We start from the raw sequence: 72,089 nt of genomic DNA, 5'->3' as shown, positions 1-72,089 counted from the left end.
AGGTACAACCCTACAACCCCTAATATACCAGTCAAATTATTACAAGGAAGTGGTAGTAGAGATTTTCATAGCAAATTTCTTTGTGCCGGTATCACCAGGGGGAACTGGTGAATGAAATATTACTGATACTCTACCCTTAGGAATTGAAGTCTAGCATGTGGTTGTCTATGTGAGGCCTGTGTGTGAAATATATTTAAGTTTAGTAGAACCATTTACTATTTACCATAGCCTGGAGTAAGTGAGAGTAGAATTAATTATCACCCACTGTTGTTTAACACACACTGAAAGGAGATAGAGAAGAATTGATATAGGCATATTCCTACATATTTACACCCACGTTAGAATAACCCTAATGAAATGGGAAAACACATTACACGCAGACTATCTAAATAAAATGCCGGAGCACCATGGCACAGTCAAACCAGAATGAGGAGATAGGAGCAATGAAGCCTGTTACGCCTGTTGAATATATGCAAAAGAAGTTTCCTGTTGTGGAATTTACATTTCCTTTTAAGAAATGGCATGTTTGGACAGAGATGGTATGAGAACATAGATATCCAATGGCTGGTTCATTCAACAAGACTAGGTTGGATTTAGTCCAGGAGGTATTTCAGACAAGGAGAAGGGGATGAAGAGAAGTGCCCTTGTATCAGAAACGGTGATGGGAATGATGGTGCTGGAAGAAAAAAGAGGCACAGTTCCTGGAGGGAGTTGCCACCTCAACTCACTCCACAAAAAGGGACAGACTGGAAGACCCTAGACATCTGCTCAAGTTGTTTCTACAGGCTCACCATAACCACAGCCTGCAGCTCCCCCACATTCACATCAGTCACACCTGTGAACCTGGTGCCTGCAGGGTATGTGCTTTTCACCACTCAACATTATGGTGACCCATAAACATGGACTGGAAGAGGAGGTAGGCCCGCCAGAGCCCTTCGTGAATGGAACAACCCTCAATGCTGAACCTGTGGGCAGTTGGGGCATGTGAGTTCGCAGTGGGGAAAATGGAAGAGGTTACAACAGGGCCAGAGGAAACTTTGGGTCTGGTAGAGGAAGAGGAAACTCAGCCACAGTAACACTCTCCCAGAGCTGGAAATGCTCCCCGGGGCCACATATGCCCTATGGACAAGGAGGACAAGTTCATGACAGAGGACAGCCACGGCCAACGGGAAATCATAACACCAACAGTTATTATTTCCCTCAGAATCAACAATGAAGGCACCCGACTCCCCTGCTTCAGTATGAATTCAATGATGGAAGAGAAGAGCCAATGGTTACTCTTAATGTTAAGGACATGACCTACCATTTCTAATTAGACACTAGAGTTCACTGTTCCTGTTAAGACAAACCTGGACAAGTTGTTTGGGCTTCTCTGAGCAAATCATCAGTAATAATAACAGGGACATCGGGACAGCCTAGGAATGTGTACTGGACAAATAATTGTTTGATGAACCTCTGCTTGACATGGTGCTGTTTGTTGATGGCTCTGCTTATATAGATCAAAGCACAGGGAAGAAACATGTAGGATTAGCTGTAGTAGATGTGGAAGGTGATATTATACGGCCCCTACCAGACCATTTATCCACGCAACAGGCATATTTATTAGCTCTGACAACATCTTGTGAATTGGGGAAGGGAAGGCCCTTACTTGCTAGTGGGGTTTAGAGAGCAAAAGGGTTTACTAATTCCACAGGCACACCTTATGCTGAACAGTTGATTGAAGCTATGTGAAAACCTAACACATTGGCTATTGTTAAGGTTGAGGCACACACAGGTTGCAGAGTAGCCTAGTGGTTAGAGCGTTAGGCTAGCAGCCGAAAGGTTGCAAGTTCAAATCCCTGAGCTGACAAGATACAAATCTGTCGTTCTGCCCCTGAACAGGCAGTTAACCCACTGTTCCTAGGCCGTCATTGAAAATAAGAATTTGTTCTTAACTGACTTGCCTAGTTAAATAAAATAAAAATGGTGCTAGAATTGATAACAGCATAGCTGATGAGGTGGCCAAGATGGCTGTTTCCCATTGTCACACACATGCATTTTATTTTTTGTTGTTTGTGTCAACTGAAACTATTGATCTTGAGAAACAGCAGCAGGCTGATATTCTCAATCACCAAGTGTGGAGGGAGAGAGGGTGTGCTCTCTGTCCTAGGTCTGGCTCAACCATGATCTTTAATATTTGCCGATTGGCTCATGGATTGAGCCATTCATCAAAGGGGGGATATTAGGAGGAGAATATTTCGGCCCAATGGTTTTGACAAAATTTGAAGCACGTTAAAAATATTAATTTTACATTTGAAAAAACTATTAATTTATCGTTGCGCGACATGTTTGTTATATAAAATAGACAAGGGAACTCCACTGCAACCAGGGAAGTTCCACACTCCAAAATGGTAGAGCAAAAAGAAAGAAAGTGTAACGGCATTCCTCCTCCTCTTTTGAGGAGGAGTAGCGAGAAAGATCGGAGGACCAATGTGCAGCGTGGTAAGTGTCCATTATGTTTAATACGAAAAACAACAGAACACTAGAACAAAATAACGTGCATCAACGAAAACCAAAACAGTACCGTGTGGCAACAAACACTCACACGGAAACAAACACCCACAACTCAAAAGTGAAACCCAGGCTACCTAAGTATGATTCTCAATCAGAGACAACTAACGACACCTGCCTCTGATTGAGAACCATACTAGGCCGAACACAAAAACCAACATAGAAAAACAAACAGACTGCCCACCCCAACTCACGCCCTGAACATACTAAACAAAGATCTGCTCGCATCCCATACTAAACAAAGACAAAACAAAGGAAATAAAGGTCAGAACGTGACAGAAAGTGAAACTGCCTGGTGATAATGGACAGGTTCACCAGGTGGGTGGAAACATTTTCCACCACCAACTGCGTTGAGCGAACAATTGGAAAATGGCTAGTTAGGGAAATTATACTCAGGCTAGTTAGGGAAATTATGTGGTTGCACAAGTGTCCAAAATGATGGGTGTTGACCAGAAGTTTGTGTCCATCTATCACCCGTGGAGTAATGGGATTACAGAGAGGGCTAATTAAATTATCAAAGGGGGGCAAAAGCCTGCCATTCCACAAAAATGCGCTGGGTGGAATGCTTGCCCCTTGTCCTCGTGAAAATGTGCAGCAGCCTCAACAAAGGTATTCGGTGTACACCTTATGAAATGTTAACAAGACGACAAATGAACACCCCAGGGGTGAGACCTATGACTGACCGACAGATAGACATAACTAAGACATGGTGTGACCATTTTGAGTACATGAAGGAACTAACTTCTGTTGTAAGTTTTCTCCACGCTCACGCTAGGAAAGCAGCAGAACCAATCCAAGAGATCCGGATGGCACCCTCTCTCCCATCCAAGGCTTCTCCCAGGTTGGCAACCATCCTGCTTTAGAACACAGAGGAGGAAAGAGGCTGAGATCCACCGATGAGGAGGGGCCAGAGGAGAAACGGGGGAGACCACAGCCAGAGGGCCGAGACCAAAGGCCAGAAGAACTAACAGAGGGTTCTGCCACAGAACCTGAAGAGTCATCAGATGTCGAGGACACCATCATACGTACACACTATGGTAATCAAGAAAATTGCAACCATGGAAACACACATGCAGGGGATTTATTGCTCTCCAAATCCTACTCGTTCCCTTTGTGGATGGGGATGTGGAGAATAATGAATGGGTGAAGGCAGTGACATACGTAGGATTACAGGGAAAGGGGAACACATCTGGCACACGGGTAATGATTTTCCATAAACCCACCTCAAAAGCCTTTCCTTGGGGAACCCAGGCAGTACCAACTGGAAAGAATGATTTTATGCAAAGGAACATTACCAGGGTTCAACAAAGAAACAGCAATTATACTATTCTGATGTTGGTCACTAGGGGGATGGAAGCAGCATAGGAAGGTGGATTATCCAATAGCACAACAGGTAACAGTTCAGATGCAGCAAAATAATTTAAGGAGTGTGGATCCATTGAGATTAAATGGCCAAGGTGGACAAAGGTTCCTAGCGTACAAGGTAATGGCTAAATGTCCTCTAGTCTGATGAAACAAAAATAGAACTGTTTGGCCATAATGACCATCGTTATGTTTGGAGGAAAGAGGGGGAGGCTTGCAAGCCGAAGAACACAATCCCAACCGTGAAGCACGGGGGTGGCGGCATCATGTTGTGGGGGTGCTTTGCTGCACGAGGGGCTGGTGCACAAAAAAGATGGCATCATGCGGATGGAAAATTATGTGGATATATTGAAGCGACATCAGTCAGGAAGTTAAAGCTTGGTCGCAAATGGGTCTTCCAAATGGACAATGACCCCAAGCATACTTCCAAAGTTGTGGCAAAATGTCTTAAGGACAACAACTTCAATGTATTGGAGTGGTCATCACAAAGCCCTGACCTCAATCATATAGAAAAGTTGTGGGCAGAACTGAAAAAGCGTGTGCGAGCAAGGAGGCCTACAAACCTGACTCAGTTACACCAGCTCTGTCAGGAGGAATGGGCCAAAATTCACCCAACTTATTGTGGGAAGCTTGTGGAACGCTACCCGAAACGTTTGACCAAACTGTAAAAATTTAAAGGCAATGCTACCAAATACGAATTGAGTGTTTGTAAACTTCTGACCCACTGGGAATGTGATGAAAGAAATAAAAGCTGAAATAAATAATTTTTGATTTTGCGTGACGTAGTGTCACTGCGCAACTAGAGATCATGGCGATTTTCAAACATGGGGCAACTAGAGAACATCACCAACCCCTATGCTCAGTATTTTCCGCTGACTGCTCCACCACCACAGAAAGCACTGAGCTAGGCTGAAACACCTGCATTTTGGAGTTGCCTTATTCGAGAAAGCAAAAACGAGACCTTGTTTGTATGCGACTTTATTAACTTTTTTTTCTTACATTGTTTGCAAACTGATATGTGACACATATTAATGTCAAAATAACATGCAAAACAGGAAAAAATAATAATGTTTATTTTTTTATATTTTTTATTTTAGCTAAACAGGTGGGGCTCAAAACAGGTGGGGCTCTGAATGATGTGTTGCCACTGGAAACAGGTCATTCATTACGCAGTGTGTTTTTGCAACTATTGTAACACCGGGTGTGTAAAATTAGACGAACACTATCACACTGCCATGATACTGTTACAACACAAGTACTATGTTTTAAAGTAGATATTTTACAATACATGTAGGTTTGGTCAAAGGCAAAATGGCAAGACGGCATCTTTTATTGGTAATAAAGTGTGGGACAGCTTCTTTCTGTGTATACATGAAAACAACTAGTTTCCACAAACTCATAATGTTCAGTTATGATTATTGGCTAACCATTAAGACGTTGGTTTATCCCATGGGAGACCTAGATTCAGATCCCGACCGTGACTATGGCGCCCAACTGTGGAACGTTCTCTTGGGGGGTGGAGGTCGGGTCAAAGGGAGGTGAATGTAGCAGATGTTAAAACGGGCTCATGACCTCGTGATATAGCCCTGCTTGCAACTTCAAAATCAGTGTCACCCAGTGGGAATTTCCTATTGCGCTAACGGTTAAGACTCACGGTTTCTAACGTGGGGGACCTGGGTTCAGATCCCACCTTTGACATCTGCATGCATTCTCAGTTACTTCTCATTCTCATTCCCTCTCTCCAGGAGTCTGCTCTAAATCCAGCAGAGGTCCTCCTCTCAGAAACACAAGTAACCTGGTGTATGTGTGAACGAGTGTCCTCTAGTGGCAAGAGATGTAATAAGTAAACAACAATCTCTAAGTATATATATATATATACAGTGCCTTGCGAAAGTATTCGGCCCCCTTGAACTTTGCGACCTTTTGCCACATTTCAGGCTTCAAACATAAAGATATAAAACTGTATTTTTTTGTGAAGAATCAACAACAAGTGGGACACAATCATGAAGTGGAACGACATTTATTGGATATTTCAAACTTTTTTAACAAATCAAAAACTGAAAAATTGGGCGTGCAAAATTATTCAGCCCCTTTACTTTCAGTGCAGCAAACTCTCTCCAGAAGTTCAGTGAGGATCTCTGAATGATCCAATGTTGACCTAAATGACTAATGATGATAAATACAATCCACCTGTGTGTAATCAAGTGTCCGTATAAATGCACCTGCACTGTGATAGTCTCAGAGGTCCGTTAAAAGCGCAGAGAGCATCATGAAGAACAAGGAACACACCAGGCAGGTCCGAGATACTGTTGTGAAGAAGTTTAAAGCCGGATTTGGATACAAAAAGATTTCCCAAGCTTTAAACATCCCAAGGAGCACTGTGCAAGCGATAATATTGAAATGGAAGGAGTATCAGACCACTGCAAATCTACCAAGACCTGGCCGTCCCTCTAAACTTTCAGCTCATACAAGGAGTAGACTGATCAGAGATGCAGCCAATAGGCCCATGATCACTCTGGATGAACTGCAGAGATCTACAGCTGAGGTGGGAGACTCTGTCCATAGGACAACAATCAGTCGTATATTGCACAAATCTGGTCTTTATGGAAGAGTGGCAAGAAGAAAGCCATTTCTTAAAGATATCCAGAAAAAGTGTTGTTTAAAATTTGCCACAAGCCACCTGGGAGACACACCAAACATGTGGAAGAAGGTGCTCTGGTCAGATGAAACCAAAATTGAACTTTTTGGCAACAATGCAAAAAGTTGTGTTTAGCGTAAAAGCAACACAGCTGAACACACCATCCCCACTGTCAAACATGGTGGTGGCAGCATCATGGTTTTGGCCTGCTTTTCTTCAGCAGGGACAGGGAAGATGGTTAAAATTGATGGGAAGATGGATGGAGCCAAATACAGGACCATTCTGGAAGAAAACCTGATAGAGTCTGCAAAAGACCTGAGACTGGGACGGAGATTTGTCTTCCAACAAGACAATGATCCAAAACATAAAGCAAAATCTACAATGGAATGGTTCAAAAATAAACATATCCAGGTGTTAGAATGGCCAAGTCAAAGTCCAGACCTGAATCCAATTGAGAATCTGTGGAAAGAACTGAAAACTGCTGTTCACAAATGCTCTCCATCCAACCTCACTGAGCTCGAGCTGTTTTGCAAGGAGGAATGGGAAAAAAATTCAGTCTCTCGATGTGCAAAACTGATAGAGACATACCCCAAGCGACTTACAGCTGTAATCGCAGCAAAAGGTGGCGCTACAAAGTATTAACTTAAGGGGGCTGAATAATTTTGCACACCCAATTTTTCAGTTTTTGATTTGTTAAAAAAGTTTGAAATATCCAATAAATGTCGTTCCACTTCATGATTGTGTCCCACTTGTTGTTGATTCTTCACAAAAAAATACAGTTTTATATCTTTATGTTTGAAGCCTGAAATGTGGCAAAAGGTCGCAAAGTTCAAGGGGGCCGAATACTTTCGCAAGGCACTGTATATGCAATTCAAATACAATTGCTGTGCAGATACAAGTCTACTTGCGTGATTTGGTGATCCATGCTTATGTGATGAGAACCTTGTCTGAGACCTGAAGATGTGTTAGACAGTCTAGTTTCAAGCTGGGCCGGACTTGCTGTCTGGCCTTTTGGGCAAATGCCAGATGGGTGGTCCATTTTTAGCCCAGTGGGCCTGTCTAACTATGTTTGATGCAAAATTATAATTATCTGGCTAATAATAAATGGGGGCCTTAAGGAAAATAATGGGCCAATGCGTTAGAAATGCCATCTCCAATTTTTGGTCTCAGTCCACCCCTGGTTTCAAGTCTCCGGCAAGGGTAGTCATATGTGACGGACTGCATTAAGACTGTGTTAGACTGTTGAGCTAAAGCCTAGGCATTGGTCCTGTGACTTGGATTGGTCTCTTCAAGGACGAGGTCAAAGGGGGGTGAAGTGTACCACAGGTGGTTCGGTGACCGCGCTCGTGTGAAGTGTGTCTTGTCTGAGACTTTAAAAATAGCATTGTCTGGTTCATAGGAGACCTGGGTTAGAACACCGTCAGTCAAGCTAACACGTCTTCATGTCTCAGCCAAGGTTGCTCATCATATAGCCTCGCAAGCGGCCTGATCCCACGAGCTTACATGAATGGTTCGCTACACGTGGTAATCAGTCTGGTAATTACGAGGTTACTCATCACATGGATGGATCACCAAACCAGCTATATTGCGCTCTCATTAAATGAGCTGCACAGATCCTTATGCTTGTGTATTGTTGTTGTGCATTAGGTCTGATTTCAAAACCCAGTCAGTTATATTGGTGCCATGATCTCTGAGTATGAAGTCAAAGGGGGGGGGGGGGGGGGGGGGTGAAATGCAACCCAGGTGGTTCGATGAACCTTGCTGGAGACTTGAAGACTTGTGCTAGCTTCTTGAACTAATTCCTATGGGCTTTATCTAAGTGGGCTAACACGGTCTTGTGACAGGCAGGAGACCTGGATCGAACCCAGTCAGTAAGATTAAAAAGGGGAACAGAAGGCACATCCATGCTCCAGAGAGTCTTAGCTTTCAGGAATGGGGTCATAATGGCTTATAGCCAAAGCGGCTCAAACGCTGGAGACAAATTCATAGAAAGAAAATAAATTGAGCATGCCACATTGGCATCAGAAACGACCAGAATCGTCTATTTACCACAGAGAGCGTTTTATTCTATATGTTCTCCTCTACCTTTTCTGTCTGGCAAAGTACCAGGATGTTGTCTTTGGTTTTGAATGCATCTGAGAAGTTGATTAAATTAAACTTGATACACAGACAATGCAATATCTACCATATTGAAACTGAATATATGAATATTGAATTTGAATATTCAATCAACTGTAAATTTGATTTGCATTCAATTCAGTTTCAAATCATGAAAGTTCAATTTATGAATTCAATGTTTAAATTTGTGAATTAAACATTCGATAATTTTACATTGAAAATTCAATATCCTAATACAAATGATAAATACAATCTCTGTTGGCACTGAAATCGCTCCATATGTGGTTCTAGGGCCAAAGGTCTCTCAAAGCAATATTTTCCAGACTAGTACCTAAAGCAACATATCGACCAAAAACCCTTCACATAGGTGTGGTCTGCCACATAAATGCATATAAATCAATCAAGGATATTCGTATTGTAACACAATTTGGTTACAAGACTCAACATAGACAGGTTGGTTGTTTAGCAACAAAACCGAGGAGTGTGGAACTAAGGGGCAAAACGGACAGGGTTGGATTAGATTGTTGACAGCATGGAAACTATATTTAGTCTCCAATGTTTATTAGCATTGACATGAAATCAGTCAAAACACCTTAAAACAAGACATGGTATCAATAACAAGATGAAACGAACTACTTACGTTTCCACACATGGCGGTTTCTTTTCATTCTCGCTAGCAATCTGGCCATCCAGAATCACAACAGGCTAACTAACTTCTGCCACATGGAAGCGCACATCGTTTTAGTGAGTGACATTGTCAACGAATCCATCAATTTGAAAGAACATTCATATCAACCACACAGTGGCGCTATAACAGGCACAAATTTATATATTGATCTGTTTGACGTGAGTGCTGAAATTTGGGCACACATGCTCAGGGATATGAGTCGAGCTAACCATGCGATATCTCAGACGCCACAGGCCCAATCTAGACTAAACTTGGGTGAATTATGTATCCTGCCATAGGGATCCACTATATACAAAATGACACTGATTGGCCCAAGGGGTGCTGTATAGTAATCAACTGTACGTACATTAGTCACACAATATCTCAGGCACCACTGGTTTTCTTCGGTGAATGACTCTCTTCGGAAATGTCAGAATAATAGTTGAGAGAATGATTTATTTCAGCTTTTATTTCTTTCATCACAATCCCAGTGGGTCAGAAGTTTACATACACTCAATTAGTATTTGGCAGCATTGCCTTTAAATTGTTAAACTTGGGTTAAACGTTTCGAGTAGCCTTCCACAAGCTTCCCACAATAAGTTGAGTGAATTTTGGCCCATTCCTCGTGACAGAGCTGGTGTAACTGAGTCAGGTATGTAGGCCTCCTTGCTCGCACACGCGTTTTCAGTTCTGCCCACAACTTTTCTATATGATTGAGGTCAGGGCTTTGTGATGACCACTCCAATACCTTGAATTTGTTGTCCTTATAAGCCATTTTGCCACAACTTTGGAAGTATGCTTGGGGTCATTGTCCATTTGGAAGACCCATTTGCGACCAAGCTTTAACTTCCTGACTGATGTTGCTTCAATATATCCACATAATTTTCCATCCTCATGATGCCATCTATTTTGTGAAGTGCACCAGTCCCTCCTGCAGCAAAGCACCCCCACAACATGATGCTGCCACCCCCGTGCTTCAGGGTTGGGATTGTGTTCTTCGACTTGCAAGCCTCCCCCTCTTTCCTCCAAACATAACGATGGTCATTATGGCCAAACAGTTCTATTTTTGTTTCATCAGACTAGAGGATATTTCTCCAAAAAGTACGATATTTGTCCCCATGTACACAGTTGCAAACTGTAGTCTGGCTTTTTAATGGTGGTTTTGGAGCAGTGGCTTCTTCCTTGCTGAGGGGCCTTTCAGGTTATGTCGATATAGGACTCGTTTTACTGTGGATATAGATACTTTTGTACCCGTTTCCTCCAGCATCTTCACAAGGTCCTTTGCTGTTGTTCTGGGATTGATTTGCGCTTTTCGCACCAAAGTATGTTCATCTCTAGGAGACAGAACGCGTCTCCTTCCTGAGCAGTATGATGGCTGCGTAATCCCATGTTGTTTATACTTGCGTACTATTGTTTGTACAGATGAACGTGGTACCTTCAGGCATTTGGAAATTGTTCCCAATGATACTTGTAGACTTTTGGAGGTCTACAATTGTTTTTCTGAGGTCTTGGCTGATTTCTTTTGATTTTCCCATGATAAGCAAAGAGGCACTGAGTTTGAAGGTAGGCCTTGAAATACATCCACAGGTACACCTCCAATTGACTCAAATTATGTCAATTAGCCTATCAGAAGCTTCTAAAGCCATGACATCATTTTCTGGAATTTTCCAAGCTGTTTAAAGGCACAGTCAACTTAGTGTATGTAAACTGGAATTGTGATACAGTGAATTATAAGTGATATAATCTGTCTGTAAACAATTGTTGAAAAAAAGTATTCATTATTAACCGACTTGCCAAAACTATAGTTTGTTAACAAGAAATGTGTGGAGTGGTTGAAAAACGAGTTTTAATGACTCCAACCTAAGTGTATGTAAACTTCCAACTTCAACTGTACCTCAAATACCTCAATTCTCATGTATTTTATTGTCCCCCACGATGAAATTGGGAAGGGACTGTGAATCTGTCAGTACGTTCGTCACACGCGATATCTCAGACAGTACTGGCCCGATATTTGATGAAACCTGGGTGAATTACGCATCTTGTTATAGTGATCTGGCATTTGCAAAATTACACTGATTGGGCCAAGGTGGGAGCTTATAGTAATTACCTAAAATATCATTAGTGGAGGATGACGACATGTTTACTGTTTGCATTATCTATGTTACAAAAGAAAAGGGCTGGCTCATCTAGTAGATCTACTGCATTTTCTATGTATTATTTATAGGCAGAGAAGGGACTCATATTGTATCATAGGTTGAAAGATGCGGAGAGACAGCTTATGGGATGAATAAAATTGTGGGCATAATTGCATTACTTACCTATAGCCTACATTTCCATATCTAGACACAAGATGGCACTATACTATCAGTACAGACTGTCAATGCCAAATATTTATATCAAAAGACTAAATACAGCATACAGGGATAGAACAAATAGGCGTAGTGACTGAGGAGATACAGGCAGAGCAGGGCTTGAACCATGTAACTATGGAGTTACAGAACAAGTACAGGACTACCTCCTGACATAGAGGTCCAGACCTCTTATATATATATATATATATATATATATACTGCTCAAAAAAATAAAAGGAACACTTAAACAACACAATGTAACGTTTGGCATTTGCCAGAGAACACCAAGATTGGCAAATTCGCCACTGGCGCCCTGTGCTCTTCACAGATGAAAGCAGGTTCACACTGAGCACATGTGACAGATGTGACAGAGTCTGGAGACGCCGGGCGGGCCAGTCCATAGCACATGGAGGGCTGTTCTGCTGCCTGAAACATCCTCCAGCATGACCGGTTTGGCGGTGGGTCAGTCATGGTGTGGGGTGGCATTTCTTTGGGGGGCCGCACAGCCCTCCATGTGCTCGCCAGAGGTAGCCTGACTGCCATTAGGTACCGAGATGAGATCCTCAGACACCTTGTGAGACCATATGCTGGTGCGGTTGGCCCTGGGTTCCTCCTAATGCAAGACAATGCTAGACCTCATGTGGCTGGAATGTGTCAGCAGTTCCTGCAAGAGGAAGGCATTGATGCTATGGACTGGCCCGCCCGTTCCCCAGACCTGAATCCAATTGAGCACATCTAGGACATCATGTCTCGCTCCATCCACCACAGACTGTCCAGGAGTTGGCGGATACTTTAGTCCAGGTCTGGGAGGAGATCCCTCAGGAGACCATCCGCCACCTCATCAGGAGCATGCCCAGGCGTTGTAGGGAGGTCATACAGGCACGTGGAGGCCACACACACTACTGAGCCCCATTTTGACTTGTTTTAAGGACATTACATCAAAGTTGGATCAGCCTGTAGTGTGGTTTTCCACTTTAATTTTGAGTGTGACTCCAAATCCAGACCTCCATGGGTTGATACATTTGATTTCCATTGATAATTTTTGTGTGATTCAACTATGTAAAGAAAAATGTATTTAATAAGAATATTTAATTCATTCAGATCTAGGATCAGGTCCCCTCCTGTCCATATTGCCTAACCTTATTAATTATGACCTTAAAGGCAAAACTGATCCTATTTCAGCACTCTGGGACACAGTCAAATCTCTACAAGTACATAGGGCTCAATTTGGGATTTGGCCTAGACCAAGTCCCTCACACTGCACTATACAAATTCACTCACGTGTGCACACCTCTCTGATGGCCCCATCCCACCAATGTAGCAATCTTTGCAAACGGCTGCTTCAATAAGCATTGAGGGGAGGTCGTAACAGGCTTACCTAGACACGGTTCGCTACACTATAATAATGTCAAATTCATAACTCAAGTCATACGTAGAAGTATCCGCTGCCGCTAGACTGGTCTTTCTGTTAGGCCTATCTCTCTATAGCCTATATCCTATCTTGTCTCTTTTGTCGCTTCCCACAACGATGCTACTGAGGGTTGTGGAGCAACAGTCCAGTGTGCTGTTATGTGCACACCGCGTAGGCTTTTCTCCCATTGTCGGCTTGGGTCTACCGAATATAGCCTAATGAAATTCACGGGAAGCCCTCAGATCAAAGCGTTGAAGATGACCCATTTCATGTAATGATTTTAAAAATGTGTTGAATAAATAGGCTGATATAGTTTATTTAATTCATTTCCATGTTACCAATATGTTGCTGTTTTTAGAATAGACTGTTCACCGTCGTCTCATTTTCACTCCAGCGACGCAACATCCTCTGAATTTTCCACAACTCTACGCGATTACGCGCGTAGCCAAGAGGACGGTAGAGATTTGCATTACAGGTGCTCGTGGACCTTTGTGCGTAATTTTGGACCACTTTGCATGTTCAGTGTGTAAGCGAATTCATTTAATACATCAAAGGGGAAAACACCAGAACAGTCCTACAGCAAGAATGGTTCTGCACCTCTAACGTTCGGATGATTGTAATTGGGGCATGCGTTTTATTGTTTATCCATAGCGGACTGTCGGAGTTTCGATAAACCTAGATGCAAAAAACAAAACATAGCAAATAATTGGAAATAACACGAGGCACTGCTTGATTATGAGGGTATCTATAATCTGAAATGCATTTTTATTTGTAATTTTAAGGAAGGAAATATTACAGGCTTGAATAACGCTTCTGTCCTGCATAATTGAAGACAACATTTGTAAGTATGCCTGCGTTATAGCCTAGATCACAACCTATGATTTGATTTTTCACCTGTGTTTATGTTGCATGAATATGTCAATGCAAACTCCACTGGATTAGAACAATTAACATCGATTATTACAATGGTTTATCGAGTCCGGCGAAAATTGTGCTTTAACGTCTATAGCCTATATATGTTTTACTTAGAATTAAGATCTCAGTACTATGTTTTGGATTAGGCTATAATTATATTCAACACAGACGCTTGAAAGGTGAACAGGAATGCAAAATGTCGGTGTAGAGATCTCGGTCATATTGTATACCTTTGAGGAATATCGTGCACATAATTGTAAATTATGAATAAATAAACTGTAGTAATTAAATCCCAAACCACCCCCACCCCTTCTACGCGATGGGCAGTGTGTGGATCATGATTGTCCAGTATTGCCAAGACATGGTATTACAATCTTCATCCCCAGGCCTATGTTTTGCTTTGTGTAGGCTACATCCATGGCATGATTGACTCCAATCATCATTACCTTGCCTTTGATCAGGGTTTCCCAAACTTGGTCCTGGGGCCTCCCAGGGGTGAACGTTTTGGTTTTTGCCCTAGCACTACACAGCTGATTCAGATCATCTAATTTTAATGATGAGTTGGTTATTTGAATCAGCTGTGTAGAACTAGAGAAACAATTGAACATGAGTTGATTATTTAAAGCAGCTGTGTAGTGCTAGAGAAATTGGATAGTGAGTTGATTATTTAAAGCAGCTGTGTAGTGCTAGAGAAAAATTGGATAGTGAGTTGATTATTTAAAACAGTTGTGTAGTGCTAGAGAAAAAAAATTGATAGTGAGTTGATTATTTAAAGCAGCTGTGTAGTGCTAGAGAAAAAAATGGATAGTGAGTTGATTATTTAAGGCAGCTGTGTAGTGCTAGAGAAAAATGAATTGTGTGTTGATTATTTAAAGCAGTTGTGTAGTGCTAGAGGAGTGGTGTCAAACTCATTCCATGAAGGGCCTTGTGTCTTTTGGTTTTGCCTTGAATTAAGACCTAGACAACCAGGTGAGGGGAGTTCCTTATTCATCAATCAAGTACAGGAGAGGAGCGAAAACCCGCAGACACTCGACCCTCCTTGGAATGAGTTTGACATGTGTGCTAGGGCAAAAACCAAAACGTCCACCCATGAGGCCCCAGGACCGAGTTTGTGAAACCCTGCAGGTGATACATATGCTCACAAGATAAATTGTCACCATACTACCTAGAAATCACTACGCAAAGAATTTATGCTCCTGCAGCAGCATGCTTATTATGGGGTAATAACATTGCAAGGGTTGATGGTATCCTATGAATGTATTTAAATGGTAATCTGTTTAACATGGTTATTGTTGCCATTTTTCCCCTTTAGTTAAAAGACATGGTGAGATTTATTTTAAAAAATAAACCCAGGACCCATTCTACCATTGTGCATTTTCAATCTGGTTGGTATCACATGTACTTTCCTGTCTCCTGTCTGATTTAGAGTGTATATCCCATGTTCATTCTGCTGGGGTTTTCTGAGACTGCTCCGGCTGTATACTTTTGCAAAGCTCATCAGCATCAACATCTTCAGCCACTTCAAACACATCACGCAACAAGAGGAGGGAGCCTAGCTGCTTTTGGCATTTTAAAAAGACGCTGATCAAAGAAGAAGTCAAAACTGCAGTGAAGAAAACACCTTCAGTAAGACAGTGAGTTTCTTGAGTGAACCAGAAGACTCCACCGGACCTGTGCCCTGGAAACAACACCATTTGACTGAGAACTATCAGAGTGACTGCTGACCTCACAGTTGTAATTGTTGTTTTAAAAAAGAAGAAATGTGTGGGCATCTCTGGTGACCTGCTGGGTAGCAGTGGTCTTCTTGTGCTGTAGTAGGAGTGGCTGAACCACGATTACCATAGTGGGACAATGGCACGGCCAGGCTCTGGGGTGCTGGTGTCAGTCAACGGGCTGGGGTACCCCCCTCAGAACCTGGCCCGGGTGGTGGTGTGGGAGTGGCTAAATGAACATGGGCGCTGGCGGCCCTACAACGTGACAACTTGCCACCACATAGAGAACGTACTGAAGGGGGATGCGCGGGGGACTGTGGTCCTTGGACAGGTGGATGCCCAGCTTGCCCCTTACGTCATAGACCTGCAGTCCATGCACCAGTTCAGACAGGACACAGGTAAGAACCATTCAAGAACCACTGTGTAGTTCATCATCATGTGATACATACAGGGGTCACAGACAATGATATAACTATTTCCTATTATTTATGAATTTCAATGGTTGAATAGATGAACAATGTAAAAGGTGCAGTCCATGCCACAGCATGCGGTACATATTATTTACAGTGCCTTCAGAAAGTATTCACACCCCTTGACTTTTTCCACATTTTGTTGTGTTACAGCCTGAATTTAAAATGGATTACATTTAGGTGTTGTGTTACTGATCTACACACAAAACTCCATGAAGTCAGTGGAATTATGTTTTTAGAAATTTGTACAAATTAATAAAAAATGAAAAGCTGAAAAGTCTTGAGCCAATAACTATTCAACCACTTTGTTATGGCAAGCCTAAATAACTTCAGGAGTAAAAATGTGCTTAACAAGTCAGACAATAATTTGCATGGACTAACTCTAACAAACAAGATTTTTGAATGACTACCCCATCTCTGGACCCCCCACACACAATTATCTGTAAAGGTCCCTCAGTCGAGCAGTGACTTTCACGCACAGATTAAACGACAAAGACCAGGGAGGTTGTCCAATGCCTTGCAAAGAAGGACACCTACTGGTAGATGGGTAACATTTTTTTTAAAGAAGACATTGAACATTCCTTTGGTAAAAGGAAATTAATTTATTCCCATGACAGATTTAAAAAGCAATTTGACTGACCATTGTAGATATTTTCAAATACATGCAACTTAAGTTTCATATTATGACATTTTGATTTGAATATTTTGGACATCGGAGTAATCTTGAGGGAACCCTATTTGATTCAGAAAAGATATTCATATGGTAGGTAAGATATATATTTATATATAAAACATTGCAGAGAGCCTTTCCAACTGAAACTCTTTGAGAAAAATATAAGCTACTGGAACCAAAACTTTAAAATAACTGATATTGGAGGGAATGTTGGAACATAACTAATGAAATCACAGTTATGTAATTTCATGTACTCTTAATCCAGTATAAACTAATGTATAGAATTTACACAAAATTCACAAATTCTACTGCACAACGGAAGTATAAAACTAATAATGACGCAATAATCCATGCCTTCTGGGAATTCTATAAAATCCAGAAGTTATGGGCTGAGTTAGAAAGTTGGCTGTCAGAAGTAGTACAATGTAAATATAATTTTAATCCGTCTGTCTGCATATTTCAAGACATGGCATGTGAGGGTGCAGTGAGATACCCAATGGGTTTGACATACTTTTCTTGTCATCTTGAAAAAACCTATATACTTAACTATAAATCAACCAATCCTCCATCGTTAACACAATGGAAAGGTCAAATGCTTTATTATCTAAATGTTGAAATTATGTGAGCGACGGAGAGAGACAAAATGGTGCAGTTTAACGCCATGTGGCGGAGAGTGATACGGGCGCTGGAGATGGTGGGTCTGGGCATGGGTGATGTTGTGGATGTTTGTGTATGTTGTCGCTTGTATGTGGATGTTTTGCATTATTTTTTTTAACATACATAAAATCTTACATCTTTTCTAACTTAGTTAATGGAGAGAAAAGAAACTGCTCAGGAGACCAATGGTGATTTGAAACCAGTTAAGAGTTAAATTGCTGCGAGGATGGATGAACAACATTGTTGTTACTCCACAATACTAACCTAAATGACAGAGTGAAAAGAAGGAAGCATGTACAGAATAAAAATATTCCAAAACATGCATCCTGTTTGCAATAAGGCACTAAAGTAATATTGCTAAGAATGTGGCAAAGAACTTAACTTTTTGTCCTGAATACAAAGTATTATGTTTTGGGCAAATATAACACATCACTGAGTACCACTCTTCATATTTTGAAGCATGGTGGTGGATGCATCATGTTATGGGTATGCTTGTCATCAGCAAGGACTAGGACATTATTTTAGGAAGAAAAGGAATAGAGCTAAGCACATGCAAAGTCCTAGAGGAAAACCTGGTTCAATCTGCTTTCCAATATACACTGGGAGACAAATCCACCTTTCAGCAGGACAATAACCTAAACACAAGGCCAGATATCCACTGGAGTTACGTACCAAGACGACATTGAATCTTCCTGAGTGGCCTTGTTACAGTTTTGATTTAAATCGTCTTGAAAATCTCTGGCAACACTTAAATGGCTGTCTAGCAATGATCAACAACCAACATGACAGAGCTTGAAGAATAAAAAAATAAAAAAACGGGCAAATATTGTACAATCCAGGTTTGACTTACCCAGAAAGACTCACAGCTATAATCACTGTCATAGGTGATTCTAACATGTATTGACTCATGGGGTCCCATTAATTAAATATATCATTGGAGGAGTGGTTGAGTGACCGACTTTCCCCCCTTATATCTTGTTTCTGTGGCTACAGCTAGAGATGCAGGTGTAATTTGGTTAGCTAGCAAGAAATGTGAATCGCTTTGCTAGCTAACTAGCTATACTGAACATGAACAACTGTTATCCAGTCAGCATATCGTTTGTTTTCGTAAATTCACTCTGCCGATCTACTCCGTTTTCAGATCACTCTCGTCTGTGTGCCAGAGAGCGCATAATAACTGATGAATTTACAGACGCGCAACACCCGCTGAATATGACGGATTTTAAATTGTTGCCAGCAGCAGTGTTAGTCACTAATGCTCTAGATAACATGTAAATAGCCGAACCAGCTCTGCTAGGGTGAGTAAAATGGTCAGAGTTAGGTGTTCTCTCATTAGTGTCTGGAAGTAGTTAGCAAGCTAGCCAACTTTAGCTAGTTAGCTTGGGTGCTTGACTACCTTTGGGAGGAACGCTCGGATCAACCCTACTCCTCTGACAGAGCGTCCAGTGTCAAAGTGCAGTGCGCACTCAGAACACTCGGAGCGCGAAACGCTCTGAATTTACAAACGACTCAGAGCACACTGGAGGCAATTTACTTAGTTGTCAATGAAATGTATTTGGCATCGATCAAATGGGCGGGCAGGCAAGTTCCCAGTCAATTGTCAAAATGTGGGTTGGGACAAGCATTTTATTCCCCATCGTTTAACAGTGCAATTTTGAAGTTCCCAAATCTAAGAGGACTCCCATGGTATTTACATATTTGCAGAAATCCATTCACGGCGAATGCGTTTGTTCTAGTGATCTAAAGTCGCGCTTTTGTTACTGCCTGTAAACACAAAATCCAGTTTAAAGTGAACGATGGCAGGCCCGTCTGGCAAATAGTTATTTGCATAAAGGTCTGTTGAGCTCTGATTGGCTATGGCGCACCGGTCTGTGTAGACTCCGGGCCTGGACAAGACATGTTTAGGTTTTATTTGTTGCTGGGTCTATAAATTGTCCAAACACATAGCCATTTTCCAACTCTATATCCCTATAGAATTTTCACAAATGCCTTAATCTACATTATTCCCAAACATTCTAGGAGTTTGTGAAAAAGGGCTCGCTTGTCAGAAAATGTTTTTAAAAAGTGTCATGTTCTTCCTGGGGGTGTATATGAATGGATTTTAATACGATTTCATGTTTCGAAAACGCTGTCAGTTCCACTTCTATTTCCTCCTCTTCTATGCTACAGTTTTAATATCATGACCTTGCTGAGACAGCGGAGCATTTGTCAAGTGAGCAACTGCTGTAATCGCCACTCTCTCCATCGCCATAAAAAAATGACAAATTATATTTTCTGTAAAAAAAATAAAAATTGTGAACAATAAATCATTTTCATGTTTGGTTTTGATGTGGTATTTTCATGGTTCATCTTATTGTACTCACAGTGGTGACAAACCTATCAATCATTTATGATGAGCAAAGCGACATTTCACTCCACCTAGTTAGTAGATAGAGATATTATTAGAAATAGAGGATAGAGATATTCTTAGAAATAGAGGATAGAGATATTCAGTACATCAACCTAAGGTTACAATCCCAGCAAAAATCAACCGTATCGTACTAGGCTTTTCATTCATCCTTTAGGTTGTTTGGTCATTGAGCTTCCAAATGTATTCCACTGAGGTGTTCATACGCCTACCTCTGTTGCATCTGTTTATTGGACACGTTTGCGTCTGTTATGAGTGTGTTTGTCTAAGATTATCAAAGCGTTCTTATCTGAGTTTTAGATGTATCTGCCGTCGCAGTGTGTTGAGGGAGAGTATGCATGCATGCGGGCGATGTCACAGTGCCGAGAACGAGCTGCTGTCCGGATCTTGGAATCTATTCTACCCATAGAGTACAGGTTGGCTAAGCCGATCTACAGCAGGCTAATGGGTGTTACTGTTTCATCAGGAAGCCACAAAGATGAAGTGAACAAATGTAATCACTGAATTCACATTACGTTTGCTATTTCATTCAGCCACAGAATTGAAACAAATTATATTGTATCCAAATTTCGCATTGTTTAAAGTTAAGAGATATCATGCACGCAAAGTAATTAGACTGGGTGTATAAGTATGCCTCCAGGATAATATGGTACAGTTGGCCTCACGTATAGGCCCTTGAAAAAATCAATAAAACCAAGGACATCCAAAATCCATCAGATTAACAGTTTTTAATGAAGCCAGCAATGCAAATAACTCAAGTGAGTGACAGTATACAGGTATTATTGCATGTTGACTAACCAATCACAGTGAATTGCACTGAACAAAAATATAAATGCATAATGCAACCATTTCAAAGATTTTACTGAGTTACAGTTCATATAATACAATCAGTCAATTTAAATACATTCATTAGGCTCTAATCTATGGCTTTCACATGACTGGGAATACAGATATGCATCTGTTGGTCACAGATACCTTTAAAAAAAAAGTAGGGGCTTAGATCAGAAAACCAGTCAGTCTGAGACCACCATTTGCCTCATGCAGATCGACATCTCCTTCGCATAGAGTTTATCAGGCTGTTGATTGTGGAATGTTGTCCCACTCCTCTACAATGGCTGTACGAAGTTGCTGGATATTGGCGGGAACTGGAACACACTGTCGTACACATTGATCCAGAGCATCGCAAACATGCTCAGTGGGTGACGTCTGGTGAGTCTTCAGGCCATGGAAGAACTGGGACATTTTCAGCTTCTAGGAATTGTTCACAGAGCCTTGCAACATGGGGCCGTGCATTATCATGCTTAAAAATGAGGTGATGGCAGCGGATTAATTGCATGACAATGGGACTCAGGATCTCATCACAGTATCTCTGGGCATTCAAAGTGTCATCGATAAAATGCAATTGTGGTCGTTGTCCGTAGCTGATGCCTGCCCATACAGTAATCCCACCACCACCATGGGGTACTGCAACGTTGACATCAGCAAACCGCTTGCCCACACAATGCCATATACGCTGTCTGCTATCTGACCGGGACAGTTGAAACAGGGATTCATCTGTGAAGAGCACACTTCTCCAGCATGCCATTGGCCATCGAAGGAGCGCATTTACCCACTGAAGTCTGTTGCGATGCCAAACTGCATTCAGGTCAAGACCCTGGTGAGGACAACGAGCATGCAGATGAGCTTCCCTGAGACGGTTTCTGATAGCAAAGTTCTTTGGTTGTGCAAACCCACAGTTTCATCAGCTGTCCGGGTTGCTGGTCTCAGACGACCCCGCAGGTGAAGAAGCCACATTTGGAGGTCCTGGGCTGGCGTGGTTACACGTGGTCTGCGGTTGTGAGGCCGGTTGCAAGTATTGCCAAATTCTATAAAACAACGTTGGTAGCAAAATTAACATTCAGTTCTCTGGCAACAGCTCTGGTGAACATTCCTGCAGTCAGCATGCCAATTGCATGCTCCCTCAACTTGAGACGTCAGTGGCATTGTGTTTTTTAGAGTGGCCTTTTATTGTCCCCAACACAAGGTGCACCTGTGTAATGATCATGCTGTTTAATCAGCTTCTTGATATGCCCCACCTGTCATGTGGATAGATTATCTTGGCAAAGGAGAAATGCTCACCAACAGGGATTTGAGAGAAAAAAGCTTTTTGTTCATTTTGAACATTTCTGAGATATTTTATTTCAGCTCATGAAACATGGGACCAACACTTTACATGTTGCATTTCTATTATTGTTCAGTATAGATGAAGTCTAGTCATGATCAGTTTCATATATTCTATTCAGGTAATCTTAGTAGATTGTCTTGGTAGCGGCATTGACGTTGTTGGTTGGCTAGCAAGCAAAACATGACGTTACACATCGTTCACTTTTGGGAAAACTGGTCCAGCCACTTTAAATCAAGTCAAAGTGTATTTGTCACGTATGCTGAATACAACAGGTGTAGGTAGACCTTACAGTGAAATGCTTACTTGCAAGCCCTAACCAACAGTGCAATTTTTAAGTAAAAAAAAGGTATTAGGTAAACAATAGATACAGTAAGTAAAGAAAAAAATAAACATTAAAATGACAGTGAAAATAACAGTATATACAGGTGGTACCGGTACAGAGTCAATGTGCGGGGGCACCGGTTAATCAATCTAATTGAGGTAATATGTACATGAATGTATAGTTAAAGGGACTATGCATAGATGATAAACAGAGAGTAGCAGCAGCGTAAAAGAGAGGTTGGCGGGGAACACACACACACAATGCAAATAGTCTGGGTAGCCATTTCATTACCTGTTCAGGAGTCTTATGGCTTGGGGGTAAAAGCTGTTGAGAAGCCTTTTGGTCACTTAGTAGCTAGCTATCGTTAGTTCAAATAAAGCAAAATTGTATTAAAATGAAAGTGCAATTGTAAAGTATAAAGCATTAATTTCTGAATGAGGTCCTAGAAGGAGGGTTCTCGGTTGAACGTGGACACGTATCAGACAATCCTTAAGTTGCACTCTGAAACCCACACCCACTGTGACGTATAGCACCGCCCACTGTGACGTATAACACCGCCCACTGTGACGTATAGCACCGCCCACTGTGACGTATAGCACCGCCCACTGTGACGTATAGCACCGCCCACTGTGAAGTATAGCACCGCCCACTGTAACGTATAGCACCGCCCACTGTGACGTATAGCACCGCCCACTGTGACGTATAGCACCGCCCACTGTGACGTATAGCACCGCCCACTGTGACGTATAGCACCGCCCACTGTAACGTATAGCACCGCCTACTGTGACGTATAGCACCGCCCACTGTGACGTATAGCACCGCCCACTGTGACGTATAGCACCGCCCACCAGTTGAAATGGTGTGAAAAGACTGTGTCCCATACCAGCTAGTGCAGTCTATTCCTTTTTCATAAAATATCACCTCACTTAGGTTACACGGGATTGGCTAACAATAATGTTTTGCTATGTGGATTGAAATCATATTAGCTGGTGTGAATGTGACAGAGGCAGTAACTTAGCATGGCTGCCTGTCAAACCTGCCTAAAGAAGTGCCGTGGGCGATTTTTTTATTTTTTTGCTCTTCCTGTCATTGTGCCCTCTTATAGAGTATAACAGAGAGCTGCACGTGTCTAGGACTGGGTGGCTGAGATAGAGAGAGGAGCCAGCCAACCGTTTGTCAGCCATTACCATGGCGCTGGGCCTGACGTTTATCGCTCCTCATTGTGGCATTCTCCGTGTTACCTTCCCCCTCGGCTGGGATAAAACTGTCACAAAAGGTGCAGACGGACGATATCCTGGACACCCTCTCCTCCTCCTAAAAACTGTGATAGGCTCCTCAAGCTATGGCTGTCCTATTGATCTGTCTTCATATAGGGCCCTGGTGAGAGGCAATGCCATATTGATGCACTGCCACCATTTACATGAAACCGTAGCCTCAGCTCTGTTTATGGCTTTCAATACATTTGTTTACAGTGGATGTTTGCTATGTGAAGGACAGGTGCAAAACCACAATCAATCAGACTGCTGTAGGGCCTCATATTCTTCCTTGGGAAGACCATGGTTTATATGCCAGTGGGGATTCTGTCTACTGCAGCTGTGGATGGAGCTAGAGGCTGGAAACAGCAGTGTCGTGTTATGCTTGTGTGTCCATGGTGTACCAGGTTGAGTGTGAGTGCTCTGTCATTTGGGTGGTGTGTGTTCTCTCTCTTCACGCTGTCCGGGATCTGGACAGTCTCCTGTGGCTTTGGGCAAATCCAGACCGCCAATGGGTAGGATCCAGACCATAGACCTACACACACCAAACCCATAGCCCATACTACCCTAATGAGACAGCAGCAGCTCTATTTTAACTCTTCTTCTCCCTGTAATCAGTGAAGCATGGCGGCAGCAGCACACACCACAGCCTGTGCAGCAGGGCCCCTCTCTCTATGAGCCTGCCAGGCACATCTACATGCTACTGCCATTTTAAACACAGGGGTTACACAGATCTCAGTTCCGTGCTGGCTTGTGAAGAGAAGATACCAGTCTGTGGTGAAGTGTAAAAAAAATATTTACCAATTTGTGCCTGCATAAGTGCATCCGTGTGTGTGTGTGTGTGTGTGTGTGTGTGTGTGTGTGTGTGTGTGGAAGAATACCTGTCTGGAGGCTGGAAATGGGTTAGTTCATATCCAACGTGGATCGATCCATTTACCTTCCCAGAGGGGTGTTTGAAACCCTAAACACTGCTGTGGACTGATCCCCTTTCACTCCACCAACTCCCATAGTACAACACAGGAGCTTATCAGCCAACGCTATCATACCCTAACACTCTCCCTGACACTTGCCAGTCTGAAAGGGTTCACACTGCCATGCATAACCTCAGTGCTGCATCTCCACCATTTCTCTCTTTCTCCTGATGATGGAAAGCCAATGTAGAGAAGCCAGTAACATGCATCACACACTGTCACGGAACACTACATTAGTGTTACATATGCAGAACATGACAGAAGACACACAAACACTGTTGTTTGTAATTTCATCCCATGAGACATGAATGTGCTATGCTATTATAGCATGGAAATCAACACGCGTGAAACTGCACAGCAGCTTATGACTAATCAACATGTTGAACCTGTGACTACTTCATGTTATGCTATGACTATAAAGACATTACAGAATGTGCATACTGTACCACTGAGTGTATAGAACATTAGGAACACCTGCTCTTTCCATGACATAGACTGACCAGGTGAAAGCAATGATCCCTTATTGATGTCACTTGTTAAATCCACTTCAATCAGTGTAGATGAAGGGGAGGAGACAGGTTAAAGAAGGATTTTTAAGCCTTGAGACAATTGAGACATGGATTGTGTATGTGTGCCGTTCAGAGAGTGACGATTTAAGTGCCTTTGAACGGGGGTATGGTGGTAAGTGCCAGGCGCACCGGTTTGAGTGTGTCAAGAACAGCAACGCTGGTGGGTTTTTCACGCTCAACATTTTCCGATGTGTATCAAGAATGGTCCACCACCCAAAAAACATCCAGCCAACTTGACATAACTGTGGAAAGCGTTGGAGTCAACATGGGCCAGCATTCCTGTGGAACTCTTTAGTCACATTGTGGAATTCATGCCCCGTAGATTCGAGGTTGTTCTGAGAGCAAAAGGGGGTTTAATTCAATATTAGAGAGCTATTCCTAATGTTTTGTGTCACGGATCCCCCTGGTACTGCTGCTCATTCTCTTTACCAGTTCCGGAGGTTAACGTCACCGGCCTTCTAGGCTGCACTGAACTGTGTCATTACGCACACCTGGTTCCAATTCCTCACTGATTGTGTGGGTATAAATGTGCCCTTTGTTTCCCCGTTGGGCTGTCGATTATTGTTCACATGTCCGTTGGTCGTGTGAGTACTTATGTGTTGTCGCAGCCTGTACTGCATGTTTTGTGAATTGTGTTTTACTGTGTTCTACGAGGTTTACCCTTGCTCTTTTGTTTGGGTACATCCCAGTGTTTTGTATACATGTTTGTTTTGGGTGTATTCCTGCGCCTGTCTCCAAATCCTTTATACCAGCGTGACATTTTGTACACTGAGTATATGTACCCTTTTAGATAAATTGTTTATAAACACAATATTCTTCAGAAACACTGTAGCCTTTAGTTAATAACTTTTCTGCTACTGAGTGAGATTTACAGTAGGTTTCATTGTGGGTTGCTGGTCTGACATTCTAGTGTGTAGTCAGAGTGGCTTCATTCCATTGATATGGCCAGTGTCGTGCATTGTTTCTACTCCCTGTTTGTTTCGGTATTGTAGGCGTGAGAACCTGCTCTCCTCTGACCTGCTTTCTCTGTGCTCACGCTCCTCGTTGACTAATTAAAACCGTGTTGGTGATTACCACACTGCCTGTGGTGGAAAAAGAGAGACAGAAAATGAAAGCCATCACTTTCCATTTTCATGTGTAGATGACAACCGGCAGTAACTGCGGTCTTGGTTCTATTGCTGTCGACAGCATCTTGCTGAGTGTGTGTACTGCAGGTGTGTTGGGGGGGGGAAATGTTTTTTTTTTTTTTTACGTGTGTGTGTGTGGGGGTGGGGGGTCGTTTCAGTGATGTGTGGGCGGGAGTTCTGTGAAGGATTCCTGCTATGTACGTGCTACAGGCCAGGTATGAGTTGGCCGTCAGGCATCACTGTGTGAAATGAAAACGTTACTGGGGTTGGTGTGTGTGATGCCCTCCCTGTCAAGGCAGGCGTGTTGTTGATTGACACAGTGGGGTTATTTTGAGCAGATATTCTATACACTGGTTAGATAAGACCATGTCAGTGTTAAGATTGTTGAGTGAGAGAGAGAATGTCCCTACCTTCATTTTAACACTGGTGTCATGATTTACAGTCATTACATCCAGAGATGAGTAGATTTAATGAATCACAAGCTACAGTATGCTCCCAAATGAACTCACGAAAGCACTTTTACTCGTATTTGAAAGCAGTTTTAGTTAAGGCACACCCATTATCTTTTAGCATACAAAGCAAAAGGCTATAAGAAGGGTGCTTGGAGGAGCTGAGGACTCATAGGGAGAGCCTGAGAGTAAAGGTGCATGTGCACAGCTCAGACCTGCCCTCTCGCTCTCTGTTTCTCTCTTTATCCCTATTCTCTTTTTTCCTTTTCCACCCTCCCCTGTTCACTCTGACTAGAAGTCAGCTAAAGTTCCTTCAGAACTTTAGTTTGTTCTTTTGACATTGCCTTGTGTAGATCACATCAATGGAAAGTACTGCCAGTTTTAATACAATTTACAGCTGTGGTTCTCAACTGGTTTTGCCTCAGGACCCATATTGAACCACGTTGTCTCAGTCACGATCCAATATTCGCATCGTGAAAAGGCATTGCCAAAATACAATCTGCGTGTGGGTGTGTGTGGGCACTCAACACTGCCCTTTTCCACCTGGACAAAAGGAACACCTATGAGAGAATGCTGTTCATTGACTACAGCTCAGCGTTCAACACCATAGTGCCCTCAAAGCTCATCACTAAGCTAAGGACCCTGGGACTAAACACCTCCCTCTGCAACTGGATCCTGGACTTCCTGACGGGCCGTCCCCCAGGTGGTAAGTGTAGGTAACAACACATCCGCCACGCTGACCCTTAACACGGGGCCCCCTCAGGGATGTGTGCTCAATCCCCTCCTGTACTCTCTCTTCACTCATGACTGCATGACCACAACACCATCAAATTTGCCGATGACACAACAGTGGTAGGCCTGATCACCGACAACGATGAAACAGCCTATATGGAGGAGGTCAGAGAGTTGGCCATGTGTTGCCAGGACAACAACCTCTCCCTCAAGGTGATCAAGACAAAGGAGAAGATTGGACTACAGGAAAAGGAGGACCGAGCACACACCCATTCTCATCGACAGGGCTGTAGTGGAGCAGATTGAGAGCTTCAAGTTCCTTGGTGTCCACATCACCAACAAACTAGAATGGTCCAAACACACTAAGACAGTTGTGAGGAGGGCACAACAAAGCCTATTCCCCATCAGGAGATTTGACATGGGTCCTCAAATCCTCAAAAGGTTCTACAGCTGTACCATTGCAACACTGCCTGGTATGGCATCTACTCGGCCTCCGACCACAAGGCACAACAGAGGGTAGTGCGTACGGCCCAGTACATCACTGGGGCCAAGCTTCCTGCCATCCATGATCTCTATCAGGAAGGCCCTAAAAATGGTCAGACTCCAGTCACCCCAGTCATAGACTGTTCTCTCTACTACCACATGGCAAGCGGTACCGTAGTGCCAAGTCTAGGACAAAAAGGCTTCTCAACAGTTTTTACCTCCAAGCCATAAGACTCCTGAACAGGTAACCAGATGGTTACCCGGACTATTTGCATTGTGTGCCTCCCCCCAACCCCTCTTTTATGCTGCTGCTACTCTCTGTTTATCTTATATGCATAGTCACTTTAACTATACATTCATGTACATACTACCTAAATTGGCCCGACCAACTAGTGCCCCCGCACATTGGCTAACTGGGCTATCTGCATTGTGTCCCACCACCCGCCAACCCCTCTTTTACGCTACTGCTACTCTCTGTTTATCATATATGCATAGTCACTTTAACGATATCTATATGTGCATACTACCTCAATAAGCCTGACTAACAGGTGTCTGTATACAGCCTTGCTACTCTTTTTTTATGTCCTTTTACTGTTTTATTTCTTTACTTACCTACACACACATATACACATATACCTTTTCACACCATTGGTTAGAGCCTGTAAGTAAGCATTTCACTGTAAGGTCTACCTGTTGTATACGGCGCACGTGACTTTGATTTGATTTGAAGTCATCTAAGTTCAGACTGGAGTCATTTTCAATTAAGAAAGTTGTAAAAATTTACTCAGATGCCTGTGACCCACTCGAAACCTCATGCGACCCAAATATGGGCAGCGACCGACTGTTTGAGAATCATTGGTTTGCAGGATCACATTCTAACTTGAGGGGGCTATACAGCATTTATGCATATGGATAATAAATACTGTTTATAAAGACTGATTATTTCAGTATCAACCAAGTACACACAGTCATACACTCCTGATCTCCATTCCCCTCACTGGACTTCATCACCATTTCATGGTTCTGGAATGGGAATGTAGCTCTGTGGTACTGTTCCACTCTCTAGCAGCTTGGAGGGGTAGTAGCCAACTGCTCGTTGTCCAGACGAGGTCCTGCTCCAGCTCCTGGGGTGAAAGTGACCCTTTGTCTCTGTTATTTCCTGGACCATGGGGCTGTAGTGTGTGTAGTTCTGGACTTGGTCCTGTGAGGAGGAGACAGAGTCTGAGATGTGGCCTCTCCCTCCCTGATTATGGTAAGCCAGCTGCTCTGGGTTGGCAACCTGGCACTCGCAACAGCGCAGTCAGACACCCAGGGCATCTCTCCCTCCTCTCAACCTCTAATTCAATGAGTCACTACTTTTAACTTCTGAGGCGGATATCTTTCTCATTCATCGAGGCTACAGCTTTTAAAACTGCTCTCTGCCGGTGAATCCCTCTGGGAGGTCACTCAGATCAGACTCTCGGTCTCTCCTCTCTCTCTCTAAACAACTCCATTAGGGTCTCCCACTCTGCTGCCTGGTTTAATCTATCACCACCTTCTGGGTGTCAGAAGCTGTGACCACCTGGGTTGACTCTCGGTGTGCCCTCAAAACAATTGAAGTGAACAAGTAGAGCTCAGTTTGAGGCTTTAATGATTAAATAGATGTAAGAACATACTGGCTTCAAGTTTACATTGGTGCTGTTTTGAATCATTGTGGAAATAAGTGGATGATGCTGCCAGACGTTTACATCAGCTCTCAACTAAAGACAAACAGAAATTGTTGTTTGGCAATTTCATATTAACTAGTTTAGGAGAGTGTTTGGGTTTTTTATTTCTGCATGTTTTCTGTCCTAGCTCCAGAGGTTAGAATATTTGTGCAGTCTTGTGCAGACTGTCTGTCCCCAGGTCTTTGGTATGTGAACTGTGAAGACTTTACTCAAACCCTTATAGGCTTTCCCAAGTACTAATGAAAATGAGAGGGGGATGACTGCAACAAGCCAGGGGAGGGACGATACAAGACACGTCTGGAAGACAACCCGGGGGTTCACAGTCCAACACACACACAGACTTCTCCCACGGTACTACAATCACTTATTTTGATTGTTTGCCGCATGGCCACTCTGCAGAATATCAATGTGAATCTCTCTCTCGCTCTCTCTCTTTCTCTGTCTGTCTTGCACTCTCTGCTTTTCTTTTCTCTTTCCATCTTTCTCACTTTCACCTGTAAGCTGTTCTTGGTCCCACTCCAAGTTCTGTGAGTGTTCAGCAGGAGAAACATCCTGCCGCAGCCTGTGAGGTGAATAATATTGACCAGGTGTTCTTGGCAGAGCCCCCCTGACCAGGACCGGCTCCAGGCATAAGCGACACAAGTGGTTGCTTGGGGCCCCAATGTAAATACATATGTAAATACAGTACCAGTCAAAAGTTTGGGCACCAATCATTCCAGGGTTTTTCTTTATTCTACTATTTTCTACATTGTAGATTTTTTTAAACATTTTTTTTATTCACCTTTTATTTAATTAGGCAAGTCAGTTAAGAACCAGTTGTTATTTACAATGACGGCCTAGGAACAGTGTGTTAACTGCCATGTTCAGGGGCAGAACAACAGATTTTTACCTTGTCAGCTCAAGGATTCGATCCACCAATCTTTCGGTTACTGGCCCAATGCTCTAACCACTAGACATCAAAACTATGAAATAACACATATGGAATCATGTAGTAAGCAAAAAAGTGTTAAACAAATCAAAATATATTTAATGCAATCTAGAAAATAGTAAAAATAAAGAAAAACCCTTGAATGAGTAGGTGTCTCAACTTTTGACTGGTACTATGTATGTATGTATGTCTGTCTGTATTTTTAGGATCTCAGTCAGGGTCTCAAAGTACTGATTAGAGTTAGAATTGTAGAATACACAAGGTGCAAGTTCGAAATTTGGTAGTGCATCAGCAATTTTTATTATGTTAGTCACCTGAGTCACTCAATTAGCCATGTCAGCTAACAATTTTTTAGATTGGTAAGTTAGTCCAGCCAGCTATCAAAACTTGTAGTAATCATGACTGAGTAGCGACCAGGCACGCAGGGCAGGTGCCCTGGGGGCCTGACCTCCAGGGGGCCCTCATTGATTTTGTTTGTCACTCTCAGACATCATTAACATGGCAAAATGTGTAGAATTGCAGTATATTTGCTTTAAAACTGAAACAATTTATCTCCACCCCATGGCAAAATGGGCAGAATTGCGGTCCCCCAGACTCAGCCGGCCCTGCCCCTGACTCTGAGCTGTCCATCCTGAAGGGAGCACCGAGCGGCTTCACTTTCCAGACGTCTCATTAATAATGAAGGCAAACACACCGTCGGGGTTTGTTACTACTGTCTCAAGGTGAATTTAACTGACTAAGAAATGGAATAGCCCTCAATACCTTTCTGACTCTCACATACTGTTTTGTCTATCCGTCTGAGAGACATTAGTCAATGTGAAAGGGAGTAGGAGTCACACCAGAGATGTCTTTTCTCTGGTTGAAAATGTGTGTGTGGGTTTTCACTGCAGATGGTTTCCCAGTTAATATGGATGCCTAACAGACGATAGATCTGAAGCAAAGATCACACATTGCAGCGCAATCTGTTAGATGGAATATTACCACGTTGATTTTAATCTGATGAATAATAAAATGATTGAAATATTTGAATAGAAATGCATTAACGTAGTTTTACTGCATTGTGTCCCCTTGGGGAACTTTGTCTAGAATGTCAATACATATAAATCAATATAGCCTCTAGAACTTCCAATAATCTGCTTGAGAATGCCCTAGAGACTTTTTTCCCCTCAATAGTTGATCTTGGAAAAATATATATTTCTTTGCACTTGGAACAGTTATGCATCTAAAGTTGATTTGTTTACTTTATTTTAGGAATAATAAGCACCCTCCATCTATTCATAGTATACTAGCTACATGTAATTATAATTGTACTGTACTGAAAATACAATACTCAGTGTGCACCAGTGTAGGCTAAAGACTATAACTCCAATAGAAGACAGTTATCCCGAATTCAGGAGTCTCCCATAGCACTAGTAATTCATATTTCATCATACAGTGAGCTCCAAAACTATTGGGACAGTGACAACATTGTTGTTGTTTAGGTTCTGTACTCCAGCACTTTGGATTTGAAATGATACAATGACTATTGGGTTAACGTTTAGACTGTCAGCTTTAATTTGAGTTTAGAAATTACAGCACTTTTTGTACATAATTCCTCTGTTTAAGGGGACCAAAAGTATTGGGCCAAATTCACTTATATACTATATGCCCCAGTCAAATGAAAGTGCTGTTATTGTGAAGTGGAAACAACATCTAGGAGCAACAACGGCTCATTCGCGAAGTGGTAGGCCACACAAGCTCACAGAATGGGACAACCGGGTGCTAAAGTGTGTAAACACTCACTACCGAGTTCCAAACTACCTCTGGAAACAACATCAGCACAAGAACTGTTCATCAGAATCTTCATGAAATTGGTTTCCATGGCCGAGCAGCTGCACACAAGCCTAACATCCCCATGCGCAATGCCAAGCGTTGGCTGGAGTGGTGTAAAGCTCGCCGCCATTGGACTCTGGAGCAGTGGAAACGCTTTCTCTGGAGTAATGAATCACACTTCATCATCTGGCAGTCCAGCAAACGAATCTGGGTTTGACAGCTGCCAGTAGAATGCTATGGTGGACATTCCATGCAGTCAGCATGCCAATTGCATGCTCCCTCAAAACTTGAGACATTTGTGGCATTGTGTTGTGACACAGCTGCACATTTTTAGTGTCCTTTTATTGTCCCAAGCACAAGGTGCATCTGTGTAATGATAATGCCGTTTAATCAGCTTCTTGATATGCCACACGTGTCAGATGGATGGATTATCTTGACAAAGGATAAAATGCTCACTAACAGGGATGTAAACACATTTGAGAAATAATATTTTATTTCTGGGATCTTTTTTATTTCAGCTCATGAAATATGGGACCAACGCTTTACATGTTGCGTTTATATTTTTGTTCAGTATAGAAGTGTTTAGAAACATTCTATTGTAATTTACAATTAAAGTGATTCCAAAATTACACTATACATGGTGTACATGGGCACAAAAAAATCTGAAACACAACCAAAACAAACAAGTTTGTAGAGTCACATGCTTGATGTAATCATCGTGTGCTAGGAATATGGGACCAAATACTAAACTTGTTACTACTTTAATACGAATATAAGTAAATTTGTCCCAATACTTTTGGAACAACATGAAATAATTGTAAAATGCACCAGATAAAACAATATTAATAATTGAATAGGATCTGTATGGGTTAAGCCCTGTATCAACAGCACAGCGAATAATAGCCTGTCCACTCAACTACAGCATCCTACAGGAAGCAGGCTATAGGGTACAATACACACAAAGAAATTAGGGTTCCTCAAGGGTTCTTTGGGAAGGGTGATGGTTCTTTGTGGAACCATATTGACCCCAAGAACCCCTTGAGCCCTTCAATGGTTCTTTGCAGTTAAAAAAAAAAAAAAAGGTTATTTCCTCTTTTAGTGATAATTAAAATGTAGGGGCGACGGCCCATTAGAATATTTGGGTGCGTGGTTTGTTCACAGCTCTTTTTGTGCAACCTGGAGTGAGTGTCAATCCAGTTGATCTAATCGGTTGTGTTATGAAATTACATGACTGTGGCTAGTGACAGTGTTTTGTGAAAGACTGACGTATGTCCTTATGTCATTTGAGAACGATTGACTAAGTCAGTTCTTAATTCTCTCCTCAGGGAACCCCAGCTCTTCCAGAGTTAGCACACCTGATTCAACTTCTTAATTAACACAATAATAAAACAAAGAAGTGTAACAATATAATATTGCTTTTAAACCAGAATTTAAAAAACCTGTATTGTCCTACAAATAACATTTGAGATTGGTTCTATAAAGAACCTTTGTCATTCGCCATAAAGAACCAAACAAAATATATCCCCAAAAAGGGTTGTAACCATAGCGGAACCCTCTTTGGGTGCTACTGTATATTTGAAACTTTTTTTAATTATTATTTTTTTTGATAGAAGCTTAGGAAATAGTTTTTTATAAAACACCATACAGGTTCCATTTAGAACCTTAAGAGCATGGTTCTTTATAGCACCAAAAAGGGTTCCACTATGGTTACAAGCCAAATAACCCTTATTTGGCACCATATAGAACCATTTGTTTTTAGTGTGTACACACCAGCTACGCTTTTCTCTCTACATTTGCCAAGAGTAGAGTGTGAGAATGATACCCCATTAGTTGTATTATTTGTTATGCAGTACATAGCAAAATCACCTTCCTGGGGCTTGATTAAATTCACATAATGTGTCCAGGGTCAGGAGGAGTGCACTGCACTGCACGCTTTTTCACTGGCTGAAGGCTAACATGAATTATCGTCCTGTCAAGTAGATAAAGACTGCTTAGAGCAGGCGTGGGTTGATGGTGGGATTGCGTGTGCTTGTCACTCTCTCTTGTAGTGAGTGGAGTTAGAGAGAGATGCTGTTTACCCACATGCAAGGTCACCTGTCAGAGATGGAGAGGCCTCTGAGCTCCAGCACTGCACTGTCTCCAGATGGCTCAGACAGATAGACACCTGCACTCACCGCACAGGCCCCCCGCCTGCCACCACCCACCTCCCGCCCCAACACATTACAGTACTGCATAGTGCCTGCTCTGCCAACAAGAACGCTGCTTACTGTATCCGCTGTGGCAGGCCTGGACAGTGTCTCTTATTTTTAATTGTTTTATTGTCATTAAGACGCCCTCATCTAGGGCAAAGTGAGGAGGGTTGTTTAAGGGTCTGTTGCATTGCTGCAGTACAATATCAGTCTTCATGTGGTAAGCCAAACTCAATTTTAGAAAGTTTTTTGGGGGGGTTGTCTCTATTTGTTACAACCATACTCTGCACAAGTGCTTTGTAACTGGGTGGGGATCTGCTACACCCCCCCCCCCCCCCCCCCTAGATTTTCTTGTTTGGCAGCCTGACTGAGGAGGACTGAGTCAGAGGGGGCTGATCTGCTCTGCTGCAGTATTCACATTGTAAGCTTGCCTGGTTGAGAGAGAGGGAGACATTATTTTATTCCTCCGTGGCAGAGTAGCTCTCTGCACATCACCAACCCTCTCCCGCAAGCCTCTTCCTCTCATCCCAACCACCTGTACCTTTTCATCCTTTGTTCATCCATCACGTCGGCTAGACAGAGGAGCTTGCTGCTGCTTCTGTAGGGATTCTAGGTTGGGGAGTAGTTACCACAGCCACAAAGTCAGAAGACTCGCCAACTCAACCAGTCAGATGAGGGAGTGTGATGTAAATTCCTTTCGCTGGAATAGCCTCATTTTCGAAATAGCATATCTCCAGTTTGAGTACCAAATAACTAAATACATTCGGGAACAAGAATTGGCAACGTCACTAAAATTCATAACATTGTTTTGGGCAAAAGGGCAAGTTGTTGTCTCTTTTTTACGTAACTACTAGATAACTTTAGCTACTCTCATCTAAATTGAGTTAGCTAGCTTAAGGGATTCCATTACAATCACTGAGGAGATGTTCTATTTGACAGAGCAACATTGTTAGTTTCCCTACAACCTTTCATTCTAATAGTAATATATCATATTCTTGACTTTCAACAGATACACAGCCTTTGGCAGGAAAAAAACTCAGTTGGGAGAGTAAAAGCTTTCCATTCCATGGTGTTCTGTTTCAAGTTGTGGGCACAAAGACGTATGAATGACACCAGGGGAAAGACACACAAACAAAAGCCAAAGAGAAATATGCTGCTGAAATGAACAGGAAGGCAGTAAGTTCAAAGATGGGTCACTGTAATTTATACCATACACTTTAACAACATTAATTGAATTTTAATAATGTTGTACTAACTAACAATGGAATGTTCCTCAATCAAATTGAAGAAGATGGGACTTTAAACAGGTGTCCCAACTCTGTGGTCACTAAAGATCCCGTGGAGGGTGCTTAAAGTTGTCCTGTTTTCACCGCTTGTGTATAGCAAACTGTATTCCTATCATGTAATACTGTGTACCATGTATGTCAAGTGTATGAATAATATACAGTTATTAGAACATTTTTGTGAAATAGTGTATGTCTACATTCCTTTTTTATTTTTGATAAAATAAATGCATGTCTTTTGTCTGCTCCTGCAAGCCGGTCGCAATGCTCGTCATCACACTCCCTCATCTGATTGGTCGAGTAGGCAGGCCTTCTGACTTGCGGCTGTGGCAACCAGTGACAACCAGTATGTTGTAGCCACTAGCCAGTAACATTCTCAAGTCAGTTACTGATACCACACGGTTATCATTACATACTATAGCGCTGTGAAATCAGATGAGTTCGGGACGTGCTGGTATAGCGCTCGTACAGTATCTCACAATACCTATGATGTATATTTTATTACATTGTGAACATGTATGCTGATACTGTTTCCATGCCATCCATGTGTTTCAGGAGTCCTAATGCTAACTGGAACATACCTGGGTCATTCACAATTTTGTTCTTGGGTCACTGAGATTAGGATCTGTACTTATCTCTTTCATAATTATTCTTTTTATTATGGTTTTTCATGAGATATTATGCATTTGACCGCAATTTCCACAAAATGTTCATTTAACATTTTTAACACTGTTTCCCTAATGAAAAGGCCTGAGTTAAACATAACACTGAAAATAAAAGTATTTTAAAAACATTTTCCCAATTTCAGCTTTTTAGCCGTTTCGGTAATGAGAAGGCCAAGTGGGGTAAAGGTGTTTGAGAATAAGAACCTCATTCTGTATCATATAAGCAAATAACTCAACTTTTAAGGACTACTCCTTTGTATTTTGCACTCTTTTGATCTTGTCTCATCGCTGGCACTTTGTTTTATTTAACCTTTATTTAACTAGGCAAGTCAGTTAAGAACAAATTCTTATTTACAATGACGGTCTACCAAAAGGCCTCCTGCGGGGATGGGGGTTGGGATAAAAACATTAAATATATAAATATAGGACAAAACACACATCACGGCAAGAGAGAGACCACACTACATAAGGAGAGACCTAAGACAACATAGCAAGGTAGCAACACATGACAACACAGCAGGGTAGCAACACAACATGACAACATGTTAGCAACACAACATGGTAGTAGCACAAAACATGGTACAAACATTGTTGGGCACAGACAACAGCACAAAGGGCAAGAAGGTAGAGACAACAATACATCACGCAGTCTTTGAATGAAGAGATGGAGATAAAACTGTCAAGTTTGAGAGTTTGTTGCAGCTCGTTCCAGTCGCTAGCTGCAGTGATCTGAAAAGAGGAGCGACCCAGGGATGTGTGTGCTTTGGAGACCTTCAACAGAATGTGACTGGCAGAATGGGTCTTGTATGTGGAGGATGAGGGCTGCAGTAGATATTTCAGATAGGGGGGAGTGAAGCCTAAGAATGTTTTATAAATAAGCATCAACCAGTGGGTCTTGCGACGGATATACAGAGATGACTAGTTTTACAGAGGAGTATAGAGTAAAGTGATGTGTCCTGTAAGGAGCATTGGTGGCAAATCTGATGGCCGAATGGTAAAGAGCATCTAGCCGCTTGAGAGCACCCTTACCTGCCAATCTATAAATTATGTCTCTGTAATCTAGCATGGGTAGGATGGTCTTCTGAATCAAGGTTAGTTTGGCTGCTGGGGTGAAAGAGGAGTGATTATGATAGAGGAAACCAAGTCTAGATTTAACTTTAGCCTGCAACTTTGATATGTGCCGAGAGAAGTACAGTGTACCGTCTAGCCATACTCCCAAGTACTTGTATGAGGTGACTACCTCAAGCTCTAAACCCTCAGAGGTTGTAATCACACCTGTGGGGAGAGGGGCATTCTTCTTACCAAACCACTTGACCTTTTTATTGGAGGTGTTTAGAACAAGGTTAACATTAGAGAAAGCTTGTCGGATACTACGAAAGCTTTGTTGTAGAGCATTTAACACAAAATCCGGGGAGGGGCCAGCTGAGTATAAGACTGTATCATCTGCATATAAATAAATGAGAGAGCTTCCTACTGCCTGAGCTATATTGTTGATGTAAATTGAGAAGAGCTTGGGACCTCGGATTGAGCCTTGGGGTACTCCCTTGGTGACAGGCAGTGGCTGAGACAGCAGATTTTCTGACTTTATACACTTCACTCTTTGAGAGAGGTAGTTAGCAAACCAGGCCAAAGACCCCTCAGAGACCCCAATACTCCTTAGCCAGCCCACAAGAATGGAATGGTGTACCGTATCAAAAGCTTTGGCCAAGTCAATAAAAATAGCAGCACAACATTGCTTAGAATAAAGGGCAATGGCGACATCATTGAGGACCTTTAAGGTTGCATTGACACATCCATAACCTGAGCGGAAACCAGATTGCATACCAGAGGGAATACTATGGACATCAAGAAAGCCAGTCAGTTGATTATTGACAAGTTTTTCCAACACTTTTGATAAACAGGGCAAATCGAAATAGGCCTATAACAGTTAGGATCAGCTTGATCTCCCCCTTTAAAAATATAGGACAAACCGTGGCTGCCTTCCAAGCACTAGGAACCTCCCCAGAAAGGAGAGAGAGGTTAAAAAGGTTGGAGATAATAGGGGTAATAGGGGCAGCAACCTTAACTTCCCAACGGGCTCAAGAGGCGAAGGTTGAGTCATGCGTCCTCCAAAACATGATCCGCCAAATTGCGGACCCGCTTAACCCGGAAGCCAGCCGCACCAATGTGTCGGAGGAAACACCATTCACCTGACGACCGAGGTCAGCCTGCAGGCGCCCGGCCCGCACAAGGAGTTGCTAGAGCGCTGTGAGCCAAGTAAATCCCCCCCGGCCAAACCCTCCCCTTCCCTAGGGGACTCCTAATCACAGCCAGTTGTGATACAGCCTGGGATTAAACCAGGGTCTGTAGTGACACTTCTGCGATGCAGTGCCTTAGACCACTGCGCCACTCGGGTGCTCCAAAGTTTTTACAAGAACTTGAAAAAGTGTTACGGTAATGAGACATGTCCACAGATACTGTGTTTGTACATAATAAATATTATAGTTTAATGTAAACTTAAACTAGTATGCAATTTCTATGATTTATTGGCAAAACTACAGCAACATATGTTGTGTTTCATACAAATTAGTTAGGTTTTTCCAAAGTAAAATTGTATAAAGTGACCTGAGAATTTAATTCGGATGCTTTCGATAATGAGAATTTGGAGTGAAAATGTAAAACATTCTGGCGAAATTATAATTTGACAAAAAAAAGGACAAACCTAGACATCTTAGTCCTCAGAATGATAGTTTATTTTTACAGATGCATCATGCTTTTGTAACTCAATTTGCTACAGACATGTTTAATTAAAACTGGTTTCATGAGAAGCACCCACCTAGAGATTGCATTTTCCCTACTATTTATCACATTCAAGAGATCTTTGACCTAGATGTTTTATCTCATAATGATAATGCAGTTTAATCTGTTCTCCTCCACACCCTCATGGTGTGTTCTCTCAGAGCTTCTACTGTGTGTTCTCTCAGAGCTGGTTCTGTGTGTTCCCTAACTGGTTCTGTGTGTTCTCTAAGAGCTGGTTCTGTGTGTTCCCTAACTGGTTCTGTGTGTTCTCTAAGAGCTGGTTCTGTGTGTTCTCTACGAGCTGGTTCTGTGTGTTCTCAACTGGTTCTGTGTGTTCTCTAAGAGCTGCTACTGTGTGTTCTGTAAGAGCTGCTACTGTGTGTTTTCTAGGAGCTGCTACTGTGTGTTCTCTAGGAGCTGCTACTGTGTGTTCACTAGGAGCTGCTACTGTGTGTTCTCTAGGAGCTGCTACTGTGTGTTCCCTAACTGGTTCTGTGTATTCTTTCAACTGGTTCTGTGTGTTCTCTAAGAGCTGGTTCTGTGTGTTTTCCACTGGTTCTGTGTGTTCTCTAAGAGCTGGTTCTGTGTGTTCTCTAAGAGCTGCTACTGTGTGTTCTCTCAACTGGTTCTGTGTTTTCACTAAGAACTGCTACTGTGTGTTCTGTAAGAGCTGCTACTGTGTGTTCTCTAGGAGCTGCTACTGTGTGTTCTCTAAGAACTGCTACTGTGTGTTCCTTAACTGGTTCTGTGTATTCTTTCAACTGGTTCTGTGTGTTCTCTAAGAGCTGGTTCTGTGTGTTTTCCACTGGTTCTGTGTGTTCTCTAAGAGCTGGTTCTGTGTGTTCTCTAAGAGCTGCTACTGTGTGTTCTCTCAACTGGTTCTGTGTGTTTTCTAAAAGCTGGTTCTGTGTATTCCCTAACTGGTTCTGTGTGTTCTCTCAACTGGTTCTGTGTGTTCTCTAAGAGCTGGTTCTGTGTGTCACTAAGAGCTGGTTCTGTGTGTTCTCTCAACTGGTTCTGTGTGTTCCCTAACTGGTTCTGTGTGTTCTTTCAATTGGTTCTGTGTGTTCTCTAAGAGCTGGTTCTGTGTGTCACTAAGAGCTGGTTCTGTGTGTTTTCAACTGGTTCTGTGTGTTCTCTAAGAGCTGGTTCTGTGTGTCACTAAGAGCTGGTTCTGTGTGTTTTCCACTGGTTCTGTTTGTTCTCTAAGAGCTGCTACTGTGTGTTCTCTCAACTGGTTATGTGTGTTCTCTAAAATCTGGTTCTGTGTGTTCCCTAACTGGTTCTGTGTGTTCTTTCAACTGGTTCTGTGTGTTCTCTAAGAGCTGGTTCTGTGTGTTCTCCACTGGTTCTTTGTGTTCACTAAGAGCTGGTTCTGTGTTTTCACTAAGAACTGGTTCTGTGTGTTCTCTAAGAACTGGTTCTGTGTGTTCTCTAAGAACTGGTTCTGTGTGTTCTCTCATAACTGTATCAGTTAATTGTTTGTGAAGGTCGTTTTGAGGAGATGAAAGTGAAATTTCATTCCAGGCTGCGCTAGTGGGGTTTATGGAAAACATCAAACATACCTCAATTACTTTATTGCCTGTATACAGTTGAACGTAATGGAATACTTATTGTTTATTAACTGCGTTCACTGATATACAATATTGTCACAGAGAATATGTTCAAGATAATAAACAACAGAATGAATGCTTCTAAGTGCAAAGTAATGTACAGCTCAATTAACTTTTTGTAAGAAATTAGGTTGATGAACTGTACGAAATACTGTTGCTATATATCCTACAGAAGTGAAGTATACAAGCTTGTATATGCCAAACCCTGATTTAATAAAGGTACAGCTATAATGCATGTTATGTTCTGATATCCTGTTAGATCTCTAGGGGCGCTATTTCATTTTTGGATAAAAAACGTTCCCGTTTTAAGCGCGATATTTTGTCACGAAAAGATGCTCGACTATGCATATTCTTGACAGTTTTGGAAAGAAAACACTCTGAAGTTTCAGAATCTGCGAAGATTTTGTCTGTAAGTGCCCCAGAACTCATTCTACAGGCGAAACCAAGATGATGCATCAACCAGGAATTAGCTGAATTTCTGAAGCTCTGTTTTCCATTGTCTCCTTATATGGCTGTGATTGCGCAAGGAATGAGCCTACACTTTCTGTCGTTCGCCCAAGGTCTTAGCAGCATTGTGACGTATTTGTAGGCATATCATTGGAAGATTGACCATAAGAGACTACATTTTCCAAGTGTCCGCCTGGTGTCCTGCGTGGAATTCGGTGCGCAATTGCCAGCTGCTTTTACTTTACCATTTGATTCAGGGGAGAAACCATGTGTCCAAGAACGATGTATCAATGAAGAGATATGTGAAAAACACCTTGATGATTGATTCTAAACAACGTTTGCCATGTTTTCAGTCGATATTAGGGAGTTAATTTGGAAAAAAGTTCGCGTTTTGAGGACTGAATTTTAGTTTTTTTTTTGGTAGCCAAATGTGATGTATAAAACGGAGCTATTTCTAATACACAAAGAATCTTTTTGGAAAAACTGAGCATCTGCTATCTAACTGAGAGCATCCTCATTGAAGTTCTTCAAAGGTAAATGATTTTATTTGAAGGCTTTTATGTTTTTGTTGAAATGTTGCGTGCTGGATGCTAACGCTAATGCTAACGCTAATGCTAACGCTAATGCTAACGCTAAATGCTAACGCTAAATGCTAACGCTAAATGCTAACGCTAAATGCTAACGCTAAATGCTAACGCTAAATGCTAACGCTAAATGCTAACGCTAAATGCTAACGCTAAATGCTAACGCTAAATGCTAACGCTAAATGCTAACGCTAAATGCTAACGCTAAATGCTAACGCTAGCTAGCTACTTTTACACAAATGATTGTTTTCCTATGGTTGAGAAGCATATTTTGAAAATCTGAGATGAGTGTTGTTTACAAAAGGCTAAGCTTGAGAGATGGCATATTTATTTCATTTCATTTGCGATTTTCATGAATAGTTAACGTTGTGTTATGCTAATGAGCTTGCTGATAGATTTACACAATCCTGGATACAGGGGTTTTTTCATAGCTAAACGTGACGCAGAAAACGGAGCGATTTGTCCTAAACAAATAATCTTTCAGGAAAAACTGAACATTTGCTATCTGAGAGTCTCCTCATTGAAAACATCTGAAGTTCTTCAAAGGTAAATGATTTTATTTGAATGCTTTTCTGTTTTTTTGTGTAAATGTTGCCAGCTGAATGCTAATGCTAAATGCTACGTTAGCCATCAGTACTGTTACACAAATGCTTGTTTTGCAATGGTTGAGAAGCATATTTTGAAAATCTGAGATGACAGTGTTGTTAACAAAAGGCTAAGCTTGAGAGCTAGCATATTTATTTCATTTCATTTGCGATTTTCATGAATAGTTAACGTTGCGTTATGGTAATGAGCTTGAATCTGTATTCACGATCCCGGATCCGGGATGGGGAGATCAGAAAGGATATATTAGTGAGAAAAAGACTGCCCCTGACCAAGCGCCACAGTGTACGCTACTGGCGAGTCAGTTTGGCTGCTGTAATAAAAAAATGTATTTCCCTCTTCCTGTTAAATACCCCTCAGCCAGCATTCAGCAGCCTCACAGTGTGGGCTACCTGTTACTGGTCTCTCTCCCTCTGTCGTTACAGGAAATCATGGAGCTATTTTTAATAAGCTCAGCGTGGCCCATGGGGAATTGGAGAAGCTTGTCAATTATTAGGATACATAATAGGCCTGTAGCTGGAGGCACGAGGGGGTTTCTCATCAGCCTGCTTATCGCACCACATTATGTTTTTATTGAACCTTTATTTAACTAGGCAAGTCAATTAAGAACAAATCCTTATTTACAATGACGGCCTACCAAGAGGCAGAAGGCCTCCTGCGGTGACGAGGGATTAAAATAAAAATGTAGGACAAAATACAAATCACGACAAGAGTGACGACACTACATAAAGTGAGACCTAAGACAACAACACAACATGTTAGCAACACAACATGACAACAACACAACATGGTAGCAACACAACATGGTAGCAACACAACATGGTAGCAACACAACATGACAACACAACACGGTAGCAACACAACATGACAACAACACAACACGGTAGCAACACAACATGGTAGCAACACAACATGACAACAACACAACACGGTAGCGACACAACATGGTAGCAACACAACATGGTAGCAGCACAGACATGGTGGAAACATGGTTAGACACAGACAACAGCACAAAGGGCAAAAAGGTAGAGACAACAATACATCACGCGAAGCAGCCAACAAGTGTCAGTAAGAGTGTCCATGAGTGCTGGGTAATGTGGACCTTAATTGACTATAACAGATTCTCCCAGCTCTAGATCTGTCCATCGCCTAGGTGGACAACAAGAGTGTTGTCTAAGATCAGGATGGTGGCCAATGAATGACAGGTTGGAAAATGTGAACAATGGGTCAGTGAGTGTTGGTGACTAGCCAGGAGTGACAGGAGGGGAAAGAGAAGGCTGGCGTCAGCAGGAGAAGAGATGAGAGAGTGGAAGAGAGGACAGGGGGCTGTCCACCCCACTGGTACTTTGTTCCGTGAGGAGAGGAGACGGTTACTGGGAGCACACAGCTGTGGACAAACCCTTGGAGGCTTCCATGACTATGACAACAAATCCTACCTCCGCGTTTCTCTGACAACAAAGCCTGAATCTCATGAATTTTTCAGCGGGTTTTTGATGAAGTCAGGTTTTACTTGTGCTATTAAATGATTTGTGAAAATTCCATTCAGGGTGTTGTAAGATCCCCCTGGGAGGCCACTGAAACATCACAGAGTCAGGAGGGACACATCGATAAGCCAAATGGACAGATTTGGATAGGATTTACTATGACCATATGAGTTTAAAGGGGTTAGTCAGTCTTGAAACTACCTTAAGGTAATCCTTAGTTTGGGATTTTGCCTGTGTGCAAGGTGTGCAGTGTGCTAATGCAGCAGGTTGTATAGCGGTTAGAGCCTTGGGCCAGTAAACAAAAGTTTGCTGGTTCGAATACCTGAGCCGACATGGTGAAAATCTGTCTGTGCCCTTGAGCAAGGCACTTAACCCTAATCTGCTTCAGGGGCGCCATACTCCCACGGCTGCCCCTGTAAAACAACACATTTCACTGCACCTATCTGTTGTGTATATGTGACTCACCACCGGGATTCGGTCTTATGTAGCAGCATTTGAATTTCTGTTTTTTACATTGGATGAAAGTAGAGACTCAGAGCTACAAGATGGTAAATCATACACAAAATTTGAGGAAACAATGGGAAAGTAATTCTCCTTTGAAAGTTAATCAACTTGTAAACTCACTTTTGAGAAAACCGTCTTTCAATGTTTTGGTACTACTATTGGAGAGCCCTTCTTTGTCTACACCCATTCAGCATTGTTCACACCCTCTTAAGCAGTGGTCACCTCTTAAGCAGTGGTCACTTTTCAAGTCAAGATCACTTTCGCAGTCAAAAAGCAAGCTGAGATCTACTGCTCAGATTTTTTATGTTACATTAACCTCACACAGACAGTTTAATAGGAATGAGGTCTGGGCACTAGGCCTAATACATTATCACAGCATATTGGCTATATGATTGGCCTGCCAATATTGTTAATCAGACCATATTATATTTCAAAACTCGAGCTTTGATAACAAAATAGATCAGTTGGTTTAGCACTTGTTGAGCATGAATTGAAATCATTAGCTTTTTTATTTTACTGGACTGATGGTACCTGCATCTGATGGTCAACGAGGTCAAATCACCACGTCAGTGATCTCCAGGTCAAAATGTCGGAGCTCTAGAAAGATGCCCGAGTTTCCTACTTGGAATTCTGAGTTGGATGTCAGTTCAAAACTATTTTTCCCAGCCGCCTCTCACAGTCCCTGCTCTCTCCTTCCTTTCCTCCAGTGAGACTGATCAGAGAGAGGGGACACCGTCTTCCACCTGCTCTCTCCTTCCTTTCCTCCAGTGAGACTGACCAGAGAGAGGGGACAGCGTCTTCCACCTGATGGCGCAACTCGAGTCGCACCACATCTGCCTCATGCACAAATTCACATTGTACGGAGAAGTGTGTTTTGTAATAGTGTTAATAGTAATAACTCACTCCTAAAAACAGCAGCTCTTTGCTGTATCCGTTGACAGTCTCTCTGTGGTCATGGTTTTAAAAGTTATTAAATCTTGCGTAGGCTAGTAGCCTATTAAACGTGGCTGTGGCCAGGGTCATGGAAGCTCTGTAACCATAGTGATTTGAGCTATCCGATTGGGCAGCACAGTAGGTGCTCTAGATTTAGTCACAGATTTGGCGGTCCGCCAGTTTGTCTCATGGAAAACACTTTGCTTACCAGGTGCGTCAGACTTTTGAATCAAGTGTACCTACCGGCAACAGCTCAACACGATTTTAAAAAACAGGTGCAAGCCTTTATAGCTTGTTGGCTTTTCTAAAGAAATATTTGGTTATCGACTAAGAATGCCTTGAAGATCGACCAGATCGACCGGTTGGCAACCACTGCTCTTAAGCCTTAGCCCCAGCCAACTCTTTAACGGTTGATCCAACCGTTCTGTACTAACTTGCCAGCTACTTCCAGACATCGAAGAGAGAGAGAACAGCTCACTGAACATTACTTGCCGTATCTGTGGTTTCACCAGTCAAGCAAATGTGTCTGAGAAGAATAAGATCATACACATAATGTTAGCTAGCAACATTAGCTAGCTAACAGTGCACTTGAAATGAAACCACTTTCTGTCTAAATTAGAAACGTGTAATATCTGAAAATCTTACCAGTATACATCAAACAAGCAAAGCATCAATACAGGATTAAGATTGAATTCTACTACACTGGCTCTGACGCTCGTCGAATGTGGCAGGGCTTGAAAACTAGTAAGGACTAGAAAGGGAAACCCAGAAGCGAGCTGCCCAGTGACGCGAGCCTACCAGACAAGCCAAATGCATTTTATGCTCGCTTTGAGGCAAGCAACACTGAAGCATGCATGAGAGCACCAGCTGCTCTGGATGACTGTGTGATAACATTCTCAGTAGCCGATGTGAACAAAACCTTTAAACAGGTCAACATTCACAAATCCACTGGGCCAGACGGATTACCAGGACATGTACACAAAGCATGCGCGGACCAACTGTCAAGTGTCTTCACTGACATTTTTAACCTCTCCCTGACCGAGTCTGTTACTTTTTTTTAAGCCCTTAACCAACAGTGCAGTTCAAGAAGAAGAAAATATTTACCAAGTAGGCTAAAATAAAATAAATAATAAAAAGTAACAGAAAAAGAATAACAATAACGATGCCATATACAGGGGGCACGGGTACCGAGTCAGTGTGCAGGGGTACAGGCTAGGTGTGTACATGTGGGGGGGGTTATGAATTGTTCAGCAGCAGATAATTCTACAGGAGAATGTCATGCTATCCATCTGTGAGCTGAAGCTGAAGCGCAGCTGGGTCATGCAGCAAGACAATGATCCAAAACACAATCAAGTCTACATGAAGATGGATAAAAATAAACAAATTTGAGGTCCAGACCTAATCTCTGTCTAATTGAGATGCAGTTCATGCTTGAAAACCCACAAATGTCTTTGAGTTAAATCAGTTCTGCATGCACCAGTGATGTGAGAGACTGATCAACAACTACAGGAAGCATTTGGTTGCCGTCATAAGTGGCACAAATAGTTATTGAGTGTTTCATTTTTTAAATCTTTCTTTAACCAGGCAAGTCAGTTAAGAACAAACTCTTATTTTCAATGACGGCCTAGGAACAGTGGGTTAACTGCCTTGTTGAGGGGTAGAATGACAGATTTGTACCTTGTCAGCTTGGGGATTTGATCTTTCAACCTTTCAGTTACCAGTCCAACAGCTCTAACCACTAGGCTACACCCCAGTGTAAGGGGGAAATTACTTTTTCACACAGGGGAATTGGGTGTTGCATAACTTTTGTGAATAAAATAAATAAACTAAGTATCAATTTTTTGGGTTATTTGTAAACTCAGGTTCCCTTTATCTAATATTAGGTTTTGGTTGAAGATCTGATAACGTTCAGTATCCAAAATAGAGAAAATCAGAAAGGGGGAAAATTATTTTTCACAGCACTGTATAAATATTTTTTGATGCTATTGATTCTGTTCAGTGTTTGTAAAGTATGGCTGCTGTGTATCCCAAGAGTTAAGCTTTTATGATGATTTAACTGCCCTGCAGATGATGTAACTGGTCCTCTGTTTTGTGGAATCAGCAAACACGTATGACAGCCAGTCTGCGGTAAGACACGAGCTCACATAATATCAGAACCAGTGACATTGCATCTGCTTTTACTTCCTTTAGGAGGCCTGTTGTATTATCTGGGGGGCTATCTAATGAAGGATGTAGTGACAGTCTTGTTACATGTCCTACCTGAGGAAAGACAAAGGGAGGGAATCAGACTGACCTGTCTTCAACTCAAGGCAAAAACAACCCCATTAAACAGAGAGATGAATGATAGACTCTGTCAGGGAGGGAACAGATCATCAGGAAGCCACTAAGTTTTCCAGAACTTGTGGAATGAGTCTTAACAGTTTAGTTCACCATCAACTCACCCCATGTTTGAGCTAGGGTTAGAGTCCCACAGTGAGGCTTGACACAGTGATACATCACACAGCCACTGCTCCTCACCCAATGGGACCGTTGTCGTGTTGGGCAAGGACAGCTGGAGGATGTCACGAGGAGGGGGAGGAGGAGAGGGGAGAGAAGGAGGAGAGACTCCAGGAAGGGAGATACTGCTGCCAAAAGCACATAGAGTCAGACAGGAAGTGACCACTCTCTCTCCGTTTCCTGTCAGGAAGAGCATGCAGGGTTGGCTGGGTCGCACGGAGAGGATCAACAACTCTGCCTCAGCTTTGGGCTCGAGCCATTATACATACAACAGTGAATTAGTACATTGGTCAGGTAGCCATATGAGGTACTGTGAGGAGGTTGTTGGTGCTGTTTGTGAGTGGAGCTTCCTGTTTTGGTTTCATGTGACCTTCACTTTCTCCTTAAGGCCCTAGCTAACCCCAGTCAATTACCACAGCATAGAAAAACAAACACTAGACCAGAATCAGTCATTTAATTAGAGGGTTGGCTCTTGGCTGTTGGACATTCCCATGTTTCTTCTTTTGACAAGTTATATCCTGGGGTTTACATGTGATGTATATGATTTATAGTCTGTAATAGGATAGGGTAATGTATTCACAAGTTGACCCTAGTGAGGGGTTATTTCTCATGGGAGTGTCATGACCCTACCCTCATCATATTCTGATGGTATTTAGCTTTAATAACCAAGGAAACATGATTTACAATCAACCCTCCATTTGGGCTTGTCACTATTTATATACGCTGAACAAAAATATAAACACAACATGTAAAGTGTCGGTCCCATGTTTCAAGAGCTGAAATAAAAGATCCCAGAAATTGTCCATATGCACAAAAAACACATTTCTCAAAGATGTTGTGAACAAACTTGTGCACATCCTTGGTAGTGAGCATTTCTCTTTTGCCAATATAATCCATCCATCTGACTGGTGTGGCATATCAAGAAGCTGATCAAACAGCATGGTCATTCCACAGGTGCACCTTGTGACATCTGTGGGATTGTGTTGTGGCAAAACGGCACATTTTAGAGTGGCCTTTTATTTTTGGGCAGTTTTGAGGGTGTGCCCAATTGGCATGCTGACTGCAGGAATGTCCACCAGAGCTGTTGCCAGATAATTTACTGTTAATTTCTCTACCATAAGTCGCCTCCAACATTGTTTTAGAGAGAATTTGGCATTACGTCCAACCGGCCTCACAAACGCAGAGCACTTGTATGGCGTTGTGTGGGCAAGGGGTTTGCTGATGTCATCGTTGTGAGCAGAGTGCCCCATGGTGGCGTTGGGGTTATGCTATGGGCATACATAAGCTACGGACAAGGAATACAGTTGTATTTTATTGATGTCAACTGTATTTTATTTGAATGGCTAGAGATACCGTAACGAGATCCTGAGGCCCATTGTTGTGCCATTCATCCGCTGCCATCACCTCATGTTTCAGCATGACAATGCACGGCCCCATGTCGCAAGGATCTGTACACAATTCCTGGAAGATAAAAGTGGCCCAGTTCTTCCATGGCCTGCATACTCACCAGACATGTCACCTATTGAGTATGTTTGGGATGCTCTGGATCGACATGTACGACAGCGTGTTCCAGTTCCCGCTAATATCCAACAACTTCTCAGAGACATTGAAGAGGAGTGGGACAACATTCCACAGGCCACAATCAACAGCCTGATCGACTCTATGCGAAAGAGATATGTTGCACTGCACGAGGCAAATTATGGCCACACCAGATACTGACTAGTTTTCTGATCCTCGCCCCTACCTTTTTTTAAGGTATCTGTGACCAACAAATGCATATCTTCCTGGTCATGTGAAATTCATAGATTAGGGCTTAAGGCCTAATGAATTTATTTAAATTGACTGATTTCCTTATATGAACTGTAGCTTCAACTTGAAGTTGTTGCATGTTGAATTTATATTTTTGTTAAGTATATTTCTTTGCAGCTTTGTCTTTACATTAGCTTCTGTTACAGCCTATGCATAGCTAATTATCTTGTCACGGTTGTCGTAAGAACGCGACCAAGGCGCAAAGGATGTTGAGTTCCACATACTTATTTCAAAGTGAAACTTTAAGCAAAACACAATAAATCAATAACCGAACCGTGACTACATGGTGCACAAAACAATATCCCACAAAGCAGGTGGGAACAGGGAACCCTTAAGTATGATCCCCAATTAGAGAACAAAGGGCTCTCTATGGTCAGGGTGTGTGACATGTCTCTTAAAGGGAGGGACTGTTTGTTTTTACTCACCATTAGTTGGTGAAGCTAAAGTGATGCCCAGCTAATAAAGTCTCCACATAATCCAATATTTCTAAGGCTAGTGTTAACTTACCATTTAACAAGAGAGTGTGAAGCTGCTGCACGTCCAGTTATTGGGTCAGAGACCTGAGAACACACTCTTTTTAGAGAGTGTAAATCTGCATGTTAATGTATCCCTCTTAGGCTCATGTTCGTGCTTTTCTTATTTTTATTTCTCGTGTGTTTTTGTGTGTGTGTGTGTGTGTGTGTGTGTGTGTCGATGTCTGTGTGCAGAGGTTTTCAGCAGCCTTCCAAATGAAATCAGCCACCAAGCCAAGTCCTTGACCACAGTTTGCGGCAGGAATTCAAGGTCAGCGCTGCTGATTCTGCTGATGCGTTTTATTCTCTGGAGCCAGTGGTGCTGGACTGTATGACTGGGGGGTTACCAACACTGACCCCCACCCATCCCACCAGCCCCACTACACACACCTTCATCCTTCCATTATCACCCCGGTGCTACCCTGCAGGGGAGTGTGCATTTAGCCGTTAAATGAAATGGGGGAAGGGTTCTGTTGTTCCTCGCCGGAGAGCCAGGAGATGGATGGGGAGAGGTGTCCTGATTTCCCATGTGACCACAATAATTGTGTTATAATGGAGGTGGGGGCTGAGGGCCCATCAGCAGAGGGGCAGAGGTACACCTCCGTCTCTCCCTCCCCTTCCCCTTCCTCAACAAAGAGACCTGTAGAAAATCATGACAGTCTGTCATTTTCACATATTAGTATCTGGGTTGCTTTTTCATTTTGAAGCTTCCGTGGCCAATTTATTCAATGAATTATACATTTAAATGCATGATGATTTAAACGAAAAGTGGTTTGATATCTTGGTATGTGAATAATCTATGATGGATGCGTATAGTTATTCCCTTTCCTCTGACCTCCTATCCTCCCTCTCTTCCTCCAGGCACCATGAGGCCGGTCCACAGGAACTTCTATGAGCCGTCGTCGGCCCCGGGGAAGGGTGTGGTGTGGGAGTGGGAGAACGACAGCGGCTCCTGGACGCCCTACGACATGGAGATCTGTGTGACCATCCAGAACGCCTATGAGAAGCAGCACCCCTGGCTGGACCTGACCTCTCTGGGCTTCTGCTACCTCATTGACTTCAACAGCATGGTCCAGACCAACCGGCAGAGCCAGAGGAAACGCCGACTGCGCCGACGCATGGACCTAGCCTACCCTCTCATCATGGGCTCCATCCCCAAGTCCCAGTCTTGGCCCGTGGGAGCCAGCTCCGGCCAGCCCTGCTCCTGCCAGCAGTGCATCCTGGTCAACAGCACGCGGGCTGCCTCAAATGCCATCCTGGCCTCTCAGCACCGTAAGCTGTATGGGGGGGCTACCGGGCCTTCGGGGGCTACAGGCACGCTCACCGTGGTACGGCAGAGTAACACCTTCGCTGGAACCACCCTCTGGTCCCCCACCTCTAGTGCTGGGACCAATAATATACAACATAACAACATAAGCGCAGGAGGAGGCCAAGCCAAAGCTGAACAGGTGCAGTCTCTCCTGTCTAGTGCCAACTTTCCATGTTCCCCGGCGCTGCCGTCCCTTCCGCCTGCACATGGCCACTCCCACGCCCACGCACACTCCCACGGTCACCATGCCATCATCAATGGGCAGAACAACCTGAACCGGCCGGGCACCCAGCGCATTTCCATGGGCACTGCCAGAGGAGCCATCCCACCAGGGTAACCATGACATTAATTTGGATTACATTCCACTACAGATTTGCAAAACAAAACACAAATGCACTAGGAATGCATTTTAAATTCGATGACAATAGATGAAAGCAATTAAAGGTATAAAAGGAAAAATAACATAATCTTGCTCTGTCTGTCTACCTGTCTGCTGTACAGCTTTACAATACCTCTGCTGGCATATAGTGTATGTGTCTGGTGCATTGTGTTGTGTCACTCTTTCTCTCTCTCCCCCCCCATCTCTCTGTTGTGTGTCTACTGATTTACTGCACCTCTTGTTAACTGGGGGATCAATGGCTCTGCAGAGGGAGCTCCAGGTCATTGACAGCTATACTGCCTCAGCTGCCTCTCTCTCATCTCTCCTCTTTATCCCATATATTCTCTGTCCTCTCCTCTCTGTACTTTCTCGTCTCTCATCTCTTCCTGCACTGGGGAGTGTGGGGAACTGTTTCCTTCTGCTCCACATTTGAATCTTAGCATGGTTGTCCTGAATAATAAGCTTACGCTTGCCTCAATAGACTCGGAATAGCTTTTATCTGCTCTGTGCCTCTAATTTACCCAGTTCATTTCTACCACACAGTGGTGTTATTCAATGATAAGCACTGGGTGGTTTTTCTGTTCTGTTCTCTCTGTGTGTGTGTGTGTGTGTGTGTGTGTGTGTGTGTGTGTGTGTGTGTGTGTGTGTGTGTGTGTGTGTGTGTGTTCTTGTGGAAGTGTACGCCTGTGTGTGTCCATGTGTAAAGCTGTTCTCCCGTGTAGCTGTGGAAACCCATTTGCCATGGAGGCAGAGATACACTGGGGAGAGATGAATAATAGATCAGGGAAAAATGGGAGCTTGAGCAGAGCGGTCTGACCCGAGAGCGATTCAGTGAAGAGTACTGAAGGAAAGTAGTATCTAGAGCTGTAACCGATACCTCAGTCCCTATCCTGTTTTCTTTACTAAAATATACCCGCTGGTTAACTCATTTCATTCCATTTCCCTCTCACGGCTGATGGGGAGAGAAAAAGTTAGACAGTATACGTTGAAATGATACTGTCTTTCAGGCAGACACACTGACTTCACAAGGCCTAGTTCTGTGTAAGGGAATGTGTGGTGTTAGCAGCTCATGGAAGCACATCACTGAGGGGACAGGTGGCAGATTGATATTGCCCTTAGCTCACCTGAGTGTGTGAAACAGGCTATAGTGTACTATTGTGTGTGTGTGTGTGTGTGTGTGTAACAGCTGAGAAGTCCTGTGGTGATTTATAAGGGCCCTATCAAATCAGAGGTCTGGAGTGGATGGAGTGCTTGTTTCTCACCTCTCTGTGCAGTAGGCAGGAGGGAACTGTGAGGGGCTGTGGGGGAAGACAGATAGAGAGAAAGGGGTGAGGTGGAGAACAACGTTTCCCAGGCAAGTAGCTCTACACACAAAGGAAGAGTGTGGTTAACAACAACACACACAGACACGTGAAGACCCTCACACACAGACACGTGAATACCCTCACACACAGACACGTGAATACCCTCACACACAGACACGTGAATACCCTCACACACAGACACTTGAAGACCCTCACACACAGACACGTGATTACCCTCACACACAGACACGTGAATACTGTCGCACACAGACACGTGAATAGCCTCACACACAGACACTTGAATGCCCTCACACACAGACACGTGAATACCGTCACAGACAGACTCGTGAATACCCTCACACATTTCAGCTAGTGCATTTATGGACAGATAACAGTAAAACCCACGCATATTGGACACAATACCTCTGTCGCCAATGACAAAGAATGCAGTTGAAATAGTAACCTTGTGATAACATGTAAATGATCATAAGGTAGTCTAATTAACTCGTTTACTACCAGATCATTTCAGGCTTAGTTTCACTCTCCTCGAACATTGTGGTTGTTGTGACTTCATCGTGAATATCAGAGGGGGAGTAAAGAGCACCCCCTACTGGTCTGTCTTGACATTTGAAATTTGCTTTTCATATTGAGTTTCCAATGGATGCCACCTGCAATTCGCTTTCCAATTGGCCTTTACGCTTGATCTTCTGCACCTAAATAAGAAATGTCATGACATGTATAAAAGCAACGCATAAAAACAACCCTACAACTAGTAACTTATTCTTCCAAATAGGAAGAAACTAGAGTGGAATTTTTACAATTTTACCTTTATTTAACTAGGCAAGTCAGTTAAGAACAAATTATTATTTTCAATGACAGCCTAGGAACAGTGGGTTAACTGCCTTGTTTAGAGGTAGATCAATAGATTTTTACCTTGTCGGCTCCGGGATTTGATCTGGGCCTCTATGCCTATGTAGGCGCTCTAACCGCTAGGCTATCTGCCACCCCAGGTAGCCTAGTGGTTAGTATAATAAGGAGCATATCACCTTATTAAGTGTTTGAGGGATAGTTCCTAATGAACAAGGCCTCTGGTTCTCTGTCTATCTGCAGTGTACAGAGCACAGAGTTGCAGAGACACTTGCAGAGTTTGCTCCAGTCCTCTGTGATGCGAATTTGACAAAGAGACAGTTAGCAGGTGATTTTTGTCATTTCAACATCAGCAAGCCACTTCCTCATCTCAACTTCCTCCATTCACTTCCCCATTTGAGAACACAGATAAACCCAGAGATTGTTTGTGCTGTCTAAAAGATAGAATTGTTTTTATTTCTTTCTGTGTGTTCTGAAGATGAAGACACCAAAGGAGGAGGCATGGTAAGAGAGATCCTTTATACTTGCACTTCTAGCTCATTTAATTATGAAGCAGTTAATGGTACTATGCTGCCCAGCTCTGTGCCCTTGGCTGAGTGAGTAGGATTTGTTTTGGTGCTCATGTCTCCTTCTGTTAATTGATTAACGGTGTTGGACTATTCAGACTGGAGAGCTAGCTATCTGGTGAGAACAGGCCAGGGGAAGCAGCAGGGATTACACAGCCCTACCACTGCACTGCTTTGCTCTCCACTGGAGCCCTCAGCCCTGTCTCCATTAGATAGAGTTAAAGGATAAATAACGGAATAAATGATGAAGGCCCATCCAGACCAAACCGATGAAATTGTATAGATGCTCTGTGTCGTTATTGCTTATTTGTCTGTTTTGGGTGCTTTGTGAGGTGCATTACTCCTGCTGTTCTCTTTCCCTGGGCAGGGCCTGCCTGCCTCTCCCAGTCCTCCATCACATCAATATAAAATGAAGCATTTTTGTAGTTTTCTCCTCTTCTCCCCCTGTCTTCCTGGTGCATGATAAACAGATGAGGAGATATAAGGGCTCCGTCAGCATTTCTCTAATGGGGCCTAATTTTGTTCTCTATCGGGAGGAAATCACATTGCTCTCAGTTTAATTAAGTCCTGCTCAAGTCAGGCTGGAAAGTCAGTCTGGGAGAGAGGTGAGGACAAGAGAGAGCAGAGAATGAAGAGAGTGCCAAGGGTTGACGGAACCAAGGCGATAAAAAGGTTAATGGGTCCTTACTAACTCATGGAATACGACAACACTCCTACAATACTGTAGCCTACACGCATATGTGTTCAGTGAATATGTGTACCTTTACTGTACATTTGTAAGGTACTTCCTCCTGGTAAAATCTGACCAGCAGCCTTAGTAATAGATGTAAATACAACTAAATGTTCAGTAGATCTTAGGAGCAAGTGTGAGGCCTTTAGGTTAGCAGCTGTAGACTTGTGACCATGGCCCTGGTGAAGGGGTGGAGGGAGGATGTAGGTCAGCAGTGGCCCAAACGCATGAGCCCCAGCTGCAGCTGCAGGAAGGACCAGGTCACTGGCCCCAGAAGAACTCAAGGGTCTTGTTAAAAGCTTAAAGTTGGAGTTACTAGCTTCCCATATTTTGAAATAAAATGTAGAAAGGAATGCTGTTGGGTGTTTTTGCTCAGCAAGAGGTTATATGGTTGAATGATCTCATGGTGTTAACATGTCATGTTTACAAATGCTGTAGCACTTCCACGTGCGTGTGAGAGCGCTAAGGGCTCTTGTTGGATGTTGCTCTCTTCTGGTGGGAATGAGTTGTTTAATCACAAACAACGTCCTCCATGAAACGCCTGAATTATATATGTATTTCAAGCATACATGGGACACACATGCACACAGCTGTCTGACATACACTACTGTTCAAAAGTTTGGGGTTATTTAGAAATATCCTTGTTTTTTTAAAGAAAAGCTAATTTATTGTCCGTTAAAATAACATCAAATTGATCAGAAATACAGTGTAGACATTGTTAATGTTTTAAATGACTATTGTAGCTGGAAACAGAAGATTTTTAAAGGAATATCTACATAGGCGTACAGAGACCCATTATCAGCAACCATCACTCCTGTGTTCCAATGGCATGTTGTGTTAGCTAATCCAAGTTTATCATTTTAAAGGCTAATTTATCATCAGAAAACCCTTTTGCAATTATGTTAGCACAGCTGAAAACTGTTGTTCTGATTAAAGAAGCAATGCAACTGGCCTTCTTTAGACTAGTTGAGTATCTGGAGCTTCAGCATTTGTGGGTTCGATTACAGGCTCAAAATGGCCAGAAACAAAGCACTTTCTTCTGAAACTTGTCTGTCTATTCTTGTTCAGAGAAATGAAGGCTATTCCATGAGAGAAACTGCCAAGAAACTGAAGATATTGTACAATGCTGTGTACTACTCCCTTCACAGAACAGTGCAAACAGGCTCTAATCAGAATAGAAAGTGGAGTGGGAGGCCCCGGTGCACAACTGAGCAAGAGGACAAGTCCTCAACTGGCAGCTTCCTTAAATAGCACCCGCAAAACACCAGTCTCAATGTCACCAATGAAGAGGTGACTCCGGGATGCTGGTCTTCTAGGCAGAGTTGCAAAGAAAAAGCCATATCTCAGCCTGGCCAATAAAAATAAAAGATTAAGATAGGCAAAAGAACACAGACACTGAACAGAGGAACTCTGCCTAGAAGGCCAGCATCCCGTAGTCGCCTCTTCACTGTTGACGTTGAGACTGGTGTTTTGCAGGTACTATTTAATGAAGCTGCCAGTTGAGGACTTGTGAGGCATCTGTTTCTCAAACAAGACACTCTAACATACTTGTCCTCTTGGTCAGTTGTGCACCGGGGCCTCCCACTCCTTTTCCTATTCTGGTTAGAGTCAGTTTGCGCTGTTCTGTGAAGGGAGTAGTACACAGCATTGTACAAGATCTTCAGTTTCTTGGCAATTTCTCGCATGGAAAAGCCTTAATTTCTCTGAACAAGAATAGACTGACAGGTTTCAGAAGAAAGTGCTTTGTTTCTGGCCATTTTGAGCCTGTAATCGAACCCACAAATGCTGATGCTCCTGATACTCAACTAGTCTAAAGAAGGCCAGCTGCATTGCTTCTTTAATCAGAACAACAGTTTTCAGCTGTGCTAACATAATTGCAAAAGGGTTTTCTAATGATCAATTAGCCTTTAAAATGATAAACTTGGATTATCTAACACAACGTGCCATTGGAACACAGGAGTGATGGTTGCTGATAATGGGTCGTTTTCCAGCTACAATTGTCATTTACAACATTAACAATGGCTACACTGTATTTCTGATCACATTTTACAAAAAATTAGCTTTTCTTTCAAAAACAAGGACATTTCTAAGTGACCCCAAACTTTTGAATGGTAGTATACATCAATGCTTTAGTTTAGGTCATTACCCTGGCCTTCATGCTTCAAATCTCTAATCTACTACTCTGTGGCTTGGCCCTGCGTAGCACTACAATAGTTCCCCTGAGAGTGAGTGGAGATAAGGCAGGTCAGACCCAGAGTGTCCAGGTCACGTGGGCCTTTTATTTCTCCAGAGTTCATTGAAAGGATCCCCTTGCAAAGGATCACAGGACTCTACTCATATCAAAGCAGCATCTCGTTAGGGATTTTATAAGGGAGGTGCTGGAGAGAGAGAGAGAGGAGAAAGAGACAGAGAGAGAGAGATGGGGGAAGGGATCTCCTAGATCAATGGTATTAATGTTACATTACACCTTTGGGAAATCTTTCTACTGTAATTAAGTGACATGCTTCTTGCATGTATTGAAATACTATGTAAGTTAATACAGTGTAATAATTCAGTCATACAAAGTTGCTGTCTTTTCTTTGCTACCGTTGTCTAAGCACTCAACTGTTTTGGCTGTGTTGACATCAAAATGGCTGCCTTTTCTTCTATGTGGTCCTCTCCATCACTGCAGATCAGTTGTTCTTTTTCTTCACATAGAGTAGCAGAAGCAGCAGCAGCAGCAACAGAAGCTCAGTCTGCGGTCTCTTACCCTATCTCCTCTGGCAGGTGACCTTTCTCTGCAGCCTGGTCTGCCCTGTGTGGGAGTGCCCTCTATTACCCGACTGGAGCTGAGGTCATGTTTTCTCAAAAGGGACTTACCAACACACACTCACACAGGCTCCTCATGACCCACATGCTTTGTGCACAGCTTTCTATCGCTTTCTATTTTAGATGTCTCTGAGAGTAAACAACCGTCTTCGTCCTCTGTGTGGAGTGTGTGTTCTGAATCATGCCCTGGTTCAACAGTCAGTAGATAAGTCAAGCTGTTCCGACTGTGTTTGTGGTATAGCTAGTGTAGTACACGTGACCATGGACTATTCACACAATGGCATCATATTCCACATCTGTGTAAGTGTGGCCGTTCTAACTGAGAATGTGCGGTTCTTAAAAAGTGTGAACTAACTGTAGTGTCATTATTTTTACTCTTTTGAAAACTTGATTTCATATTGGATGTTTTTCTCTCTGTAGGGTCCCTCCCCTCCCTGTTAAGAACCTTACTGTCTCTGGACCAGTTCACCCAGCAATTGCAGGTAATTGTTCTCCTCTTTTGCAATTAGAAATAACCATTTTTTTCCGGAGGCTGCATTTAATTGAGTGCTTTAACTTTCGCATCCATTCTTACTTACATCCATTCTTACATTCTTACTTCTTAATAGTAAACCAACATGACTCTTTTCTTTATTGTATGCATGTGTGTCTATGCCAGGTATTACCGGTATCCTGATGTGTGCGGCTGGCCTGCCTGTGTGTCTGACCAGGGCCCCTAAACCCATTCTGCACCCGCCGCCCATAAGCAAGAGTGACATGAAGCCTGTGCCTGGGGTCAACGGCATCCGCCGGAAGACCAAGAAGAAGCACCTCAGGAGAGGTCTGTATGTATGACAGGGAGGACTCTTAGGACCACTGGAGGGGAGAAGGGTCTGTCATGGAGCGTGAGACAGATGCTATTGAGACATTGAGATGTAAAGTAAATATCTTCTCTGGATAAGAAGGGAAAGGGAGGGCTAACAGTCACACCCACCACATTGAAATGGACAGAGCTTTGTCCACAACTATAATTAAGAGGAAGCAATTTTAGTGAGATGGGTTGATGATGATCTAGTGGTGAGATGTGTGGCTTTAGCTTTGGCGCTAGGCCAAAGTCTATTTGACGCTGTGGAAATTCCAGGCGACCCCGGGCGAGTTTTTGTCCTAATTGGTCAGTGAGGCTGTGGGTTTTCCAGCCCTGCATGACTTTGTTTACCCAGACCCCACCTCTATTCCATTCCTCTCTTCCCTCTATCCTTCCATCCCCGGCCTTAGACCCAGGCGGTGTAATTGGGATGGGATGACAACAAAGATTGATTAATGGGTCGCAGCCAATTGTTCCTGCGTTGGTGCAGCATAGCCCACATGGAGCAAGGCATCCTTGTAGCTGTGTGGGCTAATATAGTCAAAATGTTTACCTTGGGGCAGTGGTGTAAAGTACTTAAGTAAAAATAATTGAAAGTACTAAACTCAGCAAAAAGAGGAACTTCCTCTCACTGTGAACTGCGTTTATTTTCAGCAAACTTAACATGTGTAAACATTTGTATGAACATAACAAGATTCAACAACTGAGACATAAACTGAACACGTTCCACAGACATGTGACTAACAGAAATGGAATAATGTGTCCCTGAACAAAGGGGGTCAAAATCAAAAGTAACAGTCAGTATCTGGTGTAACACTCAGTACCAGTTGCATTAAGTACTGCAGTGCATCTCCTCCTCATGGACTGCTCCAGATTTGCCAGTTCTTGCTGTGAGATGTTACCCCACTCTTCCACCAAGGCACCTGCAAGTTCCCGGACATTTCTGGGGGGAATGGCCCTAGCCCTCACCCTCCGATCCAACAGGTCCTAGATGTGCTCAATGGGATTCAGATCCGGGGTCTTCGCTGGCCATGGCAGAACACTGACATTCCTGTCTTGCAGGAAATCACACACAGAACGAGCAGTATGTCTGGTGGCATTGTCATGCTGGTGGGTCATGTCAGGATGAGCCTGCAGGAAGGGTACCACATGAGGGAGGAGGATGACTTCCCTGTAACGCACAGTGTTGAGATTGCCTGCAATGACAACAAGCTCAGTCCGATGATGCAGTGACACACCGCCCCAGACCATGACGGACCCTCCACCTCCAAATCGATCTCGCTCCAGAGTACAGGCCTCGGTGTAACGCTTATTCATTCGGCGATGAACGCTAATCCAACCATCACCCCTGGTGAGACACAACCGTGACTCGTCAGTGAAGGACACTTTTTGCCAGTCCTGTCTGGTCCTGCAACGGTGGGTTTGTGCCCATAGGCGACGTTGTTGCCGGTGATGTCTGGTGAGGACCTGCCTTACAAAAGGCCTACAAGCCCTCAGTCCAGCCCTTCTCAGCCTATTTCGGACAGTCTGAGCACTGATGGAGGGATTGTGCGTTCCTGGTGTAACTCAGGCAGCTGTTCTTGCCATCCTGTACCTGTCCCACAGGTGTGATGTTTGGACGTACCGATCCTGTGCAAGTGTTGTTACACATTTTCTGTCACTGCGAGGACGATCAGCTGTCCGTCCTGTCTCCCTGTAGCATTGTCTTAGTAAGGACATTGCAATATATTGCCCTGGCCACATCTGCAGTCCTCATGCCTCCTTGCAGCATGCCTAAGGCACGTTCACGCAGATGAGCAGGGACCCTGGGCATCTTTCTTTTGATTCAGTCAGTAGAAAGGCCTCTTTATTGTCCTAAGTTTTCATAATGGTAACCTTATTTTATTTTTTATTTTTTATTTCACCTTTATTTAACCAGGTAGGCTAGTTGAGAACAAGTTCTCATTTACAACTGCGACCTGGCCAAGATAAAGCCAAGCAGTGTGACACATGCAACAACACAGATTTACACATGGAATAAACAATAAACAAGCCAATAACACAATAAACAAGTCAATGACACAGTAGAAAAAATTAAGTCTATATACAGTGTGTGCAAGAGGCATGAGGAGGTAGGCAATAAATAGGCCATAGGAGCAAATAATTACAATTTAGCAGATTAACACTGGAGTGATACATGAGCAGATGATTATGTACAAGTAGAGATACTGGTGTGCAAAAGAGCAGCAAAGTAAATAAGATATAACAGTATGGGGATGAGGTAGGTAGATTTGGTGGGCTATTTACAGATGCTCTATGTACAGCTGCAGCGATCGGTTAGCTGCTCAGATAGCTGATGTTTAAAGTTGGTGAGGGAAATCAAAGTCTCCAACTTCAGCGATTTTTGCAATTCGTTCCAGTCACTGGCAGCAGATAACTGGAAGGAAAGGCGGCCAAATTAGGTGTTGGCTTTGGGGTTGATCAGTGAGATATACCTGCTGGAATGTGTACTACAGGTGGGTGTTGTTACAGTGACCAGTGAACTGAGATAAGGCGGAGGTTTACCTAGCACAGACTTATAGATGACCTGGAGCCAGTGGGTCTGGCGACGAATATGTAGCGAGGGCCAGCCGACTAGAGCATACAGGTCGCAGTGGTGGGTGGTATAAGGTGATTTGGTAACAAAACGGATGGCACTGTGATAGACTGCATCCAGTTTGCTGAGTAAAGTAATGGAAGCTATTTTGTAGATGACATCGCCGAAGTTGAGGATCGGTAGGATAGTCAGTTTTACTAGGGTAAGTTTGGCGGCGTGAGTGAAGGAGGCTTTGTTGCGGAATAGAAAGCCGACTAGATTTGATTTTAGATTGGAGATGATTGATATGAGTCTGGAAGGAGAGTTTACAGTCTAGCAAGACACCTGGGTACTTTTAGATGTCCACATATTCTAGGTCGGAACCATCCAGGGTGGTGATGCTAGTCGTGCGTGCGGGTGCAGGCAGCGAACACTTGAAAAGCATGCATTTGGTTTTAGTAGCGTTTAAGAGCAGTTGGAGGCCACGGAAGGAGCGTTGTATGGCATTGAAGCTCGTTTGGAGGTTAGATAGCACAGTGTCCAAGGAAGGGACAGAAGTATACAGAATGGTGTCGTCTGCGTAGAGGTGGATCAGGGAATCGCCCGCAGCAAGAGCGACATCATTGATATATACAGAGAAAAGAGTCGGCCCGAGAATTGAACCATGTGGTACCCCCATAGAGACTGCCAGAGGTCCGGACAACATGCCCTCCGATTTGACACACTGAACTCTGTCTGCAAAGTAGTTGGTGAACCAGGCGAGGCAGTCATTAGAAAAACCAAGGCTATTGAGTCTGCCAATAAGAATACGGTGATTGACAGAGTCGAAAATTATGTACTTTCTACACCATACTTTTACCCTGACACCCAAAAGTACTCGTTACATTTTGAATGCTCAGCAGGACAGGAAAATGGTCTAATTCACACACTTATCAAGAGAACATTCCTGGCCATCCCTACTGCCTCTGATCTGGTGGACTCACTAAACACATGCTTCCTTTGTAAATTATGTCGCGGTGTTGGAGCATGCCCCTGCCTACCTGTAACTTTTTTTAAAATAAGAAAATTGTGCCATCTGGTTTGCTTAATATAAGGAATTTTAAATGATTTATACTTTTACTTTTGATACTTAAGTATATTTTAGCAATTACATTAACTTTTGATACTTAAGTATATTTAAAACGATATACTTTTAGACTTTTACTCAAGTACGATTTTACTGGGTGATTTCACTTTTACTTGAGTCATTTTATATTAAGGTATCTTTTACTTTTAGTCAAGTATGACAATTGGGTACTTTTTCCACCACTGCCTTGGGGTAAGTTGAGCCAATGGCTATGATACCCCATACAAATAATGATCACATTTAGTCAATTTTATGCATAATATGCATAGTATTTTTGATATGTGTCATGCATATGAACTCAAGATAGTGCATTATTATTGTTACAAAGCTGACATCATCATTCCCCGTGTATACAAACATAAAGTAGGAGTATGGCCCCCCTTGAGGTTCTTGAGAGAGCAGCCAAGGAAGTGAGAGAAGGGAAGAAGTCCAATTCGAGCTGCAGCAAGGGATGATAAAATAGACTGAATGACACTGAAGGAAAAAAAGAAAATGAGAATGTACCTGTGTGAAAGTGAGGCTATGATAGAGTAGCAGAGGAACACAAGGTCTCATCTGATCACATTGAGTCTGAGATGCTAAACATATCAAGAATTTCACAGACCGTTTCATAGGCTTATAGTAGCCTCAAATGCAGAGAACTTGCCTACGGATGGTCACATTGAAACAACAACTGGTCAAGAAATGGAACAGGAAGTGATATTGAACAGATAGATCTATATCTGAAAATAATGTGGGTATACATTTAAGATATACAATATACCACACCCCAATTCCATGAATTCAACTGACCTACCAGCACCATCACCCACTGTCATAGGACATCATCACCCACTTACCGAACCTATGCTGAACTTACTCCGTACTTAGGGTAAATTGTGCCAAGCTATGTTTGCAAAATTGTTGTTTACATGAATTCTGATTACTTCCAGAGATACACAACATCCTGAAAGAATACTATATTTTCCTTGACGTAGTGATACTGAATGTAAAAGATGTCTCAACTTACCCCACTCTCCCCTAACTCAAACCTTCTCCAATCTCTCTCTCTCTCTCTCACCCTCTCCCTCGATTTCTCACATTGTCGCTCTCGTTTTTCTGTCTCTTTCTCTCTCTTCCTGTCAGCTATGCTAGCTTGGTTTCACTCTGAGATTAGCCTAGTGTGTGGGTGATGGCTCATTGTTCTGTGTCACTTTGAAGGTGACCTCCTCTTCAACATCACACACTGTATTTATTCACCCACACTCTCTTCTTGGACTGGTCTCATCACAATCAAGCAGGGCTATGGTACTTTAGACCCAGACCAGTCACTGGGTTTACCTATTGCTCAAATAGAGGTCTCCTTATGCAGATCCATCTAGTCATCTTTGGGTCTTCAAAGGACAAAGGACATCTGTCTGCGAGTAATGATTGTGTGTGAGTAAGTGTTTTTTGTTCCTTTTAACCACATGCCTTCAATGTTGTGTTTGATTGCAAGGGAAAAACCCAGAGGATGTGGTGCGGCGATACACAGAGAAAGTGAAAGTAGCCCCTGATGAGGTAAGGAGAGTCCTGGATGACACACACTTACACAGTTTTAATACAGTTTGTAATCATTATACAGTGTATTATTGCTATGCATCCCAACCCTACAGTAACATGCAGTAGCTCTTATGATCTAACTGGTGCCCACTCACCTTCCTTTCCCAGGACTGCACCATCTGCAGGGAGAGGCTGGTGATGTCATCAGGCTACGAGGGTGTCAAGGGCATAAAGCCAGAGGTGGTGGGCAAACTTGGCAAATGTGGGCACATGTACCATCTGCTGTGCCTGGTTGCCATGTACAACAATGGCAACAAGGTGAGAAGGCGCATACGTGCCAGCGCTTGTTATGGTATCATAATATTATATTGTATAGTAGTGGGTGAAATTGTAAAGTAGTGGGTGAAATTACACCCCCCATTTGATGTGATGGGGTATGCTATGATAACAATTAGATTAGATTGATATCAAACTAATCGGAAGCAGGTCTTACTCTGCTAAACACAGTTCATGGTCATTTTAAAAGTCAATTAAGGACAGAAGAAGGATCCCTGTCATGAAACCAACTCTAGATTAGATTACATTTGTTTGATTAGATTAGTTATGAATATTGAACATTGAATCTGTCCCTATCCAGGATGGCAGTCTGCAGTGCCCCACTTGTAAGGCTATCTATGGGGAGAAGACAGGCACACAGCCCCCTGGGAAGATGGAGTACCATGTCATCCCCCACTGCCTGCCCGGCTACCCAGAGGCCAAGACCATCCGCATCGTCTATGACATTCCTGCTGGCCTACAGGTCACCACCCTCATATCCTCCACACTCACACAGTCCACTCATCCACTGGCTTTCCTTCTTAAGTCTATTCTCTTCCATCTACGGTGCTATAGCACTGCTGTGGCTGACATGAGGAGGCTTCAGAGGGTGTTTGATAACGTGTTTCGTGTTGCTCAGGGGGTTGAAGTGTCCCTAAGCCGTGTGACTGCATCCTCATAAAGAGAAAGAGAGAACGATTCACCTCCTCTCTTTGCAGGGAGAGGAGAGGGCTGCATATTTCATCCTTTCTGCAGAGCTGAGCTTTAAGAGTCAATAAAGTGACCTTTCTACCAGAAGAGCAGGCTGAGCATCCCTGTGCAGGGGAGAGAGAGGCTGGGGCTGTCTGTCCCCTGTCATCCACACTGCATCAGAACAACATGCCACGGCCCACTCACAGTGCCCCTGCACACCACTCACACTCCTCACTCCCCCCTTTTAACACATCTACACTGCAGCAGAACAACATGCCCCTGCACACCACTCACACTCCTCACTCCCCCCCTTTTAACACATCTACACTGACAGCAGAACAACATGCCCCTGCACACCACTCACACTCCTCACTCCCCCCTTTTAACACATCTACACTGACAGCTGTATTCTGTCTAAGAAACTCATGATATAGTAATGATACAGTACATTCTGAAGTAGAGTGGAGTACAATGAGTATGGTGTGGCATGTCAACACATAAGACCTGCATCACACAGCATGACAGTTAATTGGTTGTTTTACAGCTTTTATAAAGAACATGTTTCTTGATGAAAGGGGGAAAGGGTTCATTTGGGAGGGGCAGCCATTTACCCAAAAACGAATGCTTTAAAAGAGTGCAAATAAAGCCACCAGAGTAGTCAGACTACGAATATACAAGCTCGTCCCGGGGGCACATTTGACATTTCCCTCTGGACTGAATGTTAATTGAAAGAGAAAGAGAGGGGTTGTGACTGTTTCTGTCCTTTTCACCAGACCACAGAGCATCCCAACCCAGGGAAGAAGTTCAGCGCTAGGGGGTTCCCTCGGCACTGCTACCTCCCAGACAATAACAAAGGCAGGAGGGTAAGACTTACAGTATTATCTATCTGTATATGGGAAGAACAGTTCTTCAAAATACATGATGTGGTATGCAGGTAGCCTGGCGGTTAAGAGCATTGGGCCAGTAACCGAAAGGTCGCTGGTTTGAATCCCCGAGCCGACAAGGTGTAAAAATCTGCAGTTCTGCCTTTGAATGAGGCAACAACAACAACTCCCCGACCGCCGATGATGTGGACGTCCATTAATGCAGCCCCCGGCACCTCTCTGATTCAGAGGGATTGGGTTAAATGCGGAAGACACATTTCGGTTGAATGCATTTAGTTGTGGAACTGACTAGGTACTGTATCCCAATTCCCTTCCATACCCCCCTTGAATGAACTAGAAAGAGAGATGGTGATTACAGTGCACTCTGAGATGCTCTATGTCATCTACCTGGGCTCTCATCTGTCTGTCCCCAGGTCCTGAAGCTCCTGATCATGGCGTGGGACCGCCGCCTCATCTTCACCATCGGCATGTCCAGCACCACGGGAGAGTCAGACACAGTGGTGTGGAATGAGATCCACCACAAGACAGAGTTTGGCTCCAACCTGACGGGGCACGGCTACCCAGACCCCAACTACCTGGACAACGTTCTGACAGAGCTGTCAGCCCAAGGGGTGGGACAGGACAACCTGAAGGACTGAGAGGGGGGGACAGAGAGGCCCCAGAGGACCACCTCCCATATCCATATCTGACAGGGCCTCTGAATGAGGAGGCAACATGCAGACCAGATAGCCGTCTTTTGCTCCCCACACCCAGAACAGACCTACAGACCCTCATGTTCTGCATGTGGGCAAACTAATATATAGCAAATGACATAATAATGACACGATAACGTCATGATTGTGTTATACTGTTATTTGCATTTACCTAAACATAAGTGTAAAACTTTTCCGACTGATGTCTCTTTGTCCATGCCTTGAGCAGGTGTGTTTTTGCCAAAATTTCAGCCTGATAGGTTAAAGGAATGTAAAGACAGGATTTAAAACTGATCTCATTGTGTACTGGCTATTGTGGGGTTTAGACATTGATGCACATCAACAGTCATTGATTCCTCTGAGACAGGATATTGAACCTCCTCTTCTGTACTAACATCATGGCATTGGAGGAGATGTCTGTTAATGTTCACCACCGAAACATATGGCCCAGAGTTTGCATTGAATGTTGACCGCATAACTGCGACTTTTGCTAAACAGTTGGCTAGGGCTCCAAAGGCTCTACATGTCTGGCCACATTTATTCCACTTTTTTCAGATGTGCATTTTTGAAAGAATAGGGAAGTGATTTATCAAGTTGTAGTTGGTGTTTGTGTGGAAATCTTCAGGAGAATTTTAATATGCAGAATTTACTTATATAATTTGAAAAGCATGGTTGCAATTACAGATCAGAATTGCATTAGTCTAATTCGCACCAAATCTATACAGTTGAACTTATGACATGCAGATGTGGTTGCTAGTGAGAGTCTTTTAAAAGTGAGGCCTATTGCTAGTTTTATCTTGGTGGTTTTCCACACCAAAGCTGTCTGTAGATCTGAGGTGGACGGTCACGGCTATGTGATTCTCAGAAAGGAGAGAGGACATGTCTGATTGGCTACACAGGGCTGTTTCACAGGGCTTTGCACCATTGGCCAATGAGTCTATTGATTGTTCAAATGCACCACCTGACAGAGAGCCAGTCAGAGGATCTGAGGACCCAGCCGTCTCACAGTAAATGTCTATTCTAATGGTGTGCCAACCAGAGCGGATGCCTTTGGAAGTGAAACCTGATATAGGTTCATACATAAGCATCTAACCGACCAGGTAGATGTTTGTTAAAATGGTGTGCTCCTTGTTGATATTAACTGATCCATAGTAATGAGTGGAGATGTTGGTATAATCCAGAAGAGATTCTTGTTGAGGTTTTTATGGTGCGCCACCCATTTCACAGGGTTTTGATCCTTGAAATGCTTTTGAATATCTTGGACTGAATCATAGTCTTCCGTAGCACTTTTCTTTAATTAATCCTTTCGTTTTTGGAAGATGTCTTGAAATGTATTGGCTACTATAGCTGCTGTTTTTTTATTTTCATGTTTATAAACGTGTCTTGTATTGCTTCAAATATATATATATACAGTATATATCTATACATTTGCAAATGTGATCTACCTTTTAAATGTACACGTATGCTCAATTTGAGTCATATGGCATAAGTTTAATTTATTTTTATACTCTTCTATATAAGAAAATAAACAGTCACATCTACCCGCCCACATATCTATATACACACAGAAATATGTCAAATGAGTAGATGACATCTGGCATATGTGATTTGCCAGTATGTCAGGGACTGTTGAAATGTGTATGCTAGGTTATGAGCGTCTTGTACTGTATTAGCAGTAGTCTTAGCGTTTGCTGCTGTTGTTAATGTAGATTCTCTGAAGTGGAGCCCCTGAGGGATTCAGTAAGTACAGCAGTTCCTCTTTATTATTGGCTGGGGGGAGTTTAGCAGCATGACGTCGACCCTATACCCCCGATGGGTCATTGACCATAGAATTCTAATTCTAATTCTGTTATTTACCTTGTATAACCTAAGAGAACCACTAGGAGGATACTGTCAGTACCTCAAACAGGTGAGAATGAAAAACAAGAGCCATTTGGTCTTTTCATTTCTTTTCATTTATTTTGCAAGTTGACACGTTAAGGTTTTTGTCACCCTCGTAATAGGGAAAAACATGAAAGAAATGATTTCAGTCTTATCAGGGAATTTTCCATTTTAAGTGAGACTCATTGAGTTGTACAGGGAAAATGTTTTCAGTTAATATTTCAAGACCAGATCATGCTCAGATTTCCAGTCTCCAAATGCTTTACATATGTACCTGTAATATGAATCAAATATTTCATTGTCTAGGACTCCTCCGCTTTTCAGGTGTGCACATACAGTCCGTATACTTTCAGTGGTCTGTACATGGGGAGCTTTATTGTGAGCAGACATTTTATGGTCTAGTTTTGGACAGAGGAATAGAGTTTATGCAATTATATATGCGACCAATTTGTACCTTAAGTGTAGCAGGAGGGATCAGGAGGTGTTGGGGACAGAAGAATGGATGTTCAACATTCTGTAAGGCGTGTCCATTTGTGACCAAAGGAGACAGTGATCCAAAGGTATAGCTCAAATGCTCCATATAGGACAACACATATATTTTTGATGTATTCTTTAAAAGATTGATTGGTTTAAATTGAGCATTCATAGTGTGCAACATTGTTATATTACAGTAATTAAAGACACATTCCATACGGTTCTCCATAGCATATATTGATTAGGTGTGGGATCCTTTCTCATGAGGTGTCACAATCATATTGAAAACATCCAACAGCATATTGCACTTATCTGTGTGCACAGATATGCCTGCAACAAATTGGTGTGTGTGTGTGTGTGTGTGTGAAAATGCTTGGTTTAAGCTTCTAAAATATTCAAACAGTAGACATTTGGGGGCTGAAATAAAAAAAAAATGTCATAGAAGTGCATGTTACTCAAGACGTCAACAAGTCTGCTGACAAGGCAAAAATGTTCTAGGTGAAAAATGTTATGAAGTCATTAGAAATGTCATCGAGCTGTGTCCTGTGTGGACTGGCATGGTGGACTGCTCCATACTCCACTGTTTATCTGTGTGTTTTGATCTCTGAAGAGGGTTTGATGGAGAGAGCATGAAATAGCACTTTGCTACTCCTCTCTCTGTTTCACATAAAAGGTCATCAGGTCATCATCTGCATTTTCAATGCCTATTTTATACAGATAAAATGTCAGAGAACAATGTGGTTATGGTTTAACATTCACATTTAATTTCTCATCAGAAGCAACATATTACATATAAAACATTCAATTAAACACACAAAGAGAAATGGAGATTTGAAGTGTAAAATTAAATGAATGAAAAAAAATAAAGGCAAGATTAGAGACATTGATTAAAGGGCTCTGAATCTGAACCAGTCTCTATTGGATTGGGATGATTTTGTTGCATGTTTGTTTGTTTCATGTGGAAAATAAATGTGCCCTCAACGGGGTAGTTTGTTTGACCTTCTCTCTCCTCTCGTTCTTTACTGTCTATCGTTACCACCATGTCCTCGTCCTTTCGCTCTTCTGTTCCCCTCTTCTCCGGGCTGCCCTGTGCTCTGAGCATTGTTATGCAGTAAATTTTGCTTTATGGTCATTTTCTGTCACTGGCTGATAAATATTGGTGATGTGTGAGAAAGATGGGGGTTGGGTATGCATGCATGCAGGCACTGGGGTGAATACTAAAACAGATACACCCCAGTCCTCCTGCTTCCCCTCCAGACCTGGAGGAAAAGCTTGTGGAGCTGTCATGGGAGGTCTCCCTGATTAATCCCGAGGACAACCTATGGTGTCTGTCACGGGGCGCATCTCCCCTTTCCCAGTCCTAGCCGTGACACAGCAGCTCAGATGGTCTGACACCCCAGACCCCCTCCCTCCCACCTGAGGCCCATTCCTCTCATCACTCACCTCCATCACCAAGGAAGGTGTTAACCCTGTCAGTCCTGAGACCTCAGCAAAAAACGTTTTTTCATTTATCTGATTTTCATTTATCTGCCCTTACATTTAGCTTCACAATGAAGTGTTTTACTATTTTCTTTTCAGGACAACCAGAGCAAAAATACAACACACATTTTTTGGACATAAACAGTTGCATTAGTGCTGAGTACAGGGGGTTGTGGGGGTGCTGCCACCCCCTGTGCTTCACGGTTGGGATGGAGTTCTTCGGCTTGCAAGCCTCCCCCTCTTTCCTCCAAACATAACGATGGTCATTATGGCCAAACAGTTTTTGTTTCATCAGACCAGAGAACATTTCTCCAAAAAGTTTGTCCCCATGTGCAGTTGCAAACCGTAGTCAGACTTTTTTATGACGGTTTTGGAGCAGTGGCTTCTTCCTTGCTGAGCTGCCTCTCAGGTTATGTCGATATATGGTTTTACTGTGGATATAGATCATTTTGTATCTGTTTCCTTCAGCATCTTCACAAGGTCCTTTGCTGTTGTTCTGGGATTGATTCACACTTCGCACCAAAGTACATTAATCTCTAGGAGACAGAACACATCTCCTTCCTGAGCGATATGACGGCTGCGTGGTCCCATGGTGTTTATACTTGTGTACTATTGTTTGCAAAGATGAACGTGGTACCTTAAGGCGTTTGGAAATTGCTCCCAAGGATGAACCAGATTGGGGAGGTCTTCAATTTTCTTCTGAGGTCTTGGCTGATTTCTTTTGATTTTCCCATGATGTCAAGCAAAGAGGCAATGAGTTTGAAGGTAGGCCTTGAAATACATCCACAGGTACACCTCCAATTGACTCAAATTATGTCAATTAGCCTATCAGAAGCTTCTATAAAGTCATTACATAATGTTCTGGAATTTTCCAAGCTGTTTAAAGGCACAGTCAACTTAGTGTATGTAAACTTCTGACCCACTGGAATTGTGATACAGTGAAATAGTCTGTAAACAATTGTTGGAAAAATGACTTAATGCACAAAGTAGATGTCCTAGCCGACTTGCCAAAACTATAGTTTGTTAACAAGAAATTTGTGGAGTGGTTGTAAACATCTGACTTCAACTGTATATACACAGTACCAAGCCAAAAGTTTGGACACATGTTTTACTCTTTTCTACATTGTACATAGTGAAGACATCAAAACTATGAAATAACACATATGTATAACTCATGTAGTTACCAAAAAAGTGTTAAACAAATCAAAATATGTTTTATATTTGAGATTCTTCAAAGTGGCCTCCCTTTGCCTTGATGAGAGCTTTGCACACTCTTGGCATTCTCCCAACCAGCTTCATGAGGTAGTCACCTGGAA

The 72,089-nt window shown here is 42.8% G+C and overlaps 1 protein-coding gene across 2 annotated transcripts; it reads left to right on the top strand.

The window, feature by feature from the left end:
- The first annotated feature begins 13,033 nt into the window (after positions 1–13,033).
- On the top strand, positions 13,034–70,292 carry dtx1 (deltex 1, E3 ubiquitin ligase). Of its 2 annotated transcripts, XM_021605790.3 has the most exons (10): positions 13,034–13,938; positions 15,439–16,122; positions 51,209–51,989; positions 58,731–58,792; positions 58,969–59,130; positions 64,312–64,373; positions 64,524–64,673; positions 64,993–65,154; positions 66,137–66,226; positions 66,661–70,292. In XM_021605790.3, exons 2-10 carry the CDS (start codon positions 15,864–15,866, stop codon positions 66,883–66,885), a joined length of 1,953 nt encoding a protein of 650 aa, XP_021461465.3. In that variant the 5' UTR covers positions 13,034–13,938; positions 15,439–15,863; the 3' UTR covers positions 66,886–70,292. The 2 variants fall into 2 exon arrangements, with proteins under 2 accessions (XP_021461465.3, XP_090093460.1); XM_090237334.1 differs by lacking the exons at positions 13,034–13,938; positions 15,439–16,122 and adding an exon at positions 50,545–50,618.
- Positions 70,293–72,089: the final 1,797 nt, after the last annotated feature.

Source organism: Oncorhynchus mykiss, chromosome 6 (genome assembly GCF_057628025.1).
Source record: "Oncorhynchus mykiss isolate SJ-2025 chromosome 6, ASM5762802v1, whole genome shotgun sequence".
NCBI classification, from domain to species: domain Eukaryota; kingdom Metazoa; phylum Chordata; class Actinopteri; order Salmoniformes; family Salmonidae; genus Oncorhynchus; species Oncorhynchus mykiss.
The sequence above is the reverse complement of the archived record's forward strand: the minus strand, read 5'-3'. Positions and strand labels throughout refer to the sequence as shown.

What these genes read in the sequence shown, in the direction of transcription:
- dtx1 (XM_021605790.3), top strand. Translation starts at nt 15,864, where the DNA reads ATGGCACGGCCAGGCTCTGGGGTGCTGGTGTCAGTCAACGGGCTGGGG. An exon ending in TGAAAGTAGCCCCTGATGAG is followed by an intron (nt 64,374 to 64,523) that starts GTAAGGAGAGTC and finishes TTCCTTTCCCAG; the next exon opens with GACTGCACCATCTGCAGGGA. An exon ending in ACATTCCTGCTGGCCTACAG is followed by an intron (nt 65,155 to 66,136) that starts GTCACCACCCTC and finishes CCTTTTCACCAG; the next exon opens with ACCACAGAGCATCCCAACCC.